Source organism: Chelonia mydas, chromosome 2 (genome assembly GCF_015237465.2).
Source record: "Chelonia mydas isolate rCheMyd1 chromosome 2, rCheMyd1.pri.v2, whole genome shotgun sequence".
In the NCBI taxonomy this organism is placed as follows: domain Eukaryota; kingdom Metazoa; phylum Chordata; order Testudines; family Cheloniidae; genus Chelonia; species Chelonia mydas.
In genome coordinates, this window is record NC_057850.1 from 111,206,414 (window position 1) to 111,278,502 (window position 72,089).

The window sequence follows — 72,089 nt, forward strand, 5'->3', positions numbered from 1 at the left end:
TCCACTGAGAGGAAATTGTGGCTAATGAATGGGATGGAGGATATACTTCTTCCAGAGTCCTGGATTCTCGCAACCATTTGTATCTCTCTGGCAAGGATCAGTCTCCCATAAACAAGGGAACATGTAGGTTCAGGAGGACAACAGTATTCTCCAGAGTGGTATAAGTCACTGGCACCTTCAAAGATTGCATCGTCACAATGTTCCACCAGAGAAGGCTCTGGTCCAGAAAAAAGGTGTAGACAGTGGTTCCTTATGGGGCCATGATGGTACTGCTGGTGAATGAATGTCTCTGACCTCTTGGTTTTTTATGATACTGGTAGCGCCCAATGCTTCATGTCCTAGTGTTCTAGAGGACACCACAGTAGATGTTGAAGTTGATGTGGAGGCTGGTACCAAAGCCGCCTTGCTCCTATGATTCTTTTGAATGTGTCTATGCAGCTTGGGCGTGAAGGCTCACCTGACTTGGAAGTAGGTCAGGACAGGACCTCTCCTTTTAAAGGGTCTAGGAGGGAATCTGCTTTTATGTTTGGAGTGTGTGTCCCTTATTCTCAAGAAGGGGCCTAGCCAAAGGGTCCTTTCCTCTGCCCTCGAGTTGGACATAGTACTAGGGGGCATGCTCCTTGCGGATTCTAGCCAATGTGCAGCAGGAGTCTCCCTGGCCTGGATCTGACTGGGACCTCATTGCACACTCCAAAAGGTGCTTCTGAAGTTGAAGTTCTTGCACCTGCCACATTCCACTGGAGCAACAGATACTTCACTTAGCAGAGATCTGAGCTTCAAGGAGGCAGGAAGAGGCAGTGCTGGTGGCTGTTGCTAACTGAAAATGAGTGGGGGCAGGAGTTTCAGTTTTTGAAGACCGGTGTGCTGGGCATAATCTAAGAGCTGCACTGGGAGACAAGGTGCGTTCCCCAGCCAGCGGATTCTAACGCTTACTAGGGAACTATAAAACATGAACTGACAAATAGCCTGAATATTTACAGAAGAGAAGAATCCGCTCTGGAGAACACTGGAGAATTCTCTGGCCATGCAATGGGTAAGGAGAACCTGGAGAGGTGGTTGATCCACCCCACCCTTATATTCCGTGTGGAATGAAGAGAGTGGGGGTGCAGGTGTGGACCAATGGACATTACTTGCAAGAATTTGCTGGTCTCAGATAAGGCATGTGTACCCACAGTGGAATACAAATAGGGACCAGCACTTGAAGAATAACCCAGCTTTCATATTGTGCAGTGATACTCGGGCTGCGGCTCATTTCCTTCAGCTCTTTGCAGCACATATTTAAACACTATGTGATTTAATTATTAAATAACCTAAATTATTAACCAGTCAGGATGCTTTTGCTATGTTATTAACCAAATTAAGTGATCAACTATTAACTTATTTGCTGTGAGAATGTTAGTTGTGTGCGTGTGTGTACACACACAAAATATTTCTTGTCATACTGTTTATGTGCATGCAGCCATCTGTGGGTCCAGCTATTCATTGGCAAACAATACACAATTATTTGTATTTGGATGTGCAAATTTGATCAGTAACTTTAGAGTTTAGAAACTGACAATTCCATGTACAGAAAGCATGTTCATGAACATTTGATTAGAGAAGCTGAATCAGAACAGAACTTGCACTCAGTCACAACAACATTTAAATGTAGTGATGATATAATTCATGCAGAGGTTACTGTGCAGCTACAGAGCAGAAATCAAATACATGAAGTAGCAGAACATCAAGTGTCTGGAAGAATACGCACCACAGATTGATATCAAATTTAAGTGATTATTTTGGCTTTGATCCCTTTATATTGTTGATTGTCAACCATTGTACAGGCATGCTATTACACAAAGAAAATGGCAATACATACAGCTTTAAGATCAATTTATTTATAAGTGCATGAAACAGGTTACAGAACATTATTAAAATACTGGCTTGGGGGTTTGTATTTTTTTTTTTACCAACTTTTAATCAAATAAATCTGTACAATGAGTATTATCTACATACTGGATTAATTTGTAAGTTACTGTATATAGATCATTACCAATGATTTCCTCCAGTATGTTTCAAAGATGAAAACTGCATAAAGACCCCCTGAAATCTTATGACTAGACAGGGCAATGTCAATTGTGCATCACTGCTTTGTAGCTGAAGCAATGGAGTGGAAATATTTGCAGAAAAATTTGCTTTAATCTAAAGTAATATGCCAACTTTTATTGCTACCCTTTGAAGAAAATGAGAGGTGAGTGTGCTGTGAGAAACAGAGAAAAAACATTTGTATGGCTATACTAAGATCATTACTGCAATTAAAATACAGAAGATTAACCGCAAAACTTTTATAGTCAAGAAATTATTGTAGGTACATAGTAAGGTTTATACACAAATATGGAAATAAAAAAGTTGCTTTTATAAAAATTTTAAAAGTATACAATATTTACAGCTTGTTAGGTATCATCCATGAAAGTATTTTAATCTTAAATTAGAGCTAAACTATTATATAACATGCAGTACATACAGATATAACTAACTTTAAAAATACTGTTTCACACAATGTAATATGAATAATTTCTCAATTAAATTACCTCTCACTATTCTTGCTATCTTTAAGCTTTACAATAAACCTCAGGGCAAATTTTCAGCTAATGTAAGTTTGTGTCATCTGAGAATCTGGCCTTTATTTCTAAAAGAGGAACATACTATAGACTAGGAATCACATAACACTTTCTCCACCTCCATTTTTCTAATGCCTGGAGAAGCTGCATCTACTAGGTTTCCTATAATTGAACATTATTATTTAAATCATGGTTGACCAAAAGCCAAAATAAATTCAATCCAAATCAATCTTTATCAGCTTGCTATTGCAATGACTATTAAGACTAGATTTTTAATTTTATTAATCCTCTCAGAAACCCTATTCTTCTCCCTTTTATCTGATTACATAAGGGCCAAGTGATGTCTGATTTTTTTCGGCTGATTCAAGATGTTCACATATGATGGGAACTAGCTTAGCCCTAATGGTTCTTTTAAAGAGTCTCTACTGGATTCTTAAGATTTTTTTTAAAATTTAAAAGTTTTTATATTTAAAAGTTCCGGCCTTCATAGACTGTACTGTTGCAACTAAAACTCTAAGGCAGGGGTAGTCTATTTTTTGTCAAAAGTTCAAATTTCTTAGTCAAGGTCCACATTCCAGAGAAAATAAAAAAAACAACAATCATAATAAGTAAATAAAAATATTTTGTGGTCCATTCAAAAGCACCTGGCAGTCTGGATTTGGCCTATGGTCCGCCTATTGACTATCCCTGCTTTAAGGATTACCAGAAATGTACACAATCAATGTACTTTCATAGGTCAAGAGAAATGTTAAGCATTTTTTAACTTGTAGTTTGATTTTTACTATATCAATATATACAACTTATATAGTTTACACAGTTTTTAAATGGGAAGAACAAACACCTGTCAACCTAACCATTCTTACCAACATTCCTCTGAAAACAGATGACATTATTTGAGACAATAACTAATTACCAGTATCAAGCTAAGGGGCTAGCTTTCAGAGAAAAATGGCTTTATTTAGATCAGTCAATAATTACTTATTCAGTTAATCTTCAGTGTTTATTGAAAAAAATGTTAGTTATTTAGTTTGGCTTATAGATTAGTTTGCCCAGCTCATAATAGAAGCTGGAAGAGCAAATGCTAAGGATTCATTTTGATTACTGATAAAGAGAATAGTTAACATTCATGCAGTTTTAGTGATTTAATCTCAAATATAAACAAATTTTCCTACTTCTTATAGATTTTTTTCAGTGTAATAGATCATGGAATTGAAAGATGAACATTTGAGGTGAAAGAGGAAGAGGAATATTTCTGTAGATATCCTCACATACTTCTACTCTAAAATCAATTACTTTTAGCTCTGCTGTAGTTGGAAATTACTTTGAAGTAAAATGGCACTGCGGGGTTTCATCTCTTTAATTACACTACATATTAAACTTTCATGTAAACTAAGCATAAGGATGGCTTTAACTGCTTCAACTTTCATACAGTCTGGAATCAAGCCAGGGTCTTTCTGGCTCACGAATCACCGTAAGTAGGTAGTAAGGATTCTGCAGGCCAAGGTCTGCAGTTACAATGCTCCAAACCAAATGGAATTTACTTTAAAAAATTTGTTGACAGGCAAGATTGAATAGAAGCTAGCTTGTTTTCACACAGCTGTGTTGGGTCTCTACCTCTGTCAAGAGTGAAAAGGTAACAAGAACTTTGTCACTCGAGTAAACAAAACACTTCTAAAATACACAGGGTAAAATTCACCCATCCACAGAGGCCAGCACAAGGCCTATGTACAACCGAAGGTCTACTTAAGCTGTAATTTGCGGGCATAAAGGGGGATTTCAGCAGTGCATTGACCTTGTGCTGGCCACTATATTAGTGAATTTTACTCAGCAGATCTGCTTGCTGTGGATGATGAGTTGATGCATTTTTTTAAAGGATCACTTTTGGGATTTAAATTCACAATTCCCATTCACAATATTGTTTATTTTTGGAATGTCAGTGAAATATGTACAGTTACATTTAACAGAATACTCAAGCAGCTCATGGACACTTGTCTTACCTTCTGTATTTATTTTAAACTAGAATCTACAAGTCCAAAATCAGAAGACTGGTCAAAGCTCCAACATATGATGGATCAGATGGTTTAGCTACAGATATTATTTTGGACTGTAATTACAACTATAACTTCAAGTTTCAAGTATACATACAACAAAACCAACTCCTACAGTAGAAAGAAATAGTTGTCAGATATGTGAGGAGGGGATTATAAAACTGATTCCTTTCAATTGCAACGCAGAATATTTCCTTGGCAAGTCATTATTTGAAATGCCCCTGCTAAACTAATGGAATAATGTGTTAAATTAGGCTATGTGAGGATATCCCAAAAGTTGATTTTAGGTGGTGAATTTGAAAGCTAGAAATAGACCTACTGTCCAACATTGTCAACAACTAATTTTTAGTTCCTTCAATGTAGTCCATAAAAAAGAGAAGAGACTACACAAAAAATGGTTAAGAGGAAAGGGGGTGCCCAGGAGAAATACTACCAATACATCAGCTACATGGAAGAATTGAGAGCAAGTCTTAATCTTATTGTGAGTATCAGGATCTAATATTTTTGTCTGCATGGAAATTTCCACCTTCACAAATGTATGTGGAAGGGAAGAGGGTTTGTGTCAGTTTCTTTCAACTGCTGACACAATGGAGATTGTTAATATATCAGTAGTAGAAACAAATAATCCCAATTTTAAAATAAGGTAACTTGAAAACAAAGTTTGTCTGAAAATTCTGCGCCTGTTAGTTACATATAAGATTACTGTAATTCAAAGTTTGTGAAAAAATATTTTACTCAATGTCTATTTGACAGCACAGTGTATAATCAGTTTCACTTTTAACATACCTTTATAAACAGGGGAGGAGAAAAATTCTTATAAAAGAAATTTTAAATAATCAGGACCTGTTATTTAAGTTGTTCTACAGAAACTGGAATTTAAAATATGAATCAATTTTTGAGACGATTCAAGTTAAGAGTCCCTTTAAACAGTTCAAAATTATTCCTCTTCCCTCCAATTTGAAATTTTCTGGGGTGCTCTCTCCTTCCCCTCTATTTTGCATCTGACAAGTTCCTGAAGACTTGAGTGGGGTGAAGTGAGGTTCCTGCTCATCAGGCATCTCCTCCCCAATACTCTGCAGTCAGAGATTGAGGAAGGGGATAGGTATGAAACCTGCCCCAGAATTACAGGCTGAGCAGCTGCAGGACTGAGGCTTCTGCTCTGCATGTTGAGCCACTAGGGGTATGTCTACACAGCAACATAAGGCCATGTAAGCAACATTAAGTCCCCCTGGCATCCACACCCCAATCACGTAGGGCTCGAACCTAGGGCTCCAGGACCCTGCAGGGCTGGACGGTCTGAGCCCATATTAAGCTGGGACTGTGTCCAAATCCTATTGCTTTCCCATGTGCATGCGGCCCCTGACTTGACTCAGGTTCCAGAAGTCCTCCAGATGTTCCAGAGTTCCTTGGAGCAACGTCCTTAGCCCTCTTGGTATCCGCTCCACTCTCTGGCCCCCTCTGGGCCTACATGTGCAAGGGCACCTGGGCAGCATGCGCACTGTCAGGGTGGCAAGTGGGAGCCAGCCCCAAAATTTCCCTGCAGCCTCCCACAGTGGTGGCTCCAGCTTTGGCTCCTCCTCGCTGCTGTGCAGAGCTTGCCTGGAGCAGGGAGCAAAGCTGACAGGGAGCTCCAGACTGCCAGGATCAGAAAGCTACTCACCTTGTGCAGGAATGTAGGTTCTTTGAGATGTGTCTCTCTATGGGTACTCCACTTTAGGTGTTCGGGTGCCCTTGCACTTGTAATCGGAGATTTGTGGCAGCAGTGCCCGGCTGGGTCGCACATGCGCGATCCCTGTCTCGCACCACCTCAGGCAGTTAACTGGTGCTGTGTGACCAACACCCCCTCAGTTCCTTTTCTACTGCAGAGATTAAGTGATAAACTCTGAAGTAGAGGTGAGGAGGGAGGGTAGTGGAGCACCTACAGGGACACACATCTCGAAGAACCTACATTACTGCACAAGGTGAGTGACTTTTTATTCTTCTTCAAGTGCTGTGCCTATGGGTGCTCCGCTTTAGGTGACTTCGGAGCAGTACCCTCTGGTGGAAGAAGGGGGCTTCGGAGTTGAAGTCATGACAGAAGACAGTACAATGAGTCTGAAAGAGGCATCAGATGTTGCCTCTTGCTCTAATGCGTAATTCTGAGTAAAAGTATGGGCCGAAGCGCAGGTTACAGCCCTACAGATGTCCATGATAAATACGTTGTTAAGGAAAGCAACAGAGGTCAGTGTTTATGCTGTGTCTGTGTGGGACATCGTTTAAACGGAGCCACGCTTGCAGGCCACACGTGTAATCTTGTGCATCTGATGACGAAGGTCATGGCAACCATGTGGCCGAGAAGTTGCAGGCAAGTCCTGTCAGATACCTGTGGACTGTTTCACGTCGTGGATATGAGGTTGATTAGAGTGAAAAAGCGTTGCCTTGGTAGAGAGGCTATGGCCTCGGGAGAATTGGGATGGGCCCCAAATGAACTCCAACTCTTACACTGGTGTTAGAGTGGACTTTTGTGCATTTATTTGGAGTCCTAATCTCGTGAAGAGGGTCACCATCTGTTTGACGGCTTGTAATACTGCTTGCCGTGTTGGTGCTTTCAGCAGACAGTCGACCAAGTTCGAGATTATCATGATTCCGTTTCTGCTGAGGTAGGCAGCAACCACTGCTAGTACATTTGAAAAAACTTGAGGGGCATTGGATAGGTCAAAAGGAAGAACCTTGTATTGGAAATGTTCTTGTCCAATAGTAAATCAGAGAAACCTCCGAAGTGAGGGATGGATTGTTATATGAAAATACACATCCTGGAGGTCGAGGGCCGAGAACCAATCCACTCTTTCTAGTGCTGGAATTATGGTGCCTAGGATGACCATTTTGAAGTGCTGTGTCTTCACGAACTTGTTGAGTCACCGTAGATCAAGTATGGGTCTCCACCCATCCAACTTTTTCTTTATGAGAAAATGGAATAAAAATCCCCTCTCTCTGTGTCTTGTTGGAACAGGTTCTACTGCTCCTAGATGTATGAGATGGATTACCTCTTGACACAGTAGATGCTCATGAGAAGGGTCCCTGAAGAGGGATGGGAAGGATGGTGGATAAGGGGTTTGAAAAGAAAGGGGCTGGAGTAACCTGTTTGTATGATTTCTAGCACCCAACTGTCAGACGTGATGGTTTTCCAGATTGGATAAAATGGAACTAGGCAATCTCTGAAAGGTCAGGAGAGAGTAGACGTCTTCAGCACAGAAAGACATGGAGCTCTTGGGCCCTCAACAAAAGCTTCAAATTTGTTGCCTGGATGTCTATGGCTGCAACGCTGCTGCTGGAAAAATAGGCTGTCATCTTCTCAATGGCCTCTGTGACTCTCATATGCCGGTGTTGCTGTGAATACGGAGCGTGGCTTTAACGCTGAGGGGCATAGTAACAGTGCAGCTTGGAGGGCTGTTCTAGAGATGAGTTGTCCCTGATAAAACTCCTGAAAATTGTTCTTATCTTTGGAAATAAAGTCAATAAATTCAGAAAACCGTGTAGTAGTAGTTGTAATCATACTTTGCCAGCAAGGCCTCATAATTGGCTATCCGGAGATGTAGTGTAGCCAAAGAGTAAGCCCTGTGGCTGAAAAGGTCAAGCCTTTTCCAGTCCTTATCATAAGGTGTGTGCTTGGGCTGCTGTTGCCTGTCACATTCACGGACTGCATCAACCACCAGTGATTTGGGTGTCGTATGGGAGAAGAGGAAGTCTGTACCCTTCACTGGCACATAATATTTTTTGTCAAGACTTCTTGCAGGTTGGAGGAGCAGTTGCAGGGGTCTGACAAATGGTCTTGTCAGGTTCCGTTATTGCATTGTTCATAGGTAAAGCAATTTTGAAAGAAGAGGATGTATTCAAAATGTCCACTAGTTTGTGCTGTGTCACCTGGACCTCTTCCAGAGAGATGTCCAGTGAACTTGCTACCCTTTTAAGTAGGTCCTGGAATTGTTTGAAATCAACCCCCATATTAGGGGGAAGAGGCATGACGGTGGAGGAGGCACAATTCTTACTGGTGGCTGCTCTCACTTTTCCTAAAATATTGTAATTTATTTATTGCTAGCTAGTAAGTCTGTTGTGAAAAGTGATATTAACAAACATACAAATATCACTTTTCACAGCAGACTTACTCAGCCCTGGCAAGCCTGGGGACAAATTAAGCCCTGGATGGAGAGTTGGGGAGGGAGTGGGTGCCAGGCGAGATGGGGGCAGGTGGCTGGGGGAGGCAGTGGGGGGCTTGATCCTGAAGCCCTGCAGCCAGAGCCAAAAGTCGTGGGGCCTGGGGACAGAGCCTGAAACCGTGTGGCTGGAGCAGGCCTGTCACTGCGTAGCCAGAGCCCGGAGCTGGAGTCCAAAGCCCCATGGCCAGAGCCTGCTGCCCCACCACCACAGCACTGAAGCTCAAAGCCTGAGCCCTACCACCCCGGGAAGGCAAAGAACTCACCATCTGCCTGCTCCTACAGCATTGTGCCTCAGCTGACTCCAGGTGGAGGCCCCAGCAACCAAACACCAAGGCAGTGCATCCAAGACAAACAGTGAAAGGAAGGTGGAGGGTGCGCTACTTCGCCCACCCCATCCACAGCCCAGAAGGCTGTGGCCGCAAGAAAAGCCACTAGTGGCTGTATTTGAGAAACATTGCCATAGGAGGCCAGGGGAAGAGGATATGAAAGTTGTCCCTGCCTAATCTCCCTTTGACCATCAAATAGCTAAAAAAATTAACAAAAAGTTGTCCTGCTCGGGGGGGGGGGGGGGGGGGGGGGGGGGGAGACAGGAGATTTGCAGGGGCTTTTTAAATGTTCCAAAAATCATAGCAACTCAGCAAATGAATTTAAGGTTCTTAAAATATAGGTCACGTGTTCACTAGAGAAGAACTGATTGCCAAACACAGTAACATGTTTCATGGGTAACAGATACTATATGCAGAAACAGGGGGGAGGGGAGACACAAAAACAACTACTCTAAAGATGCAGCAGTTTAAACAAAATATTTACATGTATTTAACAGCTACAATAAAGGCCGAAGAGATTAGCTGGGGTTTAATGGCTGGTTAGATCATTAATGCATAGAAAGCACCCCAGTGCCTCACAATTCTTACTAGTTATCACACACACAATACTACTGTAGTTGAGGTAAGCAGAAATCTCAGTGTGCTTATCCAAAGTACCTTGGTCTGAAAAATTCAGGCTGCAAGCCTCATTGTGACAACTGATTTCCTAATTTTGGCCATGACAAAAATACCATAACAGGTTCTCTTTATTTCCACTTCCAAAGTGAGCACAGCAATTGAACAAAACCCGATAGAGTGAGTGAGTGTATCATTTTCTGAGTTATGATGCAATTTGGTCCATTTATTTTACCTAAAGTGAGATTCACCCATCCTTAATTACAACCCAGAATACTACCACATCTCAAGAGCAAAACTTCAAGTCTTTTTCCTGATCTTGCTATGGGGTGCAATTATACATAAACTACTTTGGATGACCATGTACAGCGCCATAAAGCTAATACATTAATGATGCAATATTACGTTTTAATATATTAAAGGCATATTAAAATATGCTCAGTGAATGAAATGTCAAAACACACATGCAAGTGAAAAAAAACAGTTTACAAACATAAGGACAGATTTTCTAAACAATTATAATACAAAAAGCTATTTACTAGATGGTACTATGTACAACAAAAAAGACAAATGTAATTAAAATAAAAATCAACTGATCATACTAAAACAAAAAAACAAAACAAATGAATAGCAAAGTGCAAAACTAACAAAGAATCACTATTTCCCTTAGATTAAAACAATCACAATTCAATGAACATTAGAAATATATTTATACTGCTATGTAACATTACAGATAAAGACAGAAGTATAAATCACTCTTTGGTCCCTGTGTTCGTACATTAAAACTGGTATAACTACTGTCATCTGTTGCTGTAAACAACTGAGGAGTATGCCCAGAATTACATTGCTAACCATGGTACATAGAGATCAGTTCAACAAACATAAGAAGATCATCACCAAAAATTAAAAAGATTTGAAATATTTTCTTCATATAATACAGCTGTTCTAGCTATCTGAAAACAGAATTCTTTTTTTATAGTGATGCATAGCTAATAATCAAATATAGCTGGTATTTAAATCTTGAAAAACCAAAAGAGCTTCTATCTTAAAGTTACAAGTGGTTGAAGTTTCTTCACATCAATTACCACACTGCCACTTTTCCAAAGACCAGAATTGTGTAGATATATTGCACTTCTACACTACTGTAGTGAATAATAACCATCAAGCGTATCCATTTCGGGCCTTTCATATAAAAGATGCCTTTGTCTTGAAATACTGCACAGTACTATTACAATAAAAGAAATAACACTGTCCCAAGAAATTTACTGTGAGATGTTGTGTGAATTACTAGCGTGCGTGAATTCTAAAATATATTTTTCACAAAATGAATTATAAAAAGACTATTCCCGGTTATTACGTGTATACATTTAGACTATTACCATTTTTTATAATAAGGGCCCAAGAGTGTAACAGCCATCCAACTCCCAAAAGCAGTCATTGGAATAAAACGTCAGTGCTGAAACTGATCTATTTCTTTCAAAGGCATAAGGCTACTGAAGATGTTTTCACCACCGGTAACTGCTTGTTCATTCAAATACTGTATTTTAATGTGGAAAGGCAATAAGTTAATACTGTACTTTGTGACAAGCTAGTCATCCTCATATCTCCCCCATAAAGGAAAGCAGTTAAGAATTCTTCCTCAGAGTTGATAGTTTTGTCCTATTGACATTTGGTGAGCCACTTGGACATTGACTGCCTACTGTTGCTAAACATTAATACCATATAGTACATATAGACAACTAAGCAACTCAGACCATATTTTAGAGAGAGTGACAATTCTGTATGCAACGTATATATTTTTTAAACCTAATACATGCTTGAGCTAAAGATCATTCAACAGTTGGTCCTAATATTGCAGAGGTTTCCTCCTCTGAAAAATGCTGACCTATATCATAAGGAGGCGCACATTAGCAAACACTTCACTGGCACCTCAATTGAGGTGAAAAGCACAGTTTACCATTCAATGAAATTTTAATTTTCATTCAAACTTCTGAACTTAGTATGGTGTCTTTTGTTGTCATTGGCTTAATACAGTGAGACTGAAGATGTTAAATTGTCATAAGACAACAATGTTATGAATAGAACAGCAAGTTAGTTAGATGTGCAAAAAAATCTGAAGTCTAAGATGCAGCTTTCTAGTGAAAGTTAAGAAGTCTTGAAATTATTCAAGTTACCAACGACTATGTTTTAAGAAAGGAATTTTTAGATCCAGATAAAACGTGGTTCCATAGTTTGTCATGTCATAAGAATTCATTACTCGTCCCAGTACTTCTGTTGATTAAACCATTGCATCAGATAACCAAACCAAACCTGTTAGTAAAAGCAACAAGAGCACAAGCAGTAAGAGGACAGTAAAATTATTTAAATTCCTTCCCCTAAAATCTCTCTCTCCAAGGCACATTAAATTAGAAGGAACATAACTTCAGTTATTTTATTTATACTACGTTTTTTTTGAAGTCAGGGACTTGACTATCTGCAATCAATTTTTCATAAATTAATGAGAAAAATTTAAATAATTATCTACAGATATCAGCAGCCTACCAATTACGAATAATGATAAACTAATATTTATGGAGGAAAAATGGTAAAATCAGATTTTAATTTATTGTATTCTATTTTCTATTTTTGAAGCAGTGAGCAAAGTGATCTTTAAGTAACCATCGTGACAGTGTCCTTTTGATAGTGCTGCAAATGCTACTGTTTCAACAGGCCTGGAATAATCTTGGACACCATGACAGCAACACCTTTGGTGCCTAAGCCCTCCCTCTCTATGCACACATTTATTCAACTGTTGTAAAGTACTCCACTGAAGCAGGATATGAATGATTCCCTCTTTCCTCACACAGACCTTCTTGCCCTTCTGAATTCTGCACTCCTGTAATATTTTAAAATTTCTATTCACTTTGAACCATTTTATATGTGCATTTTACATGCATATTACCACTGTTCCTTTTAAAGTAGAAAGAACACAAGTCTACTGAAAGCTAAATATCTGAAAACTCCACATAGGATAAAATGTGTTCAGAAATGAGGAAGTACATGCATCACACTATTGTTCCAGTTTTGATACTGATAGACCGGATCTTAACATTAAATTTACCATTTTTGTTCAGCAGAATACTGGAACAATCATGTACCAAACATAAAATATTTCTTAAAATCCCTTTCAATTTTCTTTGTTGTTTCTTTACTTGTTTTTTTAATTCTCTTTCAAAGCCTAGATTAGACCATGTTTTAAACATTAGATGTTTCAGAATTAAAGACTGGTTCTGGTTTTTAAATATCATTAAAAAGAAGATTTAATTGCAACAAGTAACTTCTCTGACATCACACTGGAAACAACTTCTTTCTTTGAAGATAAACACAAGTACCTTTTTCAGAAGGATTAATGAAAACCTATATTTCAAACAAAATTTATGAGTAAAGGAATAATTTAAATTTCATTTGTAAATATACATAATAGGTTGTACTTAGTTTGCCCTACTCACAGTCTGCTTGATGATTTTTGGACTGATAAAATACCAAGTATGTAGAAATAAAACCATTAAAATCTCTTTTCTATAGTTGGTGAACCTCACAGAATTGCTTCACTGAAGATCTCCTACATATAGTGCTAACCACATGAATTTTATGAAGAGAGCTGCTGCAGTCCTATATCCCAGTAATACTCATGTACAGTTCAAAAAACAAGTAGTTACTTCACATGCTGAATGGGGTAACACTCAGCATTGAGTAGGACTGAGTTAAACAAATGCAAGTACCTTACTAGTTTACCTGAATTAATGTGGAATATATTCACAGCACTCATCTATTACTACAATTTCAAATGTTCACACTATCAATAGTTAAAAAATTAAACTTCAAGTTTGGCACATGTACCGATTCTTCAGAAATGTCCCTGTATTTCAACACTGTTAAGAACAATGATCTCATCATCAAGTGTTAACCTGATTGGCAGCTCTTCAAGGTGCTTTATCTCACAGCTTCACATATATTAATTGCACCTTTCCTGTGACTGAGGCACATAAGGTGCAGAGCAGTAGTACAACAGTGTGGACACTAGAGGGCAGTCCTTTCCCACTTGACTGAACTTCTAGATTTGAAGTACAGGTCCCATATTCTTCCTGTTGCACTAATCCATGTCCACCAGCCACTGAAGTCACTTTCAGGAAACTTCTCTGCAGACAATAGGTTTCCTTATATCAACTGACTGTTTTCACAGAAGTCTCAAAGTGTAGCAAGAATCCTTGAAAATGAGATAATCAATGTCAGTACTGTCTGTCCAACTCCAAATACCAGTGCTTCCAAAGGAGCCATGTTCTTCCCTGCTACTCTGTAAATTCCAGCTACTGCTGCACCTAGAATCACAAGAAAAAACATGTGAAATTATTACACGAACAAAAGGTCAAAGCAGAGGCTTATGATGATTAATATCAGGTCTCAACATATTCTATTAGCAAACCTGTTATCAAACTATTACTGCAGAATTATTAACACTAATTTGCTTTACTTCTCTCACTGTCATGATAGGCATTAAGTATAGTTTCCCAGCTGAAGTGCATTTTTTAAAAACCTAGGAAATTACACACACATATACAAATGTTCCTTTCAAACAAATACTTATACATTTTATGTATTTATTTTTGTAATTTGTTAAGTTTTGCAGTTTCCTCAGACATTTTCACACTATTTATCTTTGTGTAAAGAAGCCTTGCAAAATTGCCAAGAAAATTTACCAGCTGATACAGTCTACTTGTATCCCCTTATAACAATGCTTATAACGAAGAAAATAATAGTTTTATTCACTCCATCAAAAACATTTGAATTTTGCAAAGCTCAGATACAGTAAAATATTTATACCACCCAACAACATTCTACATTTCAACTGGGTTCCCCTCCCCATAAACTATTTTCTAGTGAGACTAAACTCAATTTCATCATAGCAAGTCAGTATCATTCTGACTTACCAGTGCTAAAATCTTTAAGAGTTGTATTAGAGGTACATAAAAAAACATAATACTAGTAAATGTTGCAATATCACCCTGCAGAGTATATGAAAAAGAATATCAATATAATGTTCTATACAATGTTTAATAGCGAGGAAATAGTTTTTCTTGCACTTCTGCATGTGGGCTTTCATCAAAAGTCTGTATAGCGCCAAGAGGCCAGGATAGGTTCTTGGTAAACTAAAAAAAATAGAATACCATATTGTAAATTAACCAGACTGCTACTAGTAACCCTTCCCACTAGCATCCTCATGCTAAATATCACATCACACATGCAGTATGTGATGTTTCACAAATCAAGATCAAAGAATAAAATCATGCAGTCTTATTCACGAGTGATTTAATATGAGTAAAAGTGACACTATTAGCAGTGAACAACAGTTGGGAATAACATGCACTGCTATACCAGTGATGAAGCTATGAACCAGGAACATTAGGTTTTGCTGTATAACATTTAATCTTTGCCTTCCAAAATAATGCTAGATGTTTCCGTTTACAATGAAACTCAGTCCTGCTTAGTGTACCTTTGCAGTCTGTCAGTAGAAGAATGTAAGAGCCTGCAACAGTTCTGTTAAGAGCAACTAATTTTTCTATTTCATATCCCATGTGCTAGCATGATCTGGATCACAGTAATCCATTTTCAGTGCACCTTTTTCATGCCTTCAGAAAACATATGGAGGGCAACACATCCTATTTCTGCATTAGAAGAAGTTTCTTAGAGGAATAAAAGGATGGTGGAATGGTACACATTTAGTATGGAAAATGTACATGCCACTTTATTACAGTTCAGTACTTAAAGATCACAAGGAAAAGAAACAGCCTATTCAGGCTCCAGAATGTAGGGAGAACATATGGACACTATTTGACGTTAATGAAGATAGGTTTAGTTGAAACATAAAAAGAGCCCTTTGTAGGGTCAACGTATCATGGGATGGTGTGCCACAGTAAACAGAAGCAAGGAATATTAACTTTAAGGAAAAACACTACTTTGAACTGATTTTCAGTAAGTATATCAGGCTCAACGTGTCTAATTATGTATCTAATTTGGCACCTTCTAAAACCAGAAAATCTTGTTCTCATACCAACCATAGTGCATGCCGCTATTCCAAATGACAAAGTACTGTGTTCAAAACAATACACTCCATGGAGGTATTGCTGGCGTTGGTTAGGTAAAAAGGGATTTTTTTTATTCTCAGAAAAACTATTCTGTGCTGCCATCTACAGTATCTCACCAGAAATACCACGCTTTTATTATTTCAACCACCTGGGACAAACTCTTTCCTAAATGTTTCTTGCCTATTCACTGTCAAAATCAAACAGATTCTTTAGACAGAGCCCTTCTTCCTGCATTGGAGATCATTTCTGTTGGTGAATGCACCCCAAACTGAAATCCAGCTGCTTGGTTTTAACAAACAGCATTCCTAAAAAATGGTCTCAAATTCTAGTGTCTTAATAGTTGGGACAGAGATTGAAGAGCTCTTGAAAGGCTGGCAATATTTAGGTGAAAAAAAGTCACTGCTGTTAACCTCTCAAACTTTGGTAGTTTGAGAGACTTTTAATCTATTCTTGTCAAATTGCAAATTAGGGTGTGTCCAGCATTTGCATTTTATAAACACAGGAAAATTGGAATGGAGCCAAAAAACACACTGGTTGAAGTCTGCCAACATAATAAATAGAAAAGTAAGCAGCAAATAAGTAGGGGAGCGAAGAGAGAAAACAACATCTGAGGAATATATGTATCAAAAATTCCTGCATCTAGAACATTGTGGCGAGAAGAAAAGAGATATGCATGACATTGTCCAATGTTGTTTAATCAATATCTTACAGCTTCTTGTCTACAAACATTAAATTCCATTAGACAACTTGCATGCTCTGTCAACATTTAGTTGTAGTGCATTTAACAAATATTCCTTCTCCTGGCACAGAGATTCTGGACTTCCTGCCAATTAGTGGGACGGGATTTCCCATTTGTCAAATTACAATTTATTTAAATAAGCTATTCTGCATTTTCCAAAAACACAACAGAGGCAGGAGATGTGAAATGTAAAATGGAAACTCAAGTTGGTCTTGTCACGTGGAAATAATTACTTTAAATTTAACCTAGCTGAAATACAATACTAAACAGGAAAAGGATGGAATACCTCAATTCACATCACAATTTGCAATGCAGTAAACTATTAAGAAGGGGGAAAAAAATCATTTCATGGCCATAGCTGATCTTAACAAGTTTACTACAGCCTGCTGTGTAGGTTAAGCAGCAGTGTTCTCTGCCACTTGCCAAAACAGACAATACCTGCTAATAAAATTATTTTGCTCCTCTAGTATCTTGATTAGCAGCTAGTGATGCAGTGTTCTAAGCCAGCCCTTGGAAATGATGCACTGAAAGATTGAGGAGTACAGCACATTCAAAAAACATGGCAATATGCATTATTTACACAAAAACAAATTTTGCCTACTTGTTATAAATTTTTTCCACAAGACAGAACTCCCAGACAAACAACTGGGTTGCTCCTCCTTTTATGCATAAAGGAAGTGAATCAGTTCCGATAAAAAAAACAGACTGTCTTTAAATTCCAACCCCAGTACCATATCTCTCCAGCTTCAACTATCGCAGTACATTAAAAAACACCTTAGGTAAATGTGACCCACAGTAAGGGCCATCTAGATCATTCTAAAAAAAAAAAAAAAAAAAAGGCAATTCTGGATTGGGAAGTAAACTGCAATGAAAATACCCTTTAAGGCACGGATGTCTAAAGGCTTGGAATAATTAAGGTAACTAGTAACTTCCTGAATGGGGTGGCAGACATCTATCAGGAATCACTGCCAGTGTATGGACAGAGTGTGTATAGTTTATGTGACTTTATTCTTTTGCTTTTACTGGACAGCAAAGTTAGAGGGTCATCCTGAAACACCCCATTCTTGCCTGAGAGAGGGAGTAACCTGGGGAAAGAGAATGTTTTAAAAGTAGGGCTGTCAAACGATTAAAAAATTAATTGCTATTGATCACAATTTTAATCGCACTGTTCAACAACAAAATACCAATTTAAATTTCTTATAAATATTTTTGGATGTTTTTCTACGTTTTCAAATATACTGATTTCAATTACAATGCAGAATACAAAGTGTAGAGTGCTCACTTTAATATTTTTATTACAACTATTTGCACCGTAAAAAAGAAACAGATAGTGCAATCTAAGTGTCGAAACATGATGGAGCATGCAAATGTTTAGCATATCTGGCACATAAATTCCTTGCAATGCCAGCTTCAAAAGTGCCATGTGAATGTCTTTTATCACTTTCAGGTGACATGGTAAATAAGAAGTGGGCAGCATTATCTGCTGTAAATGTAAACAAACTTTAGCGATTGGCTAAACAAGTAGGACTGGGTGGACTTGTAGGCTCTAAAGTTTTACATTGTTTTGTTTTTGAGTGCAGTTATGTAAAAAAAATAGTTCTACATTTGTAAATTGCACTTTCACGATAAAGAGTTTGCACTACAGTACTTGTATGAGGTGAACTGAAAAATACAATTTCTTTTGTTTATCTTTTTTCAGTGCAAATATTTGTAGTTAAAAATAATACGAAGTGAGCACTGTACACTTTGTATTCTCTGTTGTAACTGAAACCAATATATTTGAAAATGTAGAAAAACATTCAAAACTATTTATGATAAATTTAAAGTGCTATTATTAACAGGGCAATTAAATCTGGATTAATTGCAATTAATTTTTTTAATTGAGTTAATTTGTTTTGAGTTAATCTCTTGAGTTAACTGCAATTAATTGACAGCCCTATTTAAAAGGCTTGTACTTTTACAGTTGTTCTTGTGAAGTGCTGGAAATGGCCCACCTTGATTATCACAACAAAAGGTTCTCCCCTCCTTCCCCCCACTCTCCTGCTGATAATAGCTCACCTCTTCTGATCACTCTTGTTACAGTAATACCCATTGTTTCATGTTCTCTGTGTATATAAAATCTCCCCACTATATTTTCCACTGTATGCATCCGATGAAGTGAGCTGTAGCTCACGAAAGCTTATGCTCGAATAAATTTGTTAGTCTCTAAGATGCCACAAGTACTCCTTTTCTTTTTAAGAACAAAACTGTTGCTGAAGCTGTTACAGAGTACCAGGGAATGTGATAAAGCCAGAAACATACTCTTGTTCTCTCACCTGATTTCCTGACCAATCCTTGGAGGGAGTGGAATGGGACAAAAAGAAATAGGGATGACATTTTGCCTATAGCTGAAGTAGGGAGTCAATGGCCTTGGTTTTATGGTCCTTACGCCTTAACAAGAACCTTTTGACTTCAGTTTATCCAGTTTGCAAAGAGATCTAGATCTAACTTAGCTCATCCCACTGATGGTACTAATGACTCCTTGGTTGAAATTACTCCTGTAGTCTACTGTGGTTCTGTTCAACCAATTCACTTTAGTGTGGGAATATTCTGTATATGGGCATTGTTTTAATGAATGAAATACAAGTTTCTGCCCCTTTGCTTTTTTGGGCTTTACTCCAACTCTTAGGCTTTGTCTGCATGATAAGTCATACCCATATAACTAAATCAGTTTAGAAACAGATTTAGTCAAGTTGGTGCAACCACCTTGCGTAGATTCTTATTTTGCTTAGAGAACCTTTTTGATTTAGCTTAAGTTGGTGAGTAATTGGCTTAAGCTAAATGAATAATGCAGTCAAACCAAACTTAAAGGGGTTGCTCCAATTTAACTAAATCATTTCTGAACTGCTTTAGTTTTATCCGTGCACTTCTCACATAGACAAAACAAGGCCTTAGTTCCTCATTTGGGTCCAAGGATTGAGCGATGAGTGAGTGGAGAGGTTTTTTCTTTCGAAGAGAGGATTTCCCACGTTGTCAGAAAAGTGCCCGTCTGTCTAATCTGCATCTGATTGCTCAGAGGTGTAACTCCTTCAGGACAATTGTTTCCTGTCAGAGCATAAGTTGGTTCAAAGCGGGGATCCAAGACATTGAGGTTATTGGTGGCCTAACCACCAGGTAGTAGGACAAGACCAGCAGAATCACTGTGGCAAGCCCAATGCAGAGGAAACCATTGTGAGACTAAGGTTTTGTCTACACTACACAGCTTTTAGCGACAAGGCCGTGATGCTAAAAGTCTGACAGTGTAAATGCTGTCTGTCAGCACTTTTGCCAACAAAATACTTCCACTCCCTATGAGTGGGGTTTGTGTTGTTTACACTACCACTTGCTGCACAAAACTTGTGTCTTTTGCGGGGGGGAAAGGGGGGCTTTTTAAGCACCTGTGAACAACAAAAGTTTTGTCATTCAATTGGCAGCGTAGACAAAGTTTAATACATGATTTCCTTCCAATAACTAGAAACACTTATCACAGAACCCCAGGAGACTGGAGAGCTGTCACCTCCAGTCTCAGTAAAGAAGAATGGAATGACACCCTTTCCAGAACAGAGGTCTCCCCACGGTTTGCAGATATGAGGACACAGATTTGAAGAGTCCTCTGCTCCTCTGACAGTTCTGTACTGCCTTTATCTTCACACAGGAGAAGGAGCAACCAAGTTGACATTCTCATAGGAAAAACTACATGATTAAGGTAATAAATTTGTATGAACAGTTACCAGAATAGCTAAGAAATAACGTTCTTTTAAAAATAAGATGTAAAACTATATGTAAAAACAAAATAGACTTACTGGTTATCATTGCTCCAGATACAGAACCCAGAAATCCAATGCTGACCACAATGACAGAGATTAGTCTCCCCTGCCTATGCCTCTGCAGCATCACAAACATTAACACTCCCACAGCACCATGGACAAAGAGAGAGGAGAAGAGAGCCCATAGGAAAACCCAGTACCACATCTCTGAAAAGAAAGCAGTCAAATAAAAGTTAATATTCTGATGTATTATAAAGCAAGACGTTTAGAAATACTGTATTTTATAAGAAAAACACTGATTTCCGTCTTCAGAAGAAAGCAATCTGAAGATAGCGGTATGTGCTCAAGACACTAACTATTTGGCCAAACATCTTAAAGAAACACCCCCAAGTATATCCAAAAATTCCAAGTAAAATTTGGGTCCACCTTCATCAAAAGAGTACCTCTGAAGCAACGTGTTTCCCTCAAGTTGTTTCTAAAACCGAATTTCATTGTACTTTCACACTAATATATAGTATCTACTGTAGAACTATTCAACTGTCACATGCAAACAAGCTTATCAAAAATATTTAACAAGGAAGCTTAAAAAGGTGCAAAGATTAGTGATTTAAATGGGGAAAATAAGATGAAGGCTAGCACCCTAGCTAATCAAAAACTTAAATGAAGAGTTCTGACGAACAAATTAACCCCAAAGGAGCGGAATTTTTACTACAGTAGAACCTTGGAACCTCAGGAATGGAGGTTGACCAGAACTCTGAAGCAAAAGTTTACGGACTTCAGCCATATGGTGGGGGGGGTGGGGGGTGTTTGGGTTGGCAGCTGCAAAGGGGGTGTGGGGTGTCAGGACTCCGGGTGGCTGTGGCTTCTGCCCTGGGGGAGAAGCAGGGCTCAGCACTTTAGACCTGTGGGGGGTGCTGGGCCTCGGGGCTTCAGCCCCACAGCTCCGTTCCCAGCTTCAGCCCCACGGGGGGTGCTGGGGCTCAGGGCTCCCCATGGTTCCACTTCCGGCTTCAGCTGGGGAGGGGGAGTGCCAAGGCTCAGGGCTTTAGCTACAGAGGTAGCGCTGGGACTGGAACTAGCACTCCCCTCATAGCTAAATCCCTGAGCTGCAGCGCCCCCTGTGGGGTTGAAGCCCCAACACCCTTCGTGAAGCTGAAACTGGGATCGGAGCCCCGGTGCTCCCAAGAGTCAGAAGCCCCCCGCCCCAGCTGCAACTACAAACCCCGTGGCTGAAGCCTTGAGCCTGGATGCTAACACCCCGAGGCAGTATAGTATTTGGTTTTTTGTTTTGGTCTGTGCTGCTGCCTGATTGAGGACTTCTGATTCCACAGGATGTCCGGTTGACCGGTAAGTCCATAACTCTGGTGTTCATATCTCTGAGGTTCTACTGTACCTAAGTCAAAAACCTAACGTTTATAAAGAGCCAAGTTACAAATGGTTTTTATATTTCTAGTTGCTTATTTACAATTAGTCAACAATGTCAGTCTAGTAATTTCTACTATTTCTTCAAAATATGCCGACATTATATTGTCACAGCTGGGTAACCACTAAAACTGAAGTTCTTAATGGTGTAATACGTGTGCTTGAATACAAACAGGTCCCCCTTTTAAATGTCAGACAAATGTTACTACTACTTGGAAAGTAAAGGAGCAGTAAGGATCATTGAAGGTATATGGGAATGAGAAAACTACTAAGAAATCAGAAAGGCCACTTAAGAATGCTCCCATTCACTCCAATGCTACATGCCTCAAACCCACAAATCTCCTCCTGACTCTTTATGGGTGCTTATCCATCCCTTATTTGCATGCCGAAATCTCTAACTTCCCCCTCAACTTCTAAAATGTAGTTATACATTAAAAACAAACAAACAGTGAAAAGTTAGGGGTAGCATAAAGTATTTTTAAAAGACTGTCAAAAGATTGCCAAAGAACTAGATAACACTTATTGCAGTGAAAAAAAACAAACCAAAAATCAATTAAAATTGGATTGTACTAATCATGAAAATGAATTGTAGCATATTCCCTGTGTGTACTGTGACAAAGCTCTGTCCTTGCCTCCCGAGGGTCCCGTGTTTCCTGGCGGATTTCGCTAGCCTCAGAGGCTCACTGTGACCCTCCACGTAACCCTTCTCTCTCTAGAGACAAGGGTCACAGTCTACTGAGCCATTTTCATCATAAGCCAGCGAGGAAGGTGAAGAGAAGTTATCCGTCCTTGCACAGTCTCTGTTGTCTCCCAGTCTCAGTGATTAATCGGGGGGTGGGAGGGAGCCCATGCCCACCCTCTACTCCGGGCTCCAGCCCAGGGACCCTAATAGTATCAGCTATGGTAGCTGACCTTTTAGAAACATGACATGTACAATTACCTGGGCTACTTCCCCCACAGCAGCCCTCATTTCCTCAAGCTCCACTTCACCCTTACCTCCGGGCCTCCTTCCTTGTGCCTGATATGGTGTGTACTGCTCAGTCTCTCCAACAGCACAACTTCCTCCCACAGCTCCTGACATGCACACCTACCTGACTAACTGGGAGGCTTTTAACTAGTTTCAGCCAGCCCGATTGGCTTCAGGTGTCCCAATCAACCTAGCATTCTCCCTGCCTTCTGGAAAGTTCTTAATTGGCCCCAGGTGTCTTAATTGACCTGGAGCAGCTGCCATTTCACTTATCCTGGTACCAGGGATTTGTTTAGCCTGGAGCTAATATATCTATCTCCCACTACTTTTCTATAGCCATCTGGCCTTGCCCCATCACAGTACTTTATATTGATTTCAATAAAAGTCTCAAGTGAATGTTTAAAGTATAACACAGAACAGTACATATGGCAGGAATCAGGAAACCTTCCTGCAAAGTATGGATCCAGTGTCCCATGAAGTACACAGGCCCTGCTTATGACCCACTGTAAAATGTGCTTTGTCTTTAACTGAATCCATTCAAGGTTGCCTTTTTAGAGCCTTTTCTACATTATAAAATATACCCATTGCTGATGGTGCATCCAGCTGAACCAGTGCTGAACATAGTTTATCTGCAAGCATAGCCAAAAACATAAGTCTACAGCTCTGTTTCAGAAAATGATTAATCAATCCCCATTTCTAATACACATTAAAACTGCTGCTGCAGTCTTAGCCTGATATTACTACATTATTTTACAATCAGAAAGTTATTTTCACAGTTATAAGGGCTGCCAACTTTTCTTTTTTCCAATTCCATGGTCAAAGAACTACAAAAGAAACAGGACTGGATAGTGAGAGGATTTATAATTAAGAGCCTAAGCACTAGATGATCAAGAAACATTCCCAGAAGGTTTTTCTCTTGAATTTTCAGTATGAAGAGACAAGCTATTTGAATGGTATCCGCACTGCAGTCTCAGCCAGGATTGTGTACCATCATGATAGCGTATTAATATAATACTGATATCAATGACCCCACAGAATAAGGTGCAAGAGTTGATAGCATCCACTGTTTTGGAAGAAGAAACTGTTCTGCTCTTGATAAGCGTGCACCCCATGTGCTCAGGTTTGGATTCTTTTGGGTAACAGTGTCTGCTGAGTCTATACATGCACCCCATGTGTCCTCATACCTCCCACCCAAGACCATAAAGATCCAGGCAATCCTAACTACCTCTCAGTTCCTTCGCCAATATAGAATCCAGGTGTTAAAGGACTCTGCAGTAGCAGGGAAGGAGAACTGGTCATAAAATATATATATGGACAACACCTCGAAGAACCACAGTTACCATAAGACCTGAGTGTGGAGATGGTCAAGGTGAATTCCCCCATACTAGACTGGAAACGTCTGTCATCTGTGCGTTGGATGGCAATAGTGGAAATAAGGGTAAACCCTGCATACTTCTGGAAGATCTGTCCTCCAATTTAAATATGATGGGACTTGGAAGTTAGTGGGATCTGCACTCTCTAGATGTCTGCACAGTCTAGATGTCTGTTGAGTGGATATATAGACTTCAGCCACTCTTGCAAGCATTGAAGGTGAAGTCTGGCATGCAGAGTTATGAAAGTGTGAGAGGCCACGTGCCCTAGGAGACTGAGGCAAACTACTGATGTCTGAGGTTGGGCTTGTAACTGATTGACCAGACTTACTATGCAGTTGAATCTCAGATTAGGCAGATAAACCTTTGCTGTGGTGGAGTCCAGTAATGCCTCTATAAACTCTATTGTTTGGGAAGGAATTAAAACCAACTTCTCCTTGTTGACTGACTCAGAGCGAAGCAAAACACTGGAGTACCCGATAATGGGCAAAAGTCACATGCTGAGGAGATCTCTCCCAAATGAGCCAGGCTGTCTAGGTAAGGAAAAACTTGGGTAACTTGTTTTCTGACGTATGCTGCCACCACCACCAGGCATTTGATAAATGACTTTGGGGCAAGACCTGAATACCAATTCTGCGGATGCACAGAGGGAATTATGGAGAACACAGTGATCATTCTTAAGATGAACCTGTGGATGAAGATGTTCAGCTGTTGCAAGTCTGTAATTGAATGTCAAACCCCTTTCTTCTTAAGTATTCAGAAGTAAGGGGAATAAAACCTGTTTCCCCTGTAATCTCGAGGGACTTCAACTGCTCCAAGACTTAGGGCAAGTCTACACTACAAAATTAAGTTGACTTAAGTTATATGGATGTACACCCACCACAGTAATTAAATTGGTTTGGCATGTCCACACCAGCTCCTTCTGTCAGTGGTATGGTCCTCACCAGGAGCGTTTGTTTGCACCGATTTACCTTGAAGTGTGGGGCACCGACAGCTGGAACAGTCAACGCAGTGTCTACGCTAACACAACATAGTTAGGTCAATGCAGACCTAAGCACTACGTTGCTTGTGGAAGCGGAGTTAAGTTGGTGTAGTGGGTGATTTACAGCAGTGGGAGCAATACTGTAGTGCAGACACATACGTTGACCTAACCGTAGTGTAGACCAGCCTTAGAAATTATTCTACTTCTTGTTGTAGTGTGCTCTAGTTAGAAAGGTCTCTGAATATGGATGGGGAAGGGATATGTGCGGTGTGAAGAGTCTGGAATTGAATGGAGTACCCCACCTCTGCAATCTCCTATACCCATCAGTCCATAGTTATAGAGATGAAAAACTGTTCTCAAATTGAAGGAGGTGGGGGAAGGGAAGAGAGAATTCTTTAAGAAGTTATGTGGCTCCTAACTGAGGAGTCAAATCTGCTTTTTGAAAACGATGCTGCATAAGCAGCTGAAGAAGAAGAGGCCGATGGCCTTCTCCTCTGCAATCTGACTCTTTTTGGATGCTTCAGACAGTCTGTGATGCAAGAAGCCTGATAGTGTCCGATAGTGCTGAGGCCTAATCTGCCTTCCCCTGAGTGCTGATGTATACATTTACAAAGACCTCAATGTTGCCCTAGAATCTTTTAAGGAGCATAGGGCTTTGCCAGTCTTGGGACTAAACAATACAACATCACTCAAAGGATAGGTCCCCAATTGCCATCTGGACTTCTTTAGGTATTCCAGAAGATTATAACAAAGATCTCCTTGTGGCTATCAAGACAGCTATGGACTTTGCTGCCGTGTCTTATCCAGTGCAGCTTCTAGAGAGTGCAGATCCCACTAACCCCCAAGTCCCGTCATATTTAAATTGGAGGACAGATCTTCCAGAAGTATGCAGGGTTTACCCTTATTTCCACTATTGCCATCCAACGCACAGATGACAGCTTGAAGAAAGAGTATACCACCAGCATTCCTTCAGACGCAGGAGATTACAATTCTCCCTAACTCTCCAGAGGAAGTTTATGTAAAAATTTATCAGCACTATTCCAATTTAAGTAATTGTATTTCACTAATAAAACATGGTAATTAGCAATCATTTGTAAAATGGCTGATGAGCAGTTTTTTAGTCCCAACAAGTCCAGCTTTTTTGGTTCCTTGACATGGGTGTGGTCTTCGGTGGTCACTGTTGTTTTGCCTCTTCATGTGCCATTACCAGGGACAGGTTGAGTGTAAAATTGTTCAAACCCTGCCGATAGGAACAGATGTTTCCTTTCTAGGCACTCAGGTGTAGGCACCAGAGATGCTGTTGTCTGACATAGTAAGTTGGCTGTTGTGATACTACCAGGTCTAGTGCCAACTCTTGCCAAGGTTGCAGGCATTAGCTAAGATCTAACAAACTGATAGCTGGAGACCAGACCAGTTCACTTATGTGTTAGTGTTGCTCAAAATAGGTATTAGTTTTATAACAATGTATACAATCTACAGAATGTTGGCAAGTTGCTGCATGTGTTAATCTTATTTATAATGTCTGTATTACATGATAAGAAAATATGGAAGTTTTACTTTGTAACTTTGAAAATGTTCACTCTAAACTTGTGAGCGCAGATGGGAAGAGCGTTTCCCACCTCATGCATCCACAAGGGCAAACAAAATCAGAGAGGCCATCAAGGAACTTCGCAATTTAAAGGACTGTGATATGGCCATATCACACCTTGGAAGTGCTACATGCAAGGAAGCTCATCTTATGGACTTGGAGGCTGACTGAAAGAAATAAAACAAAGACACAGGAACATTTTCCATCTCCTTGTTGTTTGAACTCTCACAGGGCCAAGACTAATTGAAGCTGGAGACCCCAAGGGCTACCCCTGGGTCTGCCCTGAAAGACATTTTGAATTGACAGATCACTACAACTCTGTCATTCTTAGCATTGAGATTGCAACTTATTTGTGTGTGTAAGTTTGCTTGCTTTAAGCTGTAAATAACATTCCTTTTCCTAGGCTACATCTACACTGCAGCCAGGCTCGAAGCTCTGAGATCAATCCACTGGTGACCGATTTAGCGGGTCTAGTGAAGACCCGCCAAATCGACAGCAGATAGCTCTCCAGTCGACCCCTGTACTCTACCTCTGACAAGAAGAATAAGGTAAGTTATAGGGAGAGTTTCTCCCGTCGACACCCTGCGATGCAGACCCTGCGGTAACTCAACCTAAGGTACGTCAACTCCAGCTATGTTATTCCCGTAGCTGGAGTTGCGTAGTGTAGGTCGACTTACCGCGGTAGAGTAGACATAGCCCTAGTTAATAAATCTTTACGTTACTTTATTACAGGATTGGCTATAGGTGTTGTCTCTGGTGTAAGATCTAGGGTACCCACCGATCTGGGGCAAGTGATTGGTCTCTTGGGTCTTGAAGCAACCTGAATACTTCGTGATTTTTGGTGTAAGTGAACATTTATCACTAAGTCCAGCTTGCCTGAGTGGCAATATAGACTAGAGTGGCCCAGGGAATGGTCTATGACTCCATGGTGAGACTGTTACAATGATCCAGGAGTTCACATTTGTCATTGGCTTGGTGAACTCTAATTATAGAGCATACCACCAGTTTGGGGTGACTGCCCTCTTTTTGAGGGTCTGCCCTGAAGTAGGCACTTATGGTCATAAGCCACTCCAGACAGTGTGACAGCTGGCTCAAGCATGTTCTCATTTATTGGCATCACAAGATGTCCTCAAGGAGTAATATGCAATTTGTCAAGGAATTTATGAGATTTCCCCCGGAAAACTTCCACTGGACTCTTGCGTCTGTCATGCAACAGAACAGTTCTTGAAAGGTCTGCATCAGGCTGCATGTTAGTGAAAGTGGGAACCAAAGTCTCATCATGTAACAAAAAAGAGATGGGAGCAAAAATGTTGTTCTCCTCAGCCTATGGATCCTCTTCTTCAGAGTCTTGCTCCCGTGACTATTCAGTTGGAAGGACTGCTGGTTGGGCCACCTGCAATGCTCCCCATACTTTGATGGAAAGAGGCACCTCATTCTGGCTGAAACTGTAGATGCTGACTTCCTGGCGGGCTGTAAGACCCATGGTACCCAGTAGGGCCAAGGGTGCTGATATAGGTATGCCCTAGGAGGCTAGGGGATGGGTACCATGGGGTCATGTCCCTTTTAAGCTTCTAGGCCTAAGGTATGTGCTCTAGTCTCCCTTTTCTGAAAGACAGGGATCAAAATAGCCTAGGGCTTTGGGGAATATGTTGGTGACATCTCCCTGCTGCTATCTGAGCCAGAGGAAGAGAAAGAATACTCTCTTCTCTCTCTAAAGTTGAAGTAGTGTTAGCTGGAGTGCCAGGTGCTTACTCTGAACCCTAACGGATAGCACTGATGGGCTGAGCATGGATCTAGGGTAGTGGTCAGTACCACAAGTGGAATTTTTACCATGACCTATGAGTCCAAGACTCATTTGAACTGTCACCATAGGATTTGATCTTGGGTCACTTCTCAACCAGAGAGACAGGAACCTGTCCTCTGGGAGGCAGGCTGTTGATGATCAGCATATATATATATATATATATATATATATATATATATATATATATATATATATATATATATATATGCTGAGTGTCCTCAGATCTACAATAGGACAAAAAACCTCTCTTCTTGAGAATGAAGAAACACCTTGAGTAGAAGACTTTTCCCTTCAATTCTGGTGGAACTTCTATTATGACTTCTAGATGAAGTAACAAGGCTACTTCTGTATGTAACAAGCTCTCATGGGAAGGGTCCTTGAAAATGGTTGGAGAAAGAGGGTCGGTATAGGTAAAGAATGGAACGCGGGAGCCATGACAGAGATCTCCCGTCCATACGCGAAATGTCATTGTAGATGACATGCAGCGGAATAAGGTGAGGAAAATTCCAAAGGTGATGCTCTCTAGACTGCGTCCAAAGTGGCTCCCAATGGTACCATCAAATTGGCTGACGTGTTGTGGGAGGGGTGTATTGCTGAGGAAGGCTGGCATCCTCTGCTGTATCTTCCTGGCATGGTCACGTCTCAGTATGATATTTAGGTTGCATAGGATGGTAAGATAGTGCCTATTGTCTTGAATAGGGCTGAGGGCAATATGACTTGCAGTATGGTGGTGGGGTGTAAATCCACAAAGAGCAAAGGTTGAACTGAGTCCTTGAATGAGCGGACAGGCAGAGCTCTAAACTCGTTGAACAGGCCTAAGCCCTCAAAGGGCAAGTCCTCAATCGTGGCCTGTGCTTCTCTAAAGATGCCTGAAGCCAAGAGACTTGGTACATTGTCACCATAGTGGCCACAGACCAGGCTGCAGTGTCTGAGGCATCCATTGCTGCCTGTAGGGTTGTCTTGGCCACTAATTTGACTACCTTAACTATGTCTTTAAAGTTTCCTCTCTGCTGTCATGCTGGAGCTTTGTGACAAAGGAAGTTACCCTGTCCCGTGTTAGAAAGTCATAACTGAGCAGTAAAGCTTTAACAGTTAGCCACACGCAACTATAAGAAAGCAGACTGTACGACTTTGTCCCCAAAAGGTCAAAGCCTTTTGTGGTTCTTGCCCTTGGGGACACACTTACTCAATTTTGACTTTTCTTGTACGTCAGACACAATTAAGGAGCCCAGATTGGGGTGACCAAAGTACTCAAATCCTGTGAGAGGTACCTGTTACCTCTCCTCAGTTTGTTTTGCAGCAGGCATTATGGCGGTTGGTATCTGCCACAGGGCCTTGGCCAGGTCAAGCAGTCCCTCACTAACAGGGAAGGCATCCTGCTTGGACTCGAAATTAACAAGATTTAAAATAGCTTGAAGAATATGCTGTTTTGAAAGGCTTTGAAAACAGACTCCAGACAAAACTTTCAAACTTGAGCATCTAAAGTTACACATCTAAGTAACTGGTCTGATTTTCCACAGATGCTGAGTGCTCACAGCAAGTTCAGTGCCCAGTATCTCAGGGGGGTGGAAGATGTATTTAGCTGCCTATGTTTTAGGTATCCAAGTTCAAAAATTTTGATTTGGCTGGTTTGCCTGTAGTTGATTGGTCAGTCATATTCGTTCAAGATCAAGTATAGTAATGGAAGTTTAGGAAAAAACACAAAGATACTGCCAATTGAAATCCAGTCAGGTTTTTGTTTGTTTAAAATAGACAGGCTGGGGGGAGTAGGAGGGGGAGAAACAGGGAAAGGTCTATAATCACTAGAAAGAACTCTTCTCTCAGAGACGTAGAATTGAAACCAGGAGTCCCAAATCTCAATATTCCTGTTATTAGCAAATATTTGTGAAACCCACTGGCAAAATGTCTTTCATCCCTCTCTAGTGCCTGATTCACCTATTCAGCCTGCTACTGCTACCAGTTTGTTAGCTCAAGTGGTCTGTGCTTGGGATGAAAAGATCCAAACCCCACTGATGACTCAATTTGGGTTCAATATAGCTCCCTGTGATTAAAAAAAAAACCTCTTTAAAATTAAAACATTACATAAAAAAGAACTACATTGAAAAATGCAAAGGCTGCAAAATCCAACACCCAAAAGTTAGGAAATACCAGGAGGTTGCTAATGAAATCCCCTTGTTCTTATGAATTATGACAGTCTTATTATACAATCACACACATTTTTTTCCACAAGACCACTGCCTCATTCAGTGCACAGCATAGATGGGGCTCTGGAAATAGCTTAGGGTTGGGTAATGAATGAGGCTGTCATCTGTAGAATCCCTACCTCATTTGTTGCAGAAGTTAGATGGTGTGGAATGAATAAAGCAGGGGGTTGCAGGAAGAGGAAAGCAAAGTCTTATGCTTAAGGAAGCTGAAAGCCACCCTAGAGAATTAGATTCTATCCCTGCAACTGCCACAGAGATTCTATGTGATGTTAGTGAAGTCACTTAAATCAAAATGTTCTCAGTTGGCCTCTAGCTGTGTTTTTCTTTTTCTGGGTGCCCATGAGACACCTGGGACCAGATCTGCACAAGTATGAGCACTCACAACTATAACTGAAGTCAACTGGAACTGTGCTTTGAACAAATAATATGTTATAAAAATGGCTATAAAATGCTAAGTTTTCTGGGGAAAAAACAGGTCCTAGGTGTCTCAAACTGGGCACCCAAAATTAGTGGATACTTGACAATTTTGGTCTTCATCTTTCTATGCCCTCAGTAGAATTGATATACCACCGCCTAGTCTCACAAGTGTGTTGTGTAGATAAATTCATTAATGTTTGTGAAGCACTCAGATACTAGAACAGCTAATTAGAAAATACCCAGGATAAAATTCATAATTTTGTATTCAGTCCAGGATTTGAATAGGGTGCAGTAAATAAACCCAAGGCAATACACCAGATGAATATTAAAGACTACTCACTCATTGAATGAGGCAAGGCTTCTGCAGGAAAACTAGTATTCAATCATAATGCATATGCTCAAGAGGGCCAAATTCTGGTTGCACAGGCAAACTGAAGCCTGGCATTTCGTAGAAGTGCTTCACTTTGCAATTTTAACATAGTGGCTTTTTCTCTTCTTTTTTATATAATTGTAGGATAGGTTATTGCCAGAAGAATAATGCTGTAACTCCACAATGTTGTACTAAGGCACATAAAAATTCCTCACACAAAGACAATATAATGTCTAAAAAAGGGGAGCCTGGAACATAAGCCATACTAGATTATTATTATTTTAAACAACTGACAGGGCAAAATTTTTGCTCAGTTAGCTGGGCTCTTCGAAGTGCCCAACAGGTTTTGAAGTGAAGGTGGTTTTCTATTTTCTGCACAAGGCTAATAAACTTTAGGCCTGATTTTCAGCGAAGCCAAGTAACACCAGCTCTCAAAAGTCAAGAATTCAAGGTGCTCAATGATTCTAAAAATCATGCATTTTTAAAAGGAAACAAAATGTCCATAGTAAACTGTGGAGACTAAAGTTGAGATTAACATAACATACTCTGACTTTAGAAGATGTAATCACTCACTCTCCAGCAAGAATTTTTCAAATTCCCTCTCTAAGCAGGGATGTAGAGAAAGAGAATGAGGTATAGTGCAGGGATGGGGAAAACAAAACTAACGCAGGTGCATGAAGCTTAAATCCTTGGAATATGCAACAACAGGAAAACATGCAGAAAAGATATACAACAGTTACATGGGGTAGTGCAAATAAATGCTGCAGAGTTTCCTTGACTAAAGAGGTGATCTTTAAACATAATACATTTTAATGTAGCCTAAAAGTTCAGTCAAACTGTTCAGCAAACCTTCACTTTGTTTATATAAACTTTGCAGTTTTATATAAACATAACCATTACAAGGTCAATTTGTTCATCTAACTAAGATAGGCCTCTTTAGGACAAAACCAGTTTGATTCCTGAAGTCAATACGTAAGGGTCTTCTTGAATGCATTCCTGGGGCTAGATTTCTTTGTAGATACCTTTAAAAATGTCTTTCCTCACTCCATCCAAGAAGTCTCCTCTTACACACTGTACATGTCAAAGGTAGAATGAAATGCTTTACACTCAGTTGAGTTAAAAAATTCTCATAAATGCAGCAGGAGAACAAGTGAAGTAATGGTCAGCAAGCAAACCACTCATTCATGCATCCACCTTTCTCTCTGTATGGAGAGTCACTGTACCCAACTCTAAAGCAATTTATTCTACCTCTGTCAAATATTTTGAGGGAAGGTTTGTTTGATATCTATATATAAAAAGCTTATATAATTATTTTTTTTTTTACAATAAATCATAGTTATAGGTCTAACATTAGCTGTTGAGTATGATTTAAAATAAAATAAAAACAACATTTAAGTCCCTAAATGCATATCCACGCAAGTCACAGTTTTTATAAAGAGTGAACACAAAATTCCTCAAAACTATGCAATATTATGCTATGAAAGTCATTCACTGTCAGCAACAGGTGTCAGCAACAGAGAAAGCATAACATGTTTTAACTGCAGTTGTAAATTAAGTACTAAGTGTATTCCACACACCTTTAGAAACTGCCAGATCCAATACTGACACCAATTGGTAGAATATACAGGTTTTAATTTTTTACTATTCATTAAAGAGTGCCAGCTCTAAAAATAAATTACACAGCCTTTCACTAAATTCCATATAAGCATAAATGATGACCCTCATTACTTACTACTCAGCAATTAACTCAGATTCACAAAGACTAAGTGAATGGAGTGGATACAGTAAAACCCAACACAAACTTGGGGAAGACTATCAACTTGATCCTGCATCACTTACATTTGGTTATATACTCGGGGGGTTTTAGCATCTAGTCTTCAAAGTTAGAAACTACATGCTATGGTGGTGCTGTATAACTATTTAGCTTTCTTCCAAATCCCCTCCAGACTTGATGCACACTGGGCATCAAGTGGACACTGGGCCCAACAGCAACAAACTGAGGGAAAGCACGGTTTCAAGGAGGACTGGAGGAAAAAAACACCATGATAAACAGCAACCCCTCTACAACCCCTTTGTATGCTGAATGATTAATACAGAAATCTACTTTGCCAGGTAAGAAAAACCCCCCTAGGACTAATGATGAAACTTTAAGAGGAAATATGCCACAGAAGCATCTATCACACTCTGGCATCCTTTTCCCTTAAAGGCGGCTAGGAATCCAGGATTTAAATTTTAATAAAACATAGTTAACTTTCCAATAGTTATGTTTGCATATATTCAGTGTATTTTTATTACTACTACTACTACATGTATTCAGGCTTCCAAGGCTTGAAAAATTTACTTTATGCCCAGTACTCTAAGGAAAAAAACCTACTAGTCAAGTTGAAAGTCCTGTTACCCTTCCCTCCAAAGTCATGCCCCCTATGATTTATAGAGAGAAGAGAAATATATTATATACTGTGTTTTATTGTCAACGTTTCAATTTGCTGCACTGAAAAATTTTACGTCTGTCTCTTGCTTCTGTTATGACTTCTTTCTACTTCCTCACTTTATTCAACTTTCTTATTTTCCTACAATAGATTATGGTGTATTGCCAAAAGCAAATAGATTTTTCAAGCCTTGCATGCTTATTATGATAAAACCTCAACATTTAAAAGAAAAGCACATATCTAGCAACTCAAGCCACAACTACATCAATGGAAAAAACATGGTGACGGGGGGGAGGAGCAGACAACTTATTTCAAAACCAGATTACTAATATTAATCTCTCAATGCTACGTAGTATGTTGTACAGCAGAAATCCAGAGCCCGTTTAGTTCAGCACTCCCTCCTAGTCCAATCATACTTACATAGGAAATACTTGCCCAATAAGAGCACTACCACTCCAAAACTTCTGCCTATCAACACAACCAACGATCAATTGATGTGCCCTACATCCCATGCAATCCAGGTGACACTGTGCTCTTCAGTGTCAAAGAAAAACTAGGTTTCAGAGTGGCAGCTGTGTTAGTCTGTATCCGCAAAAAGAAAAGGAGTACTTGTGGCACCTTAGAGACTAAGATGCATCCGATGAAGTGAGCTGTAGCTCACGAAAGCTTATGCTCAAAAAAATGTACCACAGGTACTCCTTTTTAAAAGAAAAACTAGTGGGCAGAGTCTAGTAGGATGCGAAAGTTCAGAGTTTATTGAGGCCATCCCTCCCCTCTCCCCCCCCCCCCCCCGCCCCCGGTTCCTTGCAACAGTTTCATTAGCATAGACAGCCCAGTAGTCTTCCTTGTACTAAGGCAAAGAGAGTCCCCCAAATAAACCTCCACAGTACTGGACCAGGCTCACTTTCCTCCAGATGAGTCTGGCAGTCAGCAGTCTCTGCACAGGCCCTTTCCTTGGGGAGCAGAAATAGGAGGTTTTGGGCTGTCCTCTTTCCTTTTTAACTGCCCCTTCATCCCTGACAGCAAGCCCAAGTGTAGCGTGGAGGGGCTTAATGGGCCCCGTCATCAACCTTTCCTGGCTCAGTGTGGGCTTGCCAGCCCCCATCATCACACCTGGCCCCTTCCCGTGACCAGCCCCCAGAGAGGAAGGAAACCACTCACTGTCAGCCCTCCCTTACCACAAGTGGAGGCAAAAGCGAAGGCCCCCCCCCCGCTCTGCCAGTGATGTGGGACCCCACCGACGCTTACGGGGGCTCTGCCTTTAACAGGATCCCCGCGCTTATCCCATTTCGGAGTCCCGCCCTTTGCCCTGAGTCACCCCCGCCCCACGGGTCGGGTTCAGGCGAGAGCAGCGTGCACAGCCACCCTGCATGCCCCTCCCCGCCGCCGGGTACCGGGGGCGCGGGCGCTGGGCTGGTTACCGGTGAGGCTCCGCAGCACGGTGCCGTGCGCCCACAGACTCAGCACTTGCTGCACCGACAGGTTGATCATGGAGTTGTCTCCCGCTTCCGCCTTCATCTTCCCCGGGGGGCTCCCCGCCTCCTCCGCTGCTCCTCAGCCGCCAGGGGCTGGCGGCGGCCGGGTCGCGGCGACAGCGGGGAGGCCGGGCTCCTTCCGCGCCCAGGCGGCTGCTGCGGGCCGACGGCGAGGGGGCGGGGGCGGCGGCGAAGGGGCCGGGGCGGCTGGACTCCAAGGCGGCAGCAGCCTCCCCGCGGCGGGGGAGACATTGAGGACGGAGAGGGGGCGTGGAGGGGGCCGCTGGCTCGCCGCCTCCGGCTCGGCCCGGGGCCTCCTCAGGGGCAGGGGACGGGTCGGCGGGGCTCCGAGCCGGTGGGCGGGAGGCGGGGGTCGGCGGGGCGGGAGGCCCCCACCTCCCTCCTCAGCCTCTTCCTCATCATCGCCCCAGCCGCCAGCATCAACTGAGACGGGGGTGGAGGCGCCCGCGAGGCACACACGGAGCAACCGCCACCCCGGCTCTGAACCGCTTTGCGCGCGCCGGCCGCCCTCGCGCCACCGCCTGCCGTGCACGAGCCGGCGTCAGCGAGGGACGCAACGATAAGCGCGTGTGCGCTCCACGCTCGGAGGGAAACCTTCTGACTGCGCAGGCGCGACTCAGTCCCCCCCCCCCTCTCTCTCTCCCCTGGGGGAGGCGAGAAGTGCCTTCCCTGGTACCGGCTGGGCTGGTGCCTGCGTGCTGAGAGCGCAATTGGGTTTCATTGCAATGGGGGTGTGGCGTCTCCCTTTGCCCAGCCCTGGAGGCATCGCATCCCCATACCCTTCCTGTGCCCACCCACCCCATTTCTGCAGCGAGTAGGTCTTCCACCTGTTGCCACAAGCACATGCTGCTGCACCTGCAGGCTTGAGGTGGTTTCCATCATATACAGGGTTTACAGTTTGGTTCAAAGGCTCTCAACACCTTAAAATTTTTTCCAGCACCCCTGCTACCACTCCTACACCTGGGGAGTTAGCCTTTTTAGTGCTGCCCCCAGGTGTTAGTGCCTGCACTTTTAGCTGCCAGAGTGGTGCCCACACACCTGTCCCATTACTGGGGTTATGGTATGGTGGTACAAGCACCCTGCTGCCCCTAGTGAATAGTGCCTGCATTATGGCAACCAGAACCATCCTCACATCTGAGGCAGTAGCGAAACTCCCATTGACTTAAATAAGATCAAGTCCGTCACCTCCAGAGCTCAGATTTCCACAGCACTAAGCATTCCAGGAGGATAGTTAAAACTTCTATTTTAAAATGAATTAAATGTAATCTAATGCTGGTACAGGAGCCGCAACTTGGTCAGCAACAGAAGAGTCAAGGTGTACACACCCTCCTTGTAAAAAGCATGACTATTAATGTAGCACAAGCTTTTCCTATTATTTAGTTTGATAGCTTTGAATCTGTCTTTATCCGACAGAGCATTTACCATCATTAAACTATGTAATACAAGAATAAAATTCACAAAAGAATGAGCTCTCCCTGCACTTGTCCATAATAGTAACAATTAGTTCTCAAAATAGCACCATCTATGATGTCTCTGTAGCACTAACACTATCCACATTAATCCCACAGATAATTACCCTATAGTCTCAAACTACCCCTTCTGCCAGCTGCTTGCGGGGCGGAGTGGGGAAGAGTCTTTTTGACTCAGGCTTTAAGGCCAGAAGGGACCATCATGATCATCTACTCTGACCTCCTGCACATTGTAGGACACAGAACCTCACCCACTCACTCTTGTAATAGACCCTTAACCTCTGGCTGAGTTCCTAAAGTCCTCAAATCATGATTTAAAGTCTTCAAGTTACACAGAATCCACCATTTACAGTAGTTTAAACCTGCAAGTGACCCCTGCCCCATGCTGCAGAGGAAGGCAAAACAAAAAAAAACCCACCAGGGTTTTTGCTGATCTGATCCTGGGGAACCAACCCCAAATATGGCAAACAAGTCCCAGCAACCAGACAAATGGGAAAGTATTCTTTGTAGTAACTTGGAGCCCTCCCCATCTAGTGTCCCATCAGCAGCTGTTGGAGATATTTGCTACTTGCAATTGCAGATTGATTACATGCCATTGTAAGCAGTCCCATCATACCATTGCCTCCATAAACCTATCAATCTCGGTCTTGAAGCCACTTAGGTTTTTTGCCCTAGTATGCCACTTGGGTGGCTGTTCCAGAACTTCACTCCTCCAATGGTTAGAAACCTTTGTCTAATTTCAAGCCTAAACTTGTTGATGGCCAGTTTATATCCATTTGTTCTTCTATCAACATTGGCACTTACCAGGGAGGGGGATGAGTTATTTAATTATTTATCCCTCTGATGTATTTATAGAGAGCAATCATATCTCCCCTCAGACTTCTTTTAGTTAGGCTAAACAAGCCAAGCTCTTTGAGTCTCCTCTCATAAGGTAGGTTTTCCATTCCTCTGATCATCCTAGCAGTCCTTCTCTGGACCTGTTCCAGTTTAAATTAATCAAACATGGGAGCATGGGCAGCCGGTGACCCGGCCGCCTGGGGAGGCTAACCCCTGGCCCCTCCCCTTGTGCCCAAGGCCTCGCCCCACCCCTTCTGCCCCACCTCCTTATACCTCCCCCTTCCCGCAGGAGCCCAAAGCACCCCCACAGCGGCCTCAGCCCCAGGGTAGCCCCCAGTCCTGGTGCTCAGGCGGCCAGCGCCGGGCAGGCAGCACGGCCCAGCACCAGCCACCCCGGCGGCCGCCAATCACTGCAGGAGGCACCAAGTACACTGGCCTGGGCACAGGGCCACAGTAGGCTGTTTGGGGAGGAAAAGCCTCCCCTTGGCTACGATACCTGCTGCCCACGCATGGGAGACCAGGATTGCACATAGTATTACAGAGGAGGTCTCACCAGTGCTGTGTATAATGGTACTAATATTTCCCTGTCTCTACAGAAATGCCTCACCTGATGCATCCTAGGACTGCATTAGCCTTTTTCACTTTTGCATCACAGTGGCTGCTCATAGTCATCTTGTGATCAACAAATACATCCAAGTCTTTTGCCTCCTCTGTCGCTTCCGACTGATACGTCACCAATTTATAGCAAAAATCATTCTTCTTAGCCCCTAAATGCATGACCTTGCACTTTGGACTATTAAGTTTCATCTCGTTTTTATTACTACAGTTTTCAAGGTCCTCCAGATCTTCTTGTATGATATTCCAGTCCTCCTCCCTATTGGTAATACCTTCCAACTTTTGTCATCTGAAAATTTTATTAACACATTCCTACTTTTTGTGCCAAGGTCATTAATAAAAATGTTAAATGCAATAGGTCCCAAGACCGATCCCTGAGGAACTCCACTAGTAACCTCCCTCCAGCCTGACAGTTCACCTTTCACTAGGAAAGGTTATAGCACTCACCCAGGATGTAGAAGACCCAGTTTAAATCCTCCCATTGCCTGAGTTGGAGCAGGGATTTGAACCCACACTTCCAGAGAATGCCCTAACCATTGGGCTATGGAATATTCTGGGATGTCTCTCTCAATCTTTCCTGTTGAAGCTGTTCCACTTTGTATAAATAATTAAATTTTCATAGGGTCAGAAAGCATGTTAGAATGACTATATCCCAGTGGTTAGTGTACTTACCTGTGATGAAGGAAACCCAAATTCACATCCCTGTTCCAATGACTATAAACCTCTTCCCCCGCCCCCCGCCCCCCTGCCTTTTTGGGAAAAGGATTCGGTGTCTAACTCCATGAGAGGGTTCATGGCTGTGGATCCCAAGCAGAGATAGGTACCTCCTTCTGGCCCAGACTTAGGCCACACCTCTTTCCTTAGCATTTTCTATTGGCTAGTTTAGGTGAGAATGGGGATCCCATTCTCAGGCATCTGATTCTCTCCATGCAGTCCACAGTTAGCCAGCATGCCTAACTTGGGGCTGCGGATTCCATTAGGCGGCAGCATGTCTAAACTTAGGTGTTGCAACACTGAGCCCAAATCCCTTTTGTGGATCTATCACCTTGTGTCCAAGACTTGTGTAAAGACCCTTCATACCACTTATGTTCCAAAGTGGGGTTGTGGAGCAAAAGCAGCATAGAGACAAATCTGCACCCATGTGCTATAGAAGGTAGCAGAGGACTTAAGCTCATTAGCTAGGGGATCTATAATTACTTGGCTCCAGTGGTCCTACGCCCCCTACTAGCCATGGGGACCCTATTCCAGCCCACAGGCTGCAGCAGTAGCTGCTAGATGCTGTGCTGCAGCTCCATAGCCTGCCTCTGGACTTGAGGGTGGATTTTGCTCTCCAGGCCCCATGCTCATCACCTGCATAGAAGCCTCTGGCTTTGTGGGTGTGAAATAGAGCTGTGGAGGAACTGGAATTTCCATCCTGCAGAAAAAATTGCATTTAAAAAAATTCTGAATCAGAACAAAAAAGAGTCAGAAATGTGAAGCTTTCTGTGGAATGGACATCTTCAAAAATTCCATTTGAGACGAATCAAAATGGAATTTTTCAAAAAAGTCTGGGCCAAGAAGCTGGTTCCCAAGCCACCTTGCTGGCTTGGGAGCGGGAAGCCTGGCAGCTGGGGAGCCCATAGGACTGCCAGGTGGGCACCCAAGGGAGCTGGCCACCCAGGAAGCTGGGGGGCCCACCAAGCAGCCAGCCTCTCTGGTTTCCATCTAAAGTTTAGACAGAATAGACATGTTCCTGCAAAAATTTTTAATTATGTTCAACTGGAATTTTTGCCATGGAAAAATTGTTTTCAGAAAATTTTCAACTAGCTTTAGTGTGTAATGAATGTCGCCTACTGAGAGCCAAACACATCAATGAGGCTGTCCAGGTCTTCAAGCTGTGATCCAGGGGAGAGTCTTCAGTGCTGTCTATTTCAGAAGTGAAACAGCAGAGACATCCAGTCACTGTGCCAAAGTAGCTCCCAAGGTTGAGGAACAACCCACAGAAGAAGGGCTTGAACACACCCACGGGATCTATATTAACTTTCCTCCTCCTCCTCCCTGTGATGGCCATGTCCGGGAATTATCACAAGGCTCTGCCCCGTCCCAGCGCCTGGCACTAGAGGGGTCAGGTTGCATTAGACATAAAAGGATGGAGAGTCCTATGCCACCCGGTAGAGCTCATCTGTGCAGCCTTGCTTGTCAACACTGCTCATCTGTGCAGCCTTTTCTCTCCTCCACTTCATTGTCCCCCCCCTCATCACTTGACTATTATGGCATCTACCATGGTTTTCATCCTTCCTCTCATGAATCCTAGTGATGCCCATCTTGTTTTGCTGCACTGGGATCAAGCAGCTGAAGAAGAGACCTGTGTAGCTCGAAAGCTTGTCTATTTCACCAGCAGCATTTGGTCCAGTAAAAGATATTGCCTCCCCAGCCTTGTTTTGGTGGTAATTAACTATAGCTGTTGGGAAAGTTCTAGGCTTCTTGGGTTGTGGTTTGAACAAGCAGAAGGTGTCAAAACTTAGCTTCAAAGATCCATGTGGAAAATAAACTCTCTGGTGGAAGGAATATAGAAAAAGAAAACACTTAAATCATCATGTAATTTGTAATTTAACAGACAGGGGACTTGCTTACTGTTTGAGTTTACAGTACTAGTAACAAGCTTTTTCCAAGAAATCAATACTAAAAATAACTGTAAAGTTATCAGTAGGAAAGGCAAACTTTCTCATCTATTTCACAAACACAAGTCCACCTCTTACACATTGTCACTTAAACCAGCAGTACAAACTCAAAAGAAACATCTTCAGCTCCATGGGGAGATGAGCAGAAGAATGTTTGTTCAGTACCCTCTGGTGGCTGATGCTAGGAATTGTCCAGAGAACTTATTCTAGCAAAATGACAGGTTTCAGACTAGCAGCCGTGTTAGTTTGTATTCGCAAAAAGAAAAGGAGTACTTGTGGCACCTTAGAGACTAACCAATTTATTTGAGCATAAGCTTTCATGAGCTACAGCTCACTTCATCGGATGCATTCAGTGGAAAATACAGTGAGGAGATTTATATACACACAGAACATGAAAAAATGCGTGTTTATGATGCACACTGTAAGGAGAGTGATCACTTAAGATGAGCTATTACCAGCAGGAGAGTGGGGAAGGGGGGAAGAAAACCTTTTGTAGTGATAATCAAGGTGGGCCATTTCCAGCAGTTAACCAGAACATCTGAAAAAAGAAAAGGAGTACTTGTGGCACCTTAGCGACTAACCAATTTATTTGAGCATAAGCTTTCGTGAGCTACAGCTCACTTCATCGGATGCATACTGTGGAAAGTGGGATCTACCATGTCATCTACCATGGATCACTTTCCACAGTATGCATCCGATGAAGTGAGCTGTAGCTCACGAAAGCTTATGCTCAAATAAATTGGTTAGTCTCTAAGGTGCCACAAGTACTCCTTTTCTTTTTGCGAATGCAGACTAACACGGCTGTTACTCTGAAAAAAGAACATCTGAGGAACAGTGGGGGGAGGGGGAGAATAAACAAGGGGAAATAGTTTTACTTTGTGTAATGACTCAACCACTCCCAGTCTCTCTTCAAGCCTAAGTTAATTGTATCCAATTTGCAAATTAATTCCAATTCAGCAGTCTCTCGTTGGAGTCTGTTTTTGAAGTTTTTTTGTTGAAGAATAGCCCCTTTTAGGTCAGAATATTCCGGAATATGTTCATATTCCGACCTATTCATGATGACAACAGCACCTCCTTTGTCAGCCTTTTTGATTATGATGTCAGAGTTGTTTCTGAGGCTGTGGATGGCATTGTGTTCTGCACAGCTGAGGTTATGGAGCAAGTGATGCTGCTTTTCCACAATTTCAGCCCGTGCACGTCGGCAGAAGCACTCTATGTAGAAGTCCAGTCTGTTGTTTCGACCTTCAGGAGGAGTCCACCTAGAATCCTTCTTTTTGTAGTGTTGGTAGGAAGGTCTCTGTGGATTAGTATGTTGTTCAGAGGTGTGTTGGAAATATTCCTTGAGTCAGAGATGTCGAAAATAGGATTCTAGGTCACCACAGAACTGTATCATGTTCATGAGGGTGGAGGGGCCAACAAAGAAAATAACAGAACGCCACTAGCCGTCACCTTCAGCCCCCAACTAAAACCTCTCCAACGCATCAACAAGGATCTACAACCTATCCTGAAGGATGACCCATCGCTCTCACAAATCTTGGGAGACAGGCCAGTCCTTGCCTACAGACAGCCCCCCAACCTGAAGCAAATACTCACCAGCAACCACACACCACACAACAGAACCACTAACCCAGGAACCTATCCTTGCAACAAAGCCCGTTGCCAACTGTGCCCACATATCTATTCAGGGGACACCATCATAGGGCCTAATCACATCAGCCACACTATCAGAGGCTCGTTCACCTGCACATCTACCAGTGTGATATTTGCCATCATGTGCCAGCAATGCCCCTCTGCCATGTACATTGGTCAAACTGGACAGTCTCTACGTAAAAGAATAAATGGACACAAATCAGATGTCAAGAATTTTAACATTCATAAACCAGTCGGAGAACACTTCAATCTCTCTGGTCACTCGATTTCTGACCTAAAAGGGGCTATTCTTCAACAAAAAAACTTCAAAACAGACTCCAATGAGAGACTTCAGAATTGGAATTAATTTGCAAATTGGATACAATTAACTTAGGCTTGAATAGAGACTGGGAGTGGTTGAGTCATTACACAAAGAAAACTATTTCCCCTTGTTTATTCCCCCCTCCTCCCCCCTGCACTGTTCCTCAGACATTCTTGTTAACTGCTGGAAATGGCCCACCTTGATTATCACTACAAAAGGTTTTCTTCCTCCCTCCCCCACTCTCCTGCTGGTAATAGCTCATCTTAAGTGATCACTCTCCTTACAGTGTGCATGATAAACACCCATTTTTTCATATTCTGTGTGTATATAAATCTCCTCACTGTATTTTCCACTGAATGCATCCGATGAAGTGAGCTGTAGCTCACGAAAGCTTATGCTCAAATAAATTGGTTAGTCTCTAAGGTGCCACAAGTACTCCTTTTCTTTATTCTAGCAAAGCAAGGTTTCAGTTGAGACTGTGTTAAAAAGAAAAAGAACTGGACCCTAAGGAAAGACAGACACTTTGATCAGCTAATTGAGGCACATTAACAAACAAAGAACTACCAAACCAGAGTATTGAGATGAATTGTGCTCATTATTAGGATAGCGAAAATACTGCAAAATATTATTTACATTTTTGAAACAAATTCACTTTTACTGTGTTTTCCTCGCATTTATGTTCACGTTCCACAAATATTCTAGCAAACCACTTTACTGGACAGAGTATTTGCTTGAACAGCAAATGTTGCAGAATGTGCACTGAAAGCAACCTTTAGATGGTAATTGCAAGTATTTGCACTGGGAACCTCATTCTAAGAGTTACGCTCATCCAGCCAGGGAGCAGGAAAAAAAAATCTCTACCTTTGTGTCATCAGATTAACTCATACTTCAAATGCTCATTATCTGAAGGGTTATTCTGGCAGAATGGATCATGAGCAATCCATAGGCTGAAATATAAAACATTTTTCAAATTTCAAATAACTAATGGGAGGGAATGATGATCTTTTGGAGACAGTTCAGGCATAGAAAAAACGGCTACATAAAATGACTAAATTTTTCACTTCAAATAATTCACCCAGTTCACTAATTATGCATTTAGAACCCAGTTCTGTCATCATATGCACATGCATGTGGATGATGACTTCAAACAATTCCTGCACTGACAAGATGGCAGACTTTTACTCCAAGAGATCAGACTCCCCCTTTTATTGTCTGTGCCTCAGTTCCCCTACTTGCAGATGGGATTAATGATAACCTTCTTAGAAGGGTGCAAGTCACTATAAAAGAGTTACATTGGTCCCAGACTATGAGAGAGAAAAGATGGGTGACATAATATATTTTATTGGACCAACTTCTGTTGTGGAAAGAAACAAGCTTTCAATCTGAAGACCTCTGAGTAGCTCAAAAGCTTGTCTCTTTCACCAACAGGAGTGGGTCCAATAAAAAGTACCTTACCCATTTTGTCTCTATGAAAGAGCTAGTTATTATTATTATTTTATGTATAGAGTGAAATTCACCTTAAAATAAGAGAAATGGCTCAATCTGCTTTTTCTGTAACATTCTCAAAATATTAAAAATGACCTTCTGTATAATAAACAATTAGGAAATGTCAGGCTATGCTGTTTGGAGGCTCCATAATTTCTTCAATTTACAATAAAAACTATTGAATAGACTTCATTGGAAAATCTTTAGTGGAATCACTTTCCATGGAAAAATATAATTCCATGGCAATCAAAATGCTTCTCAAAATTCTGCTGATTTTGGCAATTTTTTATTTTGGAGAAAAGCCCCCCAAAATTTCTGACAACGCTGAAACATTTAATTTTGACATTTATTGAGCAAAACATTCTGATTTTTGTTTTAAAACTACTTTTAGTTTTAAATTTTTTAAAAAATTGTATTATATACTATCATATAAAATACAAAAGTTGAAATCAAAACAAAATATTTTGATTTTGTCTAAACAAAATGTTTCAATTGATCCAAAGTGATTTTTCCCCCCAGAATTTTCCTTCACTGAGGATTTCAAAATGTTCAGGTTTCATTTTGATTTGAAAAGAAGCCAGATTTCAAAATCTTGAAATCCTTCACAAAACAGAGTTCTTATCCTCCTCCAGCTCTACTAATGAGCTTTCCTACTACAGCCATGGTTACCAAGATTGAGGTTTAAAACAGATGAATGATCTTTTGGAGACAGTCCACCGCTTTATTTGAACTGAAGGGTTTTAGGGCAATCTGAGCATCTAGATAGAATTTGGTCATCCTCTGGCCTGATTTTCAACATGCTGACAAGTCAACCTAATGCAAATATAGTTAACAAGTGACTGTCCTATAAATGTCTGTAAGAAAATTGACTATCAGTAATAGATTTACATTCCTTTTGTGTGGCTGGGCCAGTGTAAGACTATCACTATATGTAATGTAGTAACCTTATGCACTCAAAGGATTTGTGGTTTCTGTCAGTTGTAATTTGAGATTCAGGTAATTTTAAGATATTTTCCCCTTTAATATCAGTTCTCCAAAAGCTGAAAAAGGGATTTCAGTCTCTCGGTCCCGATGATGGAGGAAGAGGTCTTGACAGTGATTCAGGAGAGGAAGAAAGTGAAGCAATATCATGAGCTATATAGGGGAATTTTTCCCAGCATGATAACAACCTCACAAGTTGCACCAAAACACCAAAAGAACACTCAGAAATGGCTGCTAAGCTTAGAGAACTGTGTTAGCAGGTGGAACCTGGTGTACATTAGCCTTAGAGGATTGTTTCTTACATGCCAGTAGATGGTGCTCTGTTAATCATCTCCATACACACGTGCACAGATACTGCTTTTAAATAGGCCCCTATAACTATAGACAATAGCCTCCTGGAATTCATTATTTAAGTGGGAAAAGGGTTCTCTTATTTTTAATGTCATTCTTTCACCTTTATAGAGGGTGAAATATTTCTAATATTTGTGAATATGTGCTTCCCTTTGAATTTTAAGGCTTTTAATACATTTTTTAAAAAAAATCTATGTTACAGTGTCAAAGTATCCATCTGTACATTATAAGGCCCATTGACTTCAGCAGAAGGGTTGAGTGCATAAAAGAATGAAGGTTCAGGCCCTATGCATGCAGCAAACTACCTACAGCGTTCTGATCTGCTTGAATGTGTGAGGAGTCATCTGGAACCTTATTCAGGAAAACACAAGCACATGCTTAGCTTTTTCAGCATGTGCTGAAGTCCATTTGACTTCAGCAGGATTTAAGCATGTGCTTCAGTGCTGTCCTAAATGGAAATGGTTTCCTGAATTGGGGACTAAAGCTGTAAATTTTAGCGTGGATATCTGTGCCATCCAAAAAGGTCAGATCAAAAATATGATTTCAAACCCACACCACCACTCAGGAGAGCACCAGAGATGCTCATTTTGATCAGTTATTGCATGGTGCATAAATGAGAGAAGGTGCCTTGCACCATTCTCACCTGTTGTGCACTCAGGTCCTAATATAGCCCTTGTGTTGTTATTATCTGTGCTACTTTAATTGTATTTATTTGATCCTTATTGATACCACTGAGCAGTCTTTTTTCCATCCGTTCTATAATATTTCTATTCGTACTTTTATGGTAACTAATTTTATCTGCACTAATCCCTAGTTTGTTCTAACTGGACACAAAAGTTCACCTAAATATTTCCCATAAAATATATAATTGAGGGACTTGAGGGACAATTATAAATTTATTTACAGTTTCCTGATCCATAATCTGCTGAATTATGGATGATCCATCATCCTTTGTTCCCCCAGCGTCTGTACATTGTGTATTAACTGGGGACAAACCCCTGTACCTTTGGTCTTCCATTCAGTACACCCACAGCTGGTCATCTTTCCACCATTTTTAATACTTAAAAGGTACCAGACTGATTTTCTTACAATACATCTCTGTTGACACAATGATAGCCAAGTGGGATTTCTCATATGTTTAGCACATTAGCTAACAAGGTCACTGTCAACCTATTATTCAATTTCTAAATGTCCTTTTTAAAAAATCCATGCCTGTAAATAACCCTTGGAAGTTTAGAAGTGAAATCTGTTCCTTCCATTCAATATTTTCCCTTTATCTTCACATATACATTCTGGTCTAAAGTATATATAAAGTTCTTTTTGCATCATAAGAACGAGACAATGGAACATTTGTTTTATAAATATATATTACAACAACAACTAGGGCTGCCGTTCAGGAAAGCACTCCTGTTCAGGAAAACAATTCAGTATGTGCTTAACTTTAAGGACATATTGAAGTCCAACTGAAGTCAATAGAATTTAAGCATGTACTTAAAGTTAAGCGCATGCTTACATGCTTTCTAGAACAGGGATGTTTAAGTGCTTTCTTGAATAGAGGCCTTAGTTATTGATTCCCTTTATTATCCCTAGTTCCATTCCCTTTGGCTCTCTCACAAACACCTTGTGCTAGCTTGACTGTCATTGAAGCTCAATGACTGCTGCTCTCGAGCATACAGCAAATGACACTTGAACATCACAAAGTTGATAAGTTGAGCACGTAGCCTCCGCAATGCTTCTACCACAGCGTGCTTGAGAATTGACCACACGCCGCAGATTGCTGTAGTTCTGACACTCTTAATTTTACTCTGTTCTTTCTCCAGCTTGTTCTGTTTCTGCTTCATTTCTTGACCTTTTTTCCCCCATGCTGCTGCCAGCTTACTACAGCCTAAGAGCCTGATCCAAAGCACTCTGAAGTCAGTAGAAGACTTAATAGATTTCAGTGGGCTTTGCATCCAACCCTAAATGGCAGAACAGTACATTTGCAATCTGATTTCATCATAGTTTTCTTTTATTTGATATGTAACTGTGTTAAGTTTATGGATCTAAAATTTACTTTGCAGGACATCTCTTTTTGACAGTTCCAGCTTTAATCTTCAGATTGTCTTCCAGAGACTCGCTTGTACTCACAAGCTCTTTGTAACAGACTAGTAACTTGGAGAAGATTTTTTCCCTCTGGGTCACAGTCTGATTTCATCTGTTCTTGGGCAGATGCTTTTAATTTCCCAAATATGTTTGCAATGCTGATATAAATAACCTGTAGTCATCCAGCTTACCACTACAGTCAGTTTCAGATGAATTGCTTTTACATTGTTTACTCAACCAGATTTAGAAGATACTTCGTCTAATTGTGTTGTCATCTTCTCTTCATCTTTCTTGATTTCATTTTTCCCCCCTAAATCCCATGATATTCTAAAATCTCTAAGACTCATGTCTTGATTTTAATTTACTGATAGAGCTAAAACCTTTTGGTGCCATATTTCACATATTTTACTGAGCTCAGTGGTAAGTTTCCGTTTGAATTCCTGACATTTTTAAAAATCTGTTTTAACATGCATCTGAATTCCTGCCATTCCTTATTTCCTTTCTTCCTGCAGGTATGATCTAATCTTTTCTTTTTTGTCCCTCTTAATTGATTTAGGTAGACATTGTGGAGGTAGATACTTCTGGAAGGCCTGGTTACCCAGCATGTTTATATTACTGATTTGAACTATAGATGAAATGGGACCTACTTTTGACTGTAGATAGCGATGTGAGAGTGATGGTGGGGAATGTACTGATTCTCATAAGTACTGTAATCTGATAGGCTAATTACCTTTAATGAAAGGGGATCCAAAAATTTTATCAGGCTCTTTCGACTGACTAATGTGACAAAGAATGGGGTTTTCAAGAGCACTGGTGTGACGTAGGAGCATAGTCACTTAAGGGCTTGTCAACACAGTGTTTGTTCTGCTTTGCTATGGGCTTGTCTATATCAGCAAGTTGCAGCAGTTTAATTTAAATCCATCTCTAAATCAATATAGTTAAATCTGTGCAAAAGGACGTGCAAATAGTCTTATTTCAGTATAAAAAAAAAGAGACTTATTTTGCTTTAGCTAAAACTGTTCCGAATCAACTTTGAATAAACCAAGAGAATCCATTCTTGCATCAAGACACTCTTTCTCACCATTTTAACAATATCAGTTTAAAGTCACATCTTCATTTACACCAGTGCAACTTTCTTGTGTAGACAAGACCTAAATTAGGGCACATCTACACTGGCAAAGTTACAGCACCAGCAGTTACTGCACCACTCAGAGAGCACTGAGGGGAAACCGCTGTTGTGTGTTCACACTGACAGCTGCCTGCGCAATAGCGTGTTCACACTTGCGGCACTTGCAGCAGTATTTGGAGTGGTGCACTCGGGGCAGCTATCCCACAAGGCATCTCTTTCTCTTTTGCCTCTAAAACTTGTGGGAAGGTGGAGGGGGTCATGGGGCATCCTGGGTCCTGTCCCAATGCCCCGTGATGCATTGTTTCGCATCCCAGGAATCCCTGTGCTTCCATCCACATTTGGTGCCATCTTCCAACGGTTTGTGTACTGCGCGCCCTGCCTCTTCAGGCTACAGGAATGGATCTCACACTGCTGACCAGTCTGCTGCTCGCTCTGACCAACACATCATGAGTGGCAGTAGAGTTATTCCTTAAACAGCAAAGGCAAGAGGAGTGCGACATTGATCTCGCCATGCGAAGTAGCTACGACACGAGATTGCTTGTGGCATTCACGGAGGTGCTGAGCACAGTGGAACGCCGCTTTTGGGCTCGGGAAACAAGCACTGAGTGGTGGGATCACATCATGATGCACGTCTGGGATGACGAGCAATGGCTGCAGAACTTTCACATGAGGAAAGCCACATTCATGGGACTGTGTGATGAGCTCGCCCCAGCCCTGCAGCGCAAGGACATGAGGATGAGAGCTGCCCTGTTGCTGGTGAAGCGCGTGGCGATTGCACTGTGGAAGCTGGCTACTCCAGACTGCTACCGATCAGTCACTAACCAGTTCGGAGTGGGAAAGTCGACTGTTGGAGTCATGTTGATGGAAGTGTGCAGGGCCATTAATCGCATCCTGCTGCGAAAGACCGTGACACTGGGCAACGTGCATGACACTGCGGATGGCTTTGTACAGATGGGCTTCCCTAACTGTGGAGGGGCGATAGATGGCACGCACATTCCAATTCTGGCACCAGACCGTGTAGCCACAGAGTACATTAATCGCCAGGGGTATTTCTCAATGGCTCTCCAGGTGCTTGTGGATCACCATGGGCGTTTCACAGACATTGATGCAGGCTGGTCCGGAAATGTGCATGACACATGCATCTTTCAGAACACCAGCCTGTTCAAGAAGCTGCAAGAGCAGGGACTTTCTTCCCAGACCAGAAGATCACTATAGGGGAAGTCGAAATGCCCATTGTGATCCTGGGAAACCCTGCCTACCCCTTAATGCCGTGGCTTATGAAGCCATACACGGGGCAACTTGACAGCAGCAAGGAGCGTTTTAACAAGAGGCTGAGCAAGTGCAGAATGACTATTGAGTGTGCATTTGGCTGTTTAAAAGCCCCCTGGCGATGCCTGTATGGGAAGCTGGACAAGGCCAATGACAATATTCCTATGCTTATAGCCGCATTCTGTATGCTCTATAATATTTATGAAGGGAAGGGTGAAAGCTTCACTCAGGGCTGGACCTCAGAGGCTCAGCGCCTGGAGGCTGAGTTTGAACAGCCAGAGACCAGGGCTATTAGAGGGGCATAGCGTGGGCCATAAGGATCAGGGATGCCTTGAGGCAGCAATGTGAAGCTGAAAGCCGCTAATATTTGTTGCTATACCCAGGACTGCAGTGCTTGTGATGCTAGGAGGTGACTGGTGCACATGATACAAGAAGGGGCCTTAATAGAATAAAGATTGCTTTCAAACAAACACAATTTTTTTATTAAAAAACAACAATCGGAGGAGAGAGTCAAATGAAAAAATGCATCAGCAAGGAGAGGGAGGGGGATGGGGGAAGGGAAGGTCTCCAGAGGAGGAGGGGTCCCGGGACAGCTACAGCTTTGTGTATGTCCAGGGATCATACCCAACCTTCTCCTTTAGAGTATAGTGCAGAGGGTGCTATACTTCAGCAGGGCCAAATTGCAGAGGGATGGGTGTTAAGTGCAGTCGGTAGTGGGAGTCCTCAGTGCTGGACTGTGAAGACGGAGGAGTGGAATGTTGTGGGTAGAGACTGGAGCCAGGAGGTTGATAACATTGTGTTGGCGGTGGGGGGGGGGGGCACATGGGAAAGAGTTTTGTGACAGTGGCTGCAGGGGAGGGCGGGCTTGGAGCTGCTCGGTATGAAGTGCTAGTATCACCTGGACCGTGTCCACTTGGTGCTCCATAATGTTTAAAAGCTGCTCCGGGGCTTCTTTCTGGTGTGCCGCGTTCTCCTTTCGGTCCCTCTTCTTGCTATCCCGCCACTCCTTCAATTCCTGTTTCTCGGTGGCGGAGTGCATCATAACCTCACGGAGAAAGTCCTCCTTAGTTCTTCTTGGCCGCTTTCTGTGCAGCCATTCTGCCACCGATAACAAAGAGGGAGGCTGGGCTCCCATGGTCATCTCTGTGAGGTTTAAATGCAACATTTTACAGAAGCAGTATTGTTTACAACACTGATTCAGGGCTTTAAAATACAGCCAGTACTCACACACCTGTCACTAACTGGCTGACCCCAGGCTAGCACACATGAGCCACAAGACCCCCAGAATGGTGAGTAGCCACAGGGGCAGGGTAAATCACTCTTCCCGGACCCTGCTGTACACTGGACACATGGATCTTGGGGAGAGCCAGCACTGTAGGGGGTACCTGATAATCATTCCTGTCCCCACATTTTCCACAGGCTGTGTTCACTATGGAAGATATCTCGCTGCTGAGGGAGAACAGGGAATCAAGGGAGGGTCTTCTCCAAGCCTGCAGCTTCCACCCTGGCCTCTATGTGGCTCACTTGTGTGCAGTAATGGTCCCCCCACATACGCACTCCGTGACAGCACAGTGGCGTGGGAAAGTTACCATTAATATGGCAAGAAACAAAGCAGCTCTGCTGAGGAACCTGCAGAAGTGGATTGCCCAGTATCTCCACAAGAGTTGCCTGGAGATCTCTGAGGGAGATTCCCGTGAACTGAGGGAGTCTATCAACAGGCTGTTCTGCCGCTCAGACTAGGCATATAGTGGGAGACAAGCCTGCTTTCTGCAACCCTCCTGCCCCCAACAACTCGCTTCAGCAATTCCCAAAATCAGATCCACTTACTAGGGGTCTCCTCTCCTGTTTGTGCTTCGCCAAGATCTGACTGCTGTGACTGGCTAGGCTCCTCTGAGGTAGAAAAGAGCTTCTGGCTGCATGCATCTCTGACCTCCAAGTCATCCTCTGCCTCTGGGTCCCCCTCCAGATCCTCGTCCAAGATTTCCTCCTCCTGGCTCAGTCCACTCTCGACTGGCACGCAAGCCAACCAAGTATCCACAGGGGCCTTCGCAGTGGAGGTGGGGTCGCCACCAAGTATCGCATCCAGCTCTTTGTAGAGCCGGCAGCTCGTGGACGCAGCACTGGAGTGGCAGTTTGCCTCCTGCACCTTGTGGTAGGTATTCTGCAGCTCCTTCACTTTTATCCTACACTGCAGTGTGTCCCAGTCATGGCCTTCTTCTATCATGCATCATAAAATCTGTCCGTAGGTATCATAATTCCTATAGCTAGAGCACAACTGGGTCTGGATAGCCTCCTCACCCCAAATGCTGATGTCCAGCAGCTTGGCATTGCTCCAAGTGGGGGATCGCCTGGTGCGTGGAGCAGGCATGGCCACCTGGAAAGATGTGCTGAGACCACTGCATGCATCACTGAGCAAACAGGAAGGGGACTTTCAAATTTGCAAAGGAATGTACGGGGTGGTAGCAAGAGCTAGCACTGGTAACTTGATAACTGCAAAGTGACATTGCCTGCCTTGTCCCTGGATGAATATTTCCATTTCCCTGGACTGTACTGAGCTTTTTTAAACAATTGTCTGTGACAGCTTCAGTGAATCTGGCCCTAGATCTTCAGGAACAAAAGTTTTCCCAAAAACACATTGTGAGTATTTCAAGAGATATATTTTAAAAAAAGAAAGTTTAATGAAATGTGAATATTCTTATGTGATACTTACAACAAAAGTTAGTGGCTACATTATGCTGTTCCTATAGATTTCTAATGACACTTCTGATCTGACTATATGTTTATCCGTACTTTTCAGTTCTGTTCACTCTTACGTGAGTATGGTTTTCACATTAATAGGCCTGCACTGATTCTGCAGTTTGAATGTATTCATACTGGGTGAAATTCACCCTTGAGCATAGTGCTAGCATGAGATCCATGCACCACTTAATTCCCATTTAATCCTTGATTTGAGGGCTGAATAGGGATTTTAGGGGTGTATGGCGTAGGCTTGTGCCAGCACTGTGAACAGGCATGAATTTCACCAACTGGAGGAGGGGGGGCCAATCACAGTGTATCGATAATAAGAAAAGAGGTAATTTTCTAAGAGGTAACAATTTCTTGATAAACATGGAGATATATTTTATATTCTTTTCCTTTTTAATAAATACTAAAAAAAAAGTGTAAGCCTTAGGTCTACGAGCAAAAGCGTTCATGACTACATTTGCAAGTACAACTTCCCTTCTGTATCCAAAGGAGATGATAATTTGTGCAAATGGAAATTTAGGCACCTATCCATTTGTATGTGCAGTTACCTGATTTGCTTGTGCAATTGCTTGATTTGCATGTGCAGTCATGGTAATATCCTGTAACAGGGTGCACTCATCTCTTGTGAGGGCCCCCTTGGCCGAATGTGCGGCTGCACACACTATCTCTCTCTGATTGTCTCCAGAGGAGAGACAATGTCTTCACTCTCTTGGGGCTTCCTGGCTACAGCTCTCCAGCTGGGCCACTGTAGTTCAGTTCCCCACCGGGGGAGGGAAGGGGTGGCTCTCTGTCCAGGCCCCTTCCCCCGGTGGCTAGTGGATAAGGTACTTGTATCACCTTAGAGACTAACAAAGAGCTGGATGCGATACTTGGTGATATCTCTTCTGCTGTAATTCCCTGGACCACTTCCTCATGGCCCTGTGCTGTCTTCACCCTTACATCAGGGCCTTGCCCTGATGGAGTCCCTGTAACCAGCTCCAGCTCAGGGCTCCTTCTTGCTCTCCCTAGCTTCTGGAAACACTACCTCATCAGCCAGCCACACTCCTTCAGCTCTAGCAAGGAACTGACCTCCTTATGGCCCTGCAGCTTTTCTTATACTAGGCTACTTGGCCCTGATTGGCTGTGTCCCACACAGCCACTCTAGGCAGCTTGGAGGACCCTCTCCACTGTCCTTTTTTGGGGCAGGGTGTGGCAGAGCCACGAGGCCTCCAGTAGGGCGCCTCAGAGGGTCTGGTATACCCCGTCACATTCCTCGTCCATGTGGAAATTTGTGAGGGTGTGTTTTGGGTTTTTTTTATAATCTAAAGTGTGACGGCAACACACTGACAGTTGAGGAGTGGGGTTTAGGTATCTGTTCATCAGCACAGATACCGTACCATAAGCAAGCTTCCCCATGCTGCCTTCTGATGAATCTCAACCCTGTTCTGAAAGGACCGTTCTTAGGGCACATAGTTGTATGATTTCACAGGTAACAAAATAATTGCAAATGCACTCTGTTTAGCACCTATCTTTTCAGTTTAAGAAACGTTTGTACTTTTATTTCTAACAAAGCTTGCACAACCAAAATCACCACAGAGCTGTGACCTTCACCTCTGTGTGTCCTTTCCACAGCTGTACACCAAAAAAGACAGTTGGTTGTAAATTGCTTTAATTCATGCTAGCTCTGTTGAATCTGTTAAAGCTCAGACAAACATGATGTCAGCTGCAGAACCCAGCAGGGCACCTTCAGGAGATTAGATTTCGTAAAATTACAAAAACACTCTCTTTACAGGAAGCAGCAGACCTTTAAAGTCAATGTTTTATAATCCAGGTCAAGCTTAATTTTTTCACTCTTCACTTAGAATAACAGCATGAGCTTGGTTGACCTAACACCGCTGTACAGATGTCCGTTGTAGCAAACACCGTGTGAACATTAAGTAGCATTTAATGAAAGAATCTCCTGACTTCTGGATCTAGGCCAGTCTTACAAGTTATGAGGCTTTTCAATTTTCATATGCAGTATTTTATGAGGATGAGGATTATTATAATGCTGAATTAGAATTTCATTTAGAAATGTTTTAACTCTGACCTCTTCATTCTTCTTTTTAATATAGAGCCCTGACTATTACTGTCCCAGACATTAGTGCATGACTTGAGAAAGTATTTGCTAACCATCCCCAAACCTGGTAAGAACAAACTATAGGGTAGATCTTAAAAGAGATATAGGGACAGATCCTCAGCTGGTGTAAATGGGTAGAGTGGAGCTCCATGTGGAGTGAGGATAATGTACACCAGCTGAGGATCTCTCTCCATGATTAGGAACTCTACGCTCTTCTTAGTCAAGCAGTAAATTACTTCAACGCTTGATTTAATGGAGTTTACCAGGATGTCACCCTAAGCTTTATTCAGTGTGAGCATCAAGTTTGTTGTAGTTATCAGCATCTCGGTATGTTTTTAGTTTGATCTCTGGTGAGTAGCAGCTTAAATGCCCTGTGTGGCAAAATGAAACATGAGATATTGTTTAAGATATAGGGCCAGATTTTGCCACCTTTTATACCTCACTTTGTAAAAAGTCCCATTAGTTTCAGTGACACAGCTTGTGAAGTAAAGAACTGCCCAATGTGAATAAGTGTGGCAGAATCTGGCCATTAATCTGCAAGTGTCTATTTTTATTTCTACATCAGTTTTTCCTAGGGCATCAGATGGGTGCAGGCAACAAAAGAGAACACAGGCACACGGAGATTCTGTCTGAACATCAGGCAGAGAGGTTTTAGTGATCCCATTTTCTTTCTACAGAATGCTCGCAAGTGGCAATGATCTGGCTACTTTGGGCTCCTCTTTTAAATAGATGGAAGAAAGTATTTTAAATAGAGTTGGTTGCTTTGAACGTAGCCAGACAAAAAATACAAAACTGACCCCACTGATGTTTGTCTGGTCATGTTCAAAGTCAGTTTTCATCACCTTGTTTGTATTTCTAAATAAAATACTGAATATAAACCCGAAGAGTGAAATTCACCTGATGCAGAGAGCCCATCTCAGGGTTCTGCATCACCTAAGTCCCAGGTAAGCCTTCAGGATAGGGCTGAAATGGCACATAAATGGTACATAGGCTTCAGGTGGATTCTCTGTATAGGGGTGAAAACTGCTTGAAGAAAAATGAAAATGCTCCATTTATCACACAAGTATAGCTACTCTTGGAGCCTACCTTACATCCAGGTGGTACATTTGCATTAGTTTCACTATAGCAAATTTAGGAACATATAGAAGATGATTGGTACGCTTCACAATAACCTCACATAACAGTACTCTGCCGGGGTGGGGAGAGGTGTCAAAACCATAGCAAGATTGAGTAAACAGTTCTATGACAGAATTGAGCTGTAGCTCATGAAAGCTTATGCTCAAATAAATTTGTTAGTCTCTAAGGTGCCACAAGTACTCCTGTTCTTTTTGAGAATTAACATTGAAATTGTTGACAACACAGTATCTGTACTCTACATTTTAGCTGTTCTCTGATTATCAACAGGACAAAAATATATTGGCCTAACAGCAACCCATTCTCCACTTGTCCCCTGCAAAGCTATATAGTGACCTGATGGCATCTTCAACTTGCACTCCCAATTTGTCCCATGATGTCCATTTCTCAGACGGTGCCACAGAGTGCAGCGGTTTGTCTGTTCCAACCCATTTTTCATCTGACTGACTCCTTGTGGCTCCTCTCCTGACCCGTGCACATACAACCAACACATTGGGAAATCTCCATTTTGAAGGCATACCAGCATATGTTTTGCTGCACCCACTTACACCAGCTTGGAATTTGGCTAAGGAACCATTTTATTTTGCATTTTAATTTGGACACTGAAGATATCAAGGGAACTTTTACAGGAACCTCTGTGAATAAAGAAAAGGAGGACTTGTGGCACCTTAGAGACCAACAAATTTATTTGAGCATAAGCTTTCGTGAGCTAGTAACAGCCCATGGATATAAATATATTTGAGCAACTTTCTCTCCACACATTTCTAGAAGATCAATCAGCAGAAAATGCTGTTGAAGAAACAGTGCCTTTGAAATGATTAGCAATGTACTGATGCGGACGTAATTACAATGTGCTTGCTGGGAGAGTGGTGGGCTTTTTTCATGTGATAGTGCCAGCAATCTCGCTGGGTGGGTCCAGTGTGGTTTGACTTCACAGACCAGTAACATCTGATCCCCTGGATATTTCAGGCATTGCTGACTGCTGCTTTCTAAGAACACCAATTTCTGGCATGTAAATTCATTAGAGGTCAGATTGCTTTCTGTCCTGCACTGTGCCTCACAGAGCCCAAATGGAGGGTGTTACTCTAATTAAAATAAATAATACTATTACTACTAATTCATTTATACAGTGCCTACATTTATACTACCTCCACTTATACAGTGCCTTTCATCATAAACGCTATAAAACACTTTATACATTTATCTAATCGATAAACAAAACTACCGATGGGGATGATTTTATTCCAGAGATTTATACTTTAGAGCAATTGGAAAGCTGACATGTTCTGAGGCAACCATTTAACCAGTACAGTCATTATGAATCGTAGAATCATAGAAATGTAGGACTGGAAGAGACCTCCATAGGTTATCTAGTCCAATCCCTGCACTGAGGCTGGACTAAGTGTTTTCTAGATCACCCCTGACAACAGGTTTGTCAAACCTGTTCTTAAAAACCTCCAGTGGTGGAGATTCCACAACTTCCATAGGTAATTTGTTCCAGTAGCTAACTGCCCTTACAGTTAGGCAATTTTTCCTAATGTCTAATCTAAATCTCCTTTGCTGCAGTTTAAACCCATTACTTCTTGTCCTGTCCTTAGTAGAGAAGGAGAACAATTTATCACCCTCCTCTTTATAACAACCTTTTACATATTTTAAAACTATTTTCATTTGTCTCCCCCCCCCCCACATTGTTTCTCCTCCAGACTAAACAAACCTAATTTTTTGTTTTTAATCTTTCCTTGTGGATTTTGTTTTCTAGACCTTTAATAACTTTTGTTGCTTTCCTTTGGACTTCCTCCAATTTGTTCACATCTTTCCTGAAGTGTGGTGCCCAGACTTGGGCACAATACTCTAATTCAGGCCAGTACTGAGTAGCATGGAAAAATTACTTCTTGTGTCTTGTTTACAACACTCCTGCTAATACATCCCAGAGTTATGTTTGCTTTTTTTTGCAACAGCATTACATTGTTGACTTGTATTTAGTTTGTAGGCAGTCATTTCCCATTTTGTATTCATGCAAATGATTATTCCTTCCGAAGTGGTACTTTACACTTGTCCTTATTGAATTTCATTTTCTTCATTTCAGACCATTTCTCCAGTTTGTCAAGATCATTTTGAACTGTAATCCTGTCCTCCATAGCTCTTGCATCCTCTCCAGCTTGGTATCATCCACAAACTTTACAAGTATACTCTCTGTCCCATTATCCAAGTCATTTATGAAGATATTGAATAGAACTGGACCCAGGACAGATCCCTGCAAGACCTCACTTGATATGTCCTTCCAGCTTGACTGAACCATTGATAACTATTAAATATGGCTTTTGTACCAGTTGTGCAGCCACCCACCCCTTATAGCAGGTTTATCTAGGCTATACTTCCTTACTATGCTTATGAGAAGGTCATGTGAGACAGTATCAAAAGCCTTACTAAAGTTGAGATATATCACATCTATGCTTCCTCCTATCCATAAGGCTTGTTATCCTGTCAAAGAAGGATATTAGGTTGGTTTGAAATGATTTGTTCTTTACAAATCCATGTTGACTGTTATTTTCCACCTTATTTTCTTCTAGGTGCTTACATATTGATTATTTGCTCCATTATTTGCTTGGTGTGGGTACTGAAGTTAAGCTGATTGGTCTATAATTCCCAGGGTTGTTGATCATCATCATCATCATTATCATGTTTCCATTATGCCTCTGGCATTTAGGGCAATGACGAAACTTCTCCACTCCTGTCTGTTTCTGGCAAGTCTTTCAATGGTTCCCCAGCTGTGCCCCAGGTTTTTCAGCTCTGCTTCCACAGCTCTTCACCGCGTCGTTTTTGGGTGGCCTCATTTTTGCTTGCCTTCAGGTGTCCATCTTAGTGCTACTCTGGTGATGGAATCAGTTTTCATCTGAAGCACATGGCCAGTCCATCTCCAGCACATCCTGGTAATGATGGCACTCATATTTTCTTGGCTGTACTCTGTCAGTAGATCTTGGTTTGAGATTGTCCTGGGCCAAAAGATAGGGAGGATTTTTCTGAGGCAGGTTGTATGGAATGAAGACAGTTTGGACATGTCATACTTTCTCATTCTCCAGCATTCTGCACTATAAAGTAGTGTTGAAAGGATGCAGCTCTGATAAATCTTGAGTTTGGTTTTGGTGTTGTATTTTGATGATTTCCAGACTGCATTTATGCTCCTGAAGGTGTTCCTGGCTTCACTGATTCTCTTCTAGATGTCCTGGCTTGTTCCACCGTCATGGCTGATGGTGCTGCCCAAGTATGTGAATGTTTCTACATTGGTGAGAACATGATCTTCTATTCGTACAGGTGATGGTGAAGCAATATTAAAGGTCTTACTGCGGTTGATTTTCAGTCCAGTTTGCTGGGTGAATGTGTTGAGTCGAGTTGTTTTTTCTTATATATGGTGTTGGGTATGTGATAGGAGAGTGAGATCATCTGTGAAGTCCAGGTCTTCAAGGGGTGAGAAGGGTGTTCATTTAATGCCTCTCGGCATGTCTTCTGTTGTACGCTGCATTACACAGTCAGTGGCAATGTTGAAGAGGGTTGCAGACGTGACACACCCCTGATGTACTCTTGTTCCAACTTCAAAACTGAGCTCACTGTGATCAACACTGCATGTAAAGTTGGAATAGAAGCTTTTGATGATGTTGATTATACAGAGGGGGATTCCATATGCCTGCAGAATGTGCCATAGACTGGTCCTGTGAATGCTATCAAAAGCCTTCTCAAAGTCTATGAAGTTTATGTAGAGTTGCTATTGTCATTCTCAACATTGTTCTATTATGTTTCGTAGAGTGAAGAACTGATCTATGCATCCGCACCCTTTCCGAAAACCAGCTTGCTCTTTCTGAGAATGCTAACTGCCTCTTGATATACGCTGGACTATGATCTTACACAATACTTTGTTTGAGACAGATAAAAGTGTGATATCACACCAGTTATTACAATTACTTTTTATAGGTAGGTGCTATATTTGCCCTTTTCCAGTCCTCTGGGACCTCTCTCATCCTCCATAAGTTCTCAAAGATAATGGCTAATGGCTCAGAGATCTCTTCAGCCAGTTCCTTAAGTATTCTAGGATGTATTTGACGAAATCTACCTTGTTAATGTAACTCTTTACTTGTTCTTTCCCTATTTTAGCCTTGGATCGATTCAGCCATCATTTACACTGATGTTCACTATGATAGTTGTCTGATCGTCGCTTACCTTTTTGATTTGAAAACTGAAACAAAAAAGGCATTTAATACTTCAGCCATTGATGTGTTTTCTGTGATCACTTTCACCCAAGCTGCCTTCCACCTTCAAATTTGCAATGAGTTCCTCCCTGTTTGTCTGAATCAAATCTAAAATAGACTTTCCCCTAGTTGCTTTCTCCACCTTCTGTAATAAAAAGTTGTCTTCAGTGCATTCCAAGAACTTGTTGAATAATCTGTGCTCTGCTGTATTATTTTCCCAACAGATGTGTGGGTAGTTGAAGTCCCCCATCACCACCAAATTCTGTGCTTTAGATGATTTTGTTAATTGTTTTTAAAAAAGCCTCATCCACCTCTTTTGCCGGGTGAAATCATCTATAATAAACACCTACCATGACATCACTCTTCTTTTTACCCCTTTTCTCCTTACCCAAAGACTTTCAACAGGTCTGACTCCCACTTCTATCTCGACTTCAGTGCACGTGTATATATCATTGATCTACAAGGCAACACCACCCTCCTTTTTTCCCTGCCAGTCCTTCCTGAACAAGCTGAACCAATATTCCAGTCATGTGACTTATCCCTCCAAGTCTCTGTGATGCCAATCATTTTGTAATTGTGATTATTCATTAGTGTTTCTCGTTCTTCCGCTTATTCCCCATACATCTTGCAATAGTATACAGACATCTGTGATGTTCATTATATTTCCCTTCTGTATGCCCTCATCTCTCCTTTGTCTCTGCTATGATTGCTCATGTTCCCCCCAGATTCTGACCCTTCACCCAGGTCTCCATATTCTGGACTTACCTGTGGCTTTTGTCTCTTGCCCCCATCAGACCTAGTTTAAAGCCCTGCTCATGAAGAGCCCACTGACGTTACTCCAACATCCAGACTCCCACTATTTATCTGAATGGCTGTCTGGTGAGCTGGTCCCAGAGATGTTCAAATATAACACCCACTTTGCCAGCCCATGTGATGAGGCTGGGAGTGGTGATAATAGTGTAGGTCTTTTTTGGGGGGGTGGGAGCCTGATCTTGAAAGTTGCTATGCACCTCCTATACAGTGCTGAGTGCTCTCAATTCCCATGGAAGTTGAGGGCACTCAGCACCTCACAGAACTGGACCCTTCAGAAGAATGAAGAGAGAAGGGGGAAGAGTGGTAGGGGTCTCTTTGGAAGGGGAGGAAATGAAGAAATTGGATCTCTCAAGGTGATCTTGACTCTCGGGCCTCGATATTAAAAAGCATGGTATACGAGGCCAGAACTGTCATCTGGAATGCATTTTGGGAAGCAAACAACATAATGCCCCTGAGATTCACAATCCAATAATACCCAGAAATCAGGATTTGAAACCATCTTAAGGACTTCCATATTCCAAGCTCTAGGTGTGTTGCTAAGAGATGCTATAACCCTATGGTAATGGTGAGGGCCTGCCTATCACACTACCGGCCGTCAGTATACTGGGGTTACAGTACAAGTGGAGTCTGTCAAATTCTTGTAGCCATGGAGCTGATGTGCAGTAACACAGCAGCTGCTGGTGTGTGGGGACAGGGATCGTTAGCGGGAGAAACTGCAACAAAGAGGTTGGATGATAACTGGTTTTGACCACTCAGAATGAGGCAATATTCAGCACATAGACCGAGTATTCAAGTTTTTGTCTCAAGAGATGAGAATCTTTGGTTGGGGTCAGAGGAGTCCGTGCTCAAATATCCAAACTCGCTTCTGGGCCCGGCCCTCCCTCCAGCCCCCTATAGAACTCCTGTTCCCAGTTTAAGAACTTTGCCTAAGCTGCACAACTGGAGCAGGCTGTGATGGTGGCCCCTTGGCCCTGAGTAAATTCTCTTGTGATTGAGTCTTTGATCTTAAGAAAGTGTCAGTTCTTTGCTCTGTCAGCAGCCAATCTCTATGATGTACTGCAGCTGCTGCTGCACTTTCTGCTCTAACCATAGAGTGCTGCTTACACCTCCCCCTTCCCCCGCCCCAGCAATCTTCCTCCCCTGTTTTTGTTCTGTTCAGAAAGCAGCTGAAGGGCCTGATTCTACTCTCCTCATTATCTGCTTTAATACAAGGGTAACTCTATTGATTTCAATGTGTAAGGGAGGCTAGGATCAGGCAAAAAAGCTGGGCCCAATTCACCACTCACATCAGTTTTACAACAGTGTAACTCCTTCGAAGTCCCCTCAGTTTACGTGGGTGCAAGTGGAGAATGAGGCCCATTGACTAACTTTTGTGAGCTACTCAAGTTAAATGTACACAATGCAAGCAAGTCTCCTCACATAAAGTAAACCAGGAACAACTCCACTGAAGTCAATGGAATTATACTTGCATAACTATAGGGCAAATGAGAGGCAAATCAGGCCCAGTATTTGAACTAGGCGTGATCAGTTTTTCTGCTGGTGTCAAAGGGTGCAAATCCACTGACTTCAGTGACGTATTGCCTACTTCTACCAGCAAAAAAGTTGGACAAATAAATTTTAGATATATACTTAATTTAACTCATTAATCAGTATTTTAGATCTGCACTGCTCAATAAGAGTCTTATTTTTGGATAGGTCTGATGGTACCAGGCATTTGAGCATGAGCTTCTCCTTGACCCTAAAGGCCATACCCTACAGGCCCCTGATGCAAGTGATTACACAATGTTTACTTACTGGTTTAGCCCCAGTGAAGTCAAAGAGAATTTGAACTGGCATTAGTGGGACTACTCATGTGAATAAGAACTACTCACACGAGTTGAGCCCTGTAACACTCCTTGCTCATATTATTTCCCCCCTAATTTTGACTGACAGATCACTATTATTTGTTAAACATTAGCAATATGCTTGGCCCTGTTCCATACATGAAGGGCTTGATTCTGCAATCCTTGTTCACATGGAGTAATGCCTTACTCTGCAGGGAGTCCTGTTGATGTCTGTTATTTCATTGACTCCAATGGGGCTGCTCTCAGAGCCAGGCTTTGCTCAGTGTGAGTAAAAACCCAGTCCAAAGGAAGACCCACTGCTGAGGAATCTAATCTAAGTACATAGTAAAAGATCAGATAGAAAAATATACCTGGAGACTCAGAAGCAGGTGGGAAATTAAGAGTGTCAACTTTTTGGTTTTGAGTCTCCCCTCAGGTTTCAATTAAATTATGGTTGATTCAGGAGGGAATATATCTGTCTAATCTTTTGCTAAATAAAAGCTAGTAAATTAAATCATGTTTAAAGTCAACATTACATTTTTAAATCAGGGTTATTGGCACTTGCCACCTGTTACATTAAAGTGGCAAAACAACTTCCTAACTGAAGTAACCATATACCTGGGGCTGTTAAACCAACCTGCATCTGTGATTTCCATCATGGGTTGCATAATTCAACACTTCAAGGGAAGAAAACCAGGGAGGTATCCTCTGTAAGAGGCTAATGAGATAAAAGAACCTCAAAATCAAGTGGACTGGTTCAGTGAATGCTTCTCCTCAAAGACAACTCTTGAATATTGTTCTTACTTCTATGTGTGTGGGGGTGGGGAAATCACACAATGCTGTGCAAGCCAGCTTAACTATCAGAGGAGTTTATTTTAAAAGCTTGGGATAGTAGGAAAGGGATGAGGAAGTGCAAACATAAAATCTATTTGATGGCTTCCACATGTCACATGCTCATCTGTGGAGAAAAAGTAAGAGCTCTGTATCTCTAATTTTTATACAGCTCATACTCAGATACTGTCTTCCTAATTCTCCTTTCCAGAGATGCATGGTGTTGCAATTCCTGTTCATGTGAACTTCATGGATAATCCTACCATGGGAGATTTTAACCTATAGAACACCCCTCTATTCCCAGACTGCCAGTATAAAGATTGTGAAGGAAGACACAATTATGAAGCACTCCAGTCACCAAAAGGTGAGCCAGTCGACCCTCAGGCCTTGATATTAAAAAGCATACCAAACAGAAAGAATTATTTTTAAGGTGACAAATCACTGATTGCTCATTGTAGATACGAGCTAGACCAGACTGGCACTGGGATCAAGGAGCTCGTGGATTCAGTTCCTGGCTTGACACTGACTCACTGTGTGGCCTCGGCCAAATCATTTACACTCTCTGGTTCCCCATCCGTAGCATACCTAAGGCCCAAGAATGCTATCAGGATTAGTTAGTTTGAGCTGCTGGTCATTTCTACCATGGTTGGCACTTCCCACAGCGACCGGTCTCCCGGGATATATGGGTACATTGACTGTGGCTCTGGTGGTTGTGTGGAAAGCACTGAGCTCCCACAGACCCAGGTTCAAGTCCCATGAATCTTCACACTATCCTTAAGAACCAGATGGGGTGGGGAGAAGAAGGGGAAGCAGCTCACAGCTGAAGGATCCTTTCCCCCCTTACCTCTACCACAAAGAGCCATGCCGCAAATGCAGTCCCTGCACTCTCCTGAGTGTGGTGACTGCTCTCCACTAGCATCCCTGTCACAAGTCATCCCAAAGGGAGCAGGGAGGGCTTAGAAAGAGGCAGGGCTATGGCTCCATCACTTTCATTGGCCAGAGGAGCTGGGTGGATGTAGAGGAGACCCCAAGCTGCAACCTTTAAGGCATTCAGCCTAGGTGCCTCAGTCAGGCATTGTACCTTAAGGAGGCACAGTGACTTCTGGCACTCCCTAGACATGGTAGCTCCATAAGCCTCCAAATGGAGCTGTGCATCATAGCCACCATCTGACCATAGTTGTTTGTATAGCACCAAGGGACAATGTGCTCCCATTCCTGAGCAGGGCTTTTGGCTGCTATCCTAATTGAAATGGTCACCATTATTACTACTAATTGCTTTTGACACAGCATAATCTGATATGAAGTTTCCCAACCAAGCCTCAAAACACCTCTAAAATTGTTACATAAAGATGATAGCTTCTCCATAGTTAAGATTGCAACTAGCTTCCATTATAAACCTTGTTTTTGTCTTCCTATTGCTTTGGCGTGAAAAATTGGTTTGGCCTGACTGTTGCCATATTTAGCCAAAGGGTGAACGTTACTGCCAAGTTTGAAGAAAGTACATTGTACAGGTTTCAATTTACAAGCTATTTTGAATTGCCCCAATTTGAAATGTACTTTTGCTTGTTTTTTTGTTTGTTTGTTTTTTGGTCTTCCTCTACCTCCTATATGGCTTGTTACCCTCCTTTCAAACTTCCTACAGAGTGCCAGGCTTAGAGGTTTTCAGTGTTTAGCAGAAAGGTTTTGTTGTGGTAGAGTACATGAATATCAGCCTTGAATGTGGGTAGTTTTAGGCTGTGAAGTGTAAAACCAGCCTACTTTTACCTTTTGCACTCACACCTGCTTCATATAATTCACATTATGTTCCTAAAAAGAGGGATTAGGAAAGCCCTTTGATACAGGTTCATCAAGATCTGACTCCACCAGAGATATACATTTCCTTTACACACAATGAAACTGCCAAGGGGCCAACCTAAATAACACAATAGGCTGCTGCTTTATACCTGTGCATTTTAGAAGAGAACCAAAAGGCGTAACGAATCAGGCATAATGTACCCACCACATCAAACAAAGATACCTTACAGTATAACAACAGGTCATGGGAACTCTCATGAAGCCCTATATTTTCATCTTACTGAAAGCAATAGATATATGTACACACTGAGTTGTTGCATTTCAACCAAGAAAGAAAAGAAGAAAAGCTACGGGCTCGGTCATGGCCCCACTAAAGTCAATAGGAGCTTTGTCATTGACTTCAAAAGGAGAAGATTGGGCCTAATAATGCAGAGAGATTTTTTTTCCCCTATCTAATAAATGATAACTTTCATTGGCTCCTCAAAAGCACAATAAAACTTAATGCAGGTGAATGGGAGAGAAAGAAAAGAAACAATACACTAAGGTATAGGTATTCAATTAATTCACAGCAAGGGTTTTATAAACATACATCAACCTCACTGTCAGGTTATAACAATAACCCTGACACAGCATGCTGGGGATAATACTGCACATGTTCACTGAATGTAAAATAAGCCAAAGATACACACATTTGAGGATTCTTGATGTGACAAGCTAAAATTTATGCCAGTAATAATGTAGAACAAGACTCAAATTCAGCCCTGATTTACACCTGGGATAATGCCATTGATTTTCAGTATGGTTTTCTGGGGTGTAATTCAGTGCAGAATATGTCACTAAATGCCTAATGCACACACAGCTATGCATTTAGGGAAAAGTTTTCTTCTCAAATCCTCATTGCAAATACACTCTGGATTGAAAATCTTTTAACAAATGCATAAAGTCAGATTGGATTTGAATGGTTCTATGTAAATTGGAAGGAAATAATTTCTAATCCCCAATGGGTTTATAGATATATATCACAGCTAAAAGCCCTGTGAAAAACATTATTTAGGTTGCAAAATTTAGCCATCAAAAGTTAGGAAATGCCGGAATTAAGGTTGCTTGTGTTACCTTAATTCACCCCCTTTGGACAGATGCATGATGGTACAGTCTTTGATTATATGATCAAATGCTATTTTCCCCCCACAGGACCCCTGCCTCATACTGAACACAGAAGGGATGGTGCTCACATAAAGAGCTAGTATGTGATCATGTACATGGCGACTGTGTCATAATGCTTATGCACAATGGGGCTAAAATAAGGTTGCACAGGCAACCTGAATTCTAACATTTTCTAACTTGTGAGCACTAACTTTCAACCTTAATAATGTTCTTTTAGTGTGTGTGCGCATGTGCATCTACATGTGTGTGTATCATTTCCTAGGTTTTTAAAAATGCAAACTAAAAACCCCTCATCCCCCAAACTACAGCACGTGGCATCATATTGACATCCACATGGCTTATCAGTAGAGTTAAAGCAGGGGTGGGCAAATGTTTTGGCCTGAGGGCCAGATCAGGGAATAGAAATTGTGTGGCGGGCCATGAATGCTCACAAAATTGGGGTTGGGGTATGGGAGAGGGTGCCGGCTCTGGAGGGGATGCAGGCTCTGGGGATGAGAAGTTTGGGGTGTAGGAAGGTGCTGTGGGCTGGAATCAAGGGGTTTGGAGGGCAGGAGGGGGATCAGGGCTGGGGCAGGGGGTTGGGGCATGGGGAGAGGCTCAGGGGATGCAGGCTCTGAGTGGCGCTTATCTCAAGAGGCTCTCAGAAGCAGTGGCATGTCCCTTCTCCAGCTCCTATGCGGAGCCGTGGCCAGGCGACTCTGCACGCTGCCCCATCTGCAGACACTGCCCTTGAAGCTGCCATTGGAGTGCATAGGAGCCAGAGCAGGGCCACACCGTGGCTTCCGGGAGCCACGTGGTGCAGCCCCCCCAACCCAGCGCCCCGGCCACAGCAGGGCTGAGTTGTGTGGTGCAGCCCCAGCCCAGCGCCCCGCCCCAAGTGCCAGAGCGGGGCCGAGCAATGTGGTGCGGCCCCAACCCAGCGCCCCAGCCAGAGCACAGCCAAGCCGCGTGGTGAGGCTCGCGGGCCGGCTTAAAACGTCTTGCGGGCCAGATCCGGCCCACGGGCCGCAGTTTGCCCACCCCTGGGTTAAACCCTTTAGATTCCCCACACAGACCTCTTCCACTTGAGTAACCGATAGCCGTAGAAGGTAACAATCTAATATGTGGATCAGTGCTTAAGGGGGGGATGAACTGCATACTTTACTAATGGGTTTCACATATATTTGCTGACAGCAGAGCAATGGTGAGACCCAGGAGTCTTAAGTTCCATTTCAGGCTCTGGAGGGGAGCATTATCTAATGGGCACAGACTCTTCTACCTTTCCTCCCTAACTTCATCCCTTCTGCCCCATCCCCACCAACCTGTCCATGGTCCTAGTCCGGTCTCTTCCCCACACCAGTCTCCTTATTCCAGTCCTATACTCCTTAGCTAGTCAGTCTCATGTCTACACTACCGACATGTCTACCAGGCATGTCTACGGTACCGGCCGGATTGATGGGCAGCAATCGATCCAGCGGGGGACGATTTATCGTGTCTAGTATAGACGTGATAAATTGACCGCCGATTGCTCTAGCGTCGACTCCGGTACTCCAGCTCAACGAGAAGCGCAAGGGGAATTGACAGGAGAGCGTCTCCCATCGGCACACCGCAGTGAAGACACCACGGTAAGTAGATCTAAGTACGTAGCTCACGAAAGCTCATGCTCAAATAAATTGGTTAGTCTCTAAGGTGCCACAAGTACTCCTTTTCTTTTAACTTCAGCTACGTTATTCATGTAGCTGAAGTTGCGTAACTTAGATTGATCTCATCCCATAGTGTAGACCAGCCCTCAGACTGCACTTCTTAAGCTTCTCATTCCAGTCCCTGTCTCCTTGCCCATCTTGTCCTACTCTCCCCCTCTAGACTCCCATTCCCTATCTCATTTTCCACATCCAGCAATTCCCTCCTACCAGCTCCTTATCCAATCTGTCTCTCTGCCACCTCCACTGTTCTCCATTTGCATCTGTCCCTGCCCCCAATCCCCACTGCCTCCTAGTCCCAATCTTCCTGCCTGTGCTCCTCTACTAATATAAGGATTTGTCTACAGTAATGTGCATCACAGGGGTGTAAAGAGCAGAGTGCTTTAAAGTGTTGCATTCTAACTGCCCCCATGTAGACCCTGCTGATGTGGTCTGAAAGGTTCCTAGTGAGCATGAATATAGTTCTGTTCCAAACAGGGCTACATCAAGGTACATTAAGTATCTTTTTGAGTATGTCAGCAGGCGCTATGTGGGGCAGCTAGAGTTCAACACTTTAGAGTGCTCTACAATTTACACCCCACTGGTTCATATTGCTGCACTGTGGGGTAGACAAGCCCTCAATCTCCCCAGTGTTTCTTGTCCCAAACCACTCCCCCGACTCTCCCCACCCCTGGTCCAGTTCTTGTCCCCTCTGTATGCTAATCAAGCAGTTTCTTCCTCCATATTGTCTGGACCCAGCAGGGGGCATTAAGATCATAGGAGAGACAGATTTCCTGCTTTCAGTTCTGTTGCCTGGACCCAGCCCCAACTAGCAGCCCAGATTTGCAAGTGCAAGGAAAATCCTGGAGCATGCCCTGTGTGGATGAATCTTCTGAGATTTTAGCCACAAAGCTCTTGCAACTCCCACCTGAGCATGTGCAAACTGATTTTCATAAGGCTTATAACAATGGACAAATTTGAGTGGCTTTTCACATGTTACAACAAAAGGAATATCTGTGACACAAAGCCTACGCCCCTGTTAAATTTCAAGTCCCTGCTCCAAAGCATGGGGCACTAGAGCTTTTCAAAGGAAAGCTTGTAGGAATTCTTTAACATAGGAAAAAAGCATATTTTCTCCTAGTCTTATTCTCAGAAACATCTGAACTGTTTTAACTGGTATTTTCCAAAAACATTAAGGCTGAGGCAGACACCTGGCATGGAAAATTTCAGCCCAAACAGTTTCAATGTGGCAAATTTATTGGCAACTGTGCTAGGGTCTTATAATGGGAAGTGTCAGGCAACCTTAATATTAGGTGGTGCTACCAGTCCCACTGATAACAAACAAACAAGCTATTTAGGCCCAGTCCTGCAAGTCCTCCCTGCTTGGCTTGAATGGGAGTGTCACACACAGAAGGCTTGTAGAAATGAAGCCTTTCTGTTTAACTTACATTCAATAATGGTCTTGTTGAACCTAAATGAAATCTTTATCTGAAAATCAGCCATACACCCTCAGTGAATCTGTATAATTAGATTCATGATACAATACTGCAGTATTTACTGAAACGTGACAGATGGTTATTATTTTTAGAAAGAAGGCGCATATGTATATCATTAGACTTAGGATACACCTGTTGAAAATGCCACTCCTTCAGTCTGATAAAGGATAGTAAAAGTGTGTTCAGGGGCAAAACAGAACAAAAACAAACCTCCCTCTCCAAAACTCAAAAATAAGAGCAGCAACCCACATTCTGTTTCACACGTACCACAATTACAGCTCGATCCAGTCAGTGACAACTGTGTGAAAATAATTCTGACTGTTGTGTAACCTGGCAAAAATGTCATTTTCATATATAAAAATATGACAAAATGGTTTGAATTTGCCTCAAACTCTTAGGTATTTACCTTGAAAATGATAGTTTTAAAGGGGGGAAATAATCTGATTTTCAGGCAACCCCCATTCCCCCCAAACATTAGTGCTTATTTTTAAAAGTGTGAACATTTGTCCTTGAACAAATGAGGAGGAAGTGTGGAGAGGGGGCCACTTCAAGGGGGAGGGTCATGTTCCAAAGGAAACTGGGTAGCTCAGTGGGAAAGGACAAAGCAGTACTGAGGAGGATGGTACAGTTCTGTGGTGAAGGCATGGCTCCAAGGCTTGGCTTCAACAAGGGAGACGTTAGTGAGGATAACAGAGGCTGAGAGCAGACGGGGAAGAGAAATGGTGGCAAGCTCATTGCTAGACTTTAGTTGTCATGAAGAATGGCTGGAAATAGCTGACGGAGAGGAAGATGGCCGCAGCTGCATTTGGGATATGAAAAAGGAGGTGTCATAAGGGTCATAGGCTGGGAACTGCAAGGGTCAGAAAGCTCTGAGGGAAAAGGCCCATCTCAGTGCCTCTGTCACAGTTCAGGGCTAACTGTGTCTTTGGCCCCTTTCTCAGTCTCTTCAAGGGCACCCCTTCTAGGACCATGCCAACCACTTGCACTTCTCTCAGGGTGCAATCCTGTGACTTACCTTGCTCTTAGACTGGGTCTCCAGGCTACAACACCCCTATTTACTAAGGTTGTTTTCTTACCAGCTCCAACAACTGGGTTTGGCACTTGCCAGCGACTCTGCTCAGTGATCAGTATGAAAATGCAGTGACTCCAGACAGCTTCTTCAAAACAAAATTAAATGTATTCATAGGATCATGAGAGGGAACAGGTTAAAACAAAAGGGCCTATATACATATTACCTCATCTAATGCCACATCTAACTTAATTCACACACACTCCCCATTGCTGCCTTCTGTCTCTGTCTCTCTCTCTCTGTTTCAGAGCTGAGATTTTTAACTACTCCCCAATTTTTCATCTCATTTTCCTCCACTTGGATTGCTCCTTTTCCTACATCAGTGGCCAGGGCTGGGCCCCTAGCATGGTCTGAAGTAGATTTCCAAAGGTTTGAAACCTGTATTGTTCCGTTACGTACTAGTGATTGAGGTGTAACTAAAGCCATTCCTGCAGATGTGGAAATCTATAAAGGACTGAGTTATCCGTCTGCACCCATGGAGCAGAGAGCTGAATGGTTAGCAAACAGACAGAGATACACATTATTTTCAGAAAAAATAATGCACGTATCTCCCACATGGTCTTCACAGCCTCTCATCTGAAAGTGCCCTGGACCTGAGCCTGTGATTAACTGAGCACCCTTAAAGTCAACTGGTGTTGAGGGCATCCAGCACCAGGCAAGGTTGGGACTTTTTTATAAACTGCTTATGGGAATCATTTCACTCACCCTGAAATGCAGGCATCTCTCATGTGAAACATATCAACTGTGCTCCAGAAAACATCCAAAAAAAGATGTTGAAGAATAGCTCAACTGAAATTAATCAGAATGTTTTGGGTGGTAAAAAATGCAAGGAAAGTGTTTGTTACCTCAGTTAACTAACTGCAAATGACAGCTCTATTCTGGGCTACATACTGCAGTATAGGATCAACATTGCACTG

General features: G+C 42.2%; 1 protein-coding gene across 1 annotated transcript; it reads right to left on the reverse strand.

Annotated features, from left to right (window-relative positions):
- Positions 1–10,173: 10,173 nt before the first annotated feature.
- Positions 10,174–36,036, reverse strand: TMEM170B (transmembrane protein 170B). The gene is made up of 3 exons (XM_007070545.4): positions 35,403–36,036; positions 20,465–20,635; positions 10,174–14,140 (listed from the first exon to the last, which is right to left on the reverse strand). The coding sequence occupies exons 1-3, from the start codon at positions 35,497–35,499 to the stop codon at positions 14,010–14,012; spliced, it is 399 nt and encodes a 132-aa protein (XP_007070607.1). The 5' UTR covers positions 35,500–36,036; the 3' UTR covers positions 10,174–14,009.
- Between the last annotated feature and the right edge of the window lie 36,053 nt (positions 36,037–72,089).

What these genes read in the sequence shown, in the direction of transcription:
- TMEM170B (XM_007070545.4), bottom strand. Translation starts at nt 35,499, where the DNA reads ATGAAGGCGGAAGCGGGAGACAACTCCATGATCAACCTGTCGGTGCAG. An exon ending in CGTGCTGCGGAGCCTCACCG is followed by an intron (nt 20,636 to 35,402) that starts GTAACCAGCCCA and finishes CTTTCTTTTCAG; the next exon opens with AGATGTGGTACTGGGTTTTC. An exon ending in ATCTGGAGCAATGATAACCA is followed by an intron (nt 14,141 to 20,464) that starts GTAAGTCTATTT and finishes TTGTGATTCTAG; the next exon opens with GTGCAGCAGTAGCTGGAATT.